Source organism: Ylistrum balloti, unplaced genomic scaffold (genome assembly GCF_031769215.1).
Source record: "Ylistrum balloti isolate Yb309-2 unplaced genomic scaffold, AGI_CSIRO_Ybal_v1 Utg370568, whole genome shotgun sequence".
Lineage (NCBI taxonomy): Eukaryota > Metazoa > Mollusca > Bivalvia > Pectinida > Pectinidae > Ylistrum > Ylistrum balloti.
This window is the reverse complement of record NW_026782356.1, coordinates 1,087,221-1,159,309: the sequence shown is the minus strand read 5'-3', so window position 1 is coordinate 1,159,309 and position 72,089 is coordinate 1,087,221. Positions and strand designations below refer to the sequence as shown.

Below are 72,089 nucleotides of genomic sequence, written 5' to 3'. Positions count from 1 at the left end.
GTACTACCACTGAAATCAATAGTATTACAATGTATAGTATTACAATGTACTCCACTGGAATCAATAGTATTACAATGTATTACCACTGGATCAATAGTATTACAATGTACTACCACTGGAATCAATAGTATTACAATGTACTACCACTGGAATCATTAGTATTACAATGTATTACCACTGAAATCAATAATGTTACAATGTACTGAGGTAGAAATAAACAATGCTATATCGTATTACCACTAGTATAAACAATGGTATAATGAACTACTGTGGCAATAATATGCTGTAATGTCATATCGTGGGAACAAACATGTAAAACCGCGAGAACAAAAAGGAATTGATTCAATGTTCAACCACATGATCAAACAATGTACACTCTGATCTACCACAGGAGGTAACAATAGTTCAATGATCTACCACAGGAAGTGACAATAGTTCAATGATCTACCACAGGAAGTGACAATAGTTCAATGATCTACCGCAGGAGGTAACAATAGTTCAATGATCTACCACAGGAAGTGACAATAGTTCAATGATCTACCGCAGGAGGTAACAATAGTTCAATGATCTACCGCAGGAGGTAACAATAGTTCAATGATCTACCACAGGAAGTGACAATAGTTCAATGATCTACCGCAGGAGGTAACAATAGTTCAATGATCTACCACAGGAAGTGACAATAGTTCAATGATCTACCGCAGGAGGTAACAATAGTTCAATGATCTACCGCAGGAGGTAATAATAGTTCAATGAGCTACCGCAGGAGGTAACAATTGTTCAATATAATACCACAGGAGGTAACAATAGTTCAATGATCTACCACAGGAAGTGACAATAGTTCAATGATCTACCGCAGGAGGTAACAATAGTTCAATGATCTACCACAGGAAGTGACAATAGTTCAATGATCTACCGCAGGAGGTAACAATAGTTCAATGATCTACCGCAGGAGGTAATAATAGTTCAATGAGCTACCGCAGGAGGTAACAATTGTTCAATATAATACCACAGGAGGTAACAATAGTTCAATGATCTACCGCAGGAAGTAACAATTGTTCAATATAATACCGCAGGAGGTAACAATAGTTCAATGATCTACCGCAGGAGGTAACAATTGTTCAATATAATACCGCTAGAAAAAAAAAAAGATTTTTCAATGAACTATTATAGGAACAAAAATGATTAAACAGGAACAAAGGGACTCAACGTACTTCCGCGAGAACAAACAACTGTTCAGTGAGAAACCAATGATAGAGTATATCAATGTTCTACCGCAGCAACATAACCTGGTTAAATGTTCTACCACGGGAACATAGCATGGTTTAATGTTCTACCGCAGCAACATAACCTGGTTAAATGTTCTACCACGGGAACAGAGCATGGTTTAATGTTCTACCGCAGCAACATAACCTGGTTAAATGTTCTACCACGGGAACAGAGCATGGTTTAATGTTCTACCGCAGCAACATAACCTGGTTAAATGTTCTACCACGGGAACAGAGCATGGTTTAATGTTCTACCGCAGTAACATAACCTGGTTAAATGTTCTACCTCGGGAACAGAGCCTGGTTTAATGTTCTACCGCAGCAACATAACCTGGTTAAATGTTCTACCACGGGAACATAGCATGGTTTAATGTTCTACCGCAGCAACATAACACGATTCAATGTTCTACTACGGGAATACAGCATGGTTCTATATTCTACCACGGGAACATAGCATGGTTCAATAATCTACTACGGGAACATAGCGTGGTTCAATGTTCTACCACGGGAACATTGCATGGTTAAATGTTTTACCGCAGCAAACATAACCTGGTTAAATGTTCTACCACGGGAACATAGCACGGTTCAATGTACTACCATGGGAAGATAGTATGGTTAAATGTTCTACCACGGGAACATAGCATGGTTTAATGTTCTACCGCAGTTACATAACCTGGTTAAATGTTCTACCACGGGAACATAGCACGGTTCAATGTTCTACCACGGGAAGATAGTATGGTTCTATGTTCTACCACGGGAACGTAGCATGGTCAATGTTCTACCACGGAAACATAGCATGATTTAATGTTCGACCACGGGAACATAACACGATTCAATGTTCTACTACGGGAATACAGCATGGTTCTATATTCTACCACGGGAACATAGCATGGTTCAATAATCTACTACGGGAACATAGCGTGGTTCAATGTTCTACCACGGGAACATTGCATGGTTAAATGTTTTACAACGGGAACATAGCATGGTTCAATGTTCTACCACGGGAACATAGCATGGTTCAATGTTCTACCACGGGAATATTGCATGGTTTAATGTTTTACAACGGGAACATAGCATGGTTCAATGTTCTACCACGGGAACATAGCATGGTTCAATGTTCTACCACGGGAACATAGCAAGGTTTAATGTTCTACCACGGGAACATGGCATGGTTCAATATTCTACCACGGGAACATAGCAAGGTTTAATGTTCCAGCACGGGAACATAGCAAGGTTTAATGTTCTACCACAGGAACATAGCTTGGTTCAATGTTCTACCACGGGAACATAGCATGGTTCAATGTTCTACCACGGGAACATAGCATGATTCAATGTTCTACCACGGGAACATAGCATGGTTCAATGTTCTACCACGGGAATACAGCATGGTTCAATGTATTAACACAGGAACATAGCGTGGTTTAATGTTCTAACACGGGAACATAGCGTGGTTCAATGTTCTACCACTGGATTGCTATTATTATTGTTTAATATCTTTAATTTTTATTGATGTGTCTGTGGACTTTTTTAAGTTGTATGGAGAGGGCATTCATAGGCTCTGCCTGTTGCCCAGTTCAATTTGTCATAAACATCAAGACAATAAAATATTCTGAAAAGAAGAAGAAAAAAAAACATAGAATGATTCAATGTTCTACAACGGGAACATAGCAAGGTTCAATGTTCTACAATGGTAAAACTAGATACATTATCATCTTATTCATGTAATATACAGTGTCATCTTATACATGTCATGTACAGTGTCATCTTATACATGTAATATACAATGTCATCTTATACAGGTAATATACAGTGCCATCTTATACATGTGATATAGTGTCATCTTATACATGTGATATACAGTGTCATCTTATACATGTCATGTACAGTGTCATTTTATACATGTAATGTACAGTGTCATCTTATACGTGTAATATACAGTGTCATCTTATACATGTGATATAGTGTCATCATATACATGTGATATACAGTGTCATCTTATACATGTAATATACAGTGTCATCTTATACATGTGATATACAGTGTCATCTTATACATGTCATGTACAGTGTCATTTTATACATGTAATGTACAGTGTCATCTTATACATGTAATATACAGTGTCATCTTATACATGTGATATACAGTGTCATCTTATACATGTAATATACAGTGTCATCTTATACATGTGATATACAGTGTCATCTTATACATGTAATATACAGTGTCATCTTATACATGTGATATACAGTGTCATCTTATACATGTGATATACAGTGTCATCTTATACATGTAATATACAGTGTCATCTTATACATGTGATTAACAGTGTATACATCTTTATACATGTGATATAGTGTCATCATATACATGTGATATACAGTGTCATCTTATACATGTAATATACAGTGTCATCTTATACATCTAATATACAGTGTCATCTTATACATGTGATATACAGTGTCATCATATACATGTGATATACAGTGTCATCTTATACATGTAATATACAATGTCATCTTATACAGGTAATATACAGTGTCATCTTATACATTTTTATACAATATAATCTGATGATATTATACAAAGTATCATTTTATGATATATGTATTATTATCTTATAATATGCGTGTTGATATACACGCATGATCTTACCAGGATGAGACTACAAGTATTACTAGGGATGAGAAATGAAATAGTTTTAGAAACCATGATGTCAAACGTCCACGTACAACATCAATGCTTTGTACCAATCTACAGAATCGTCATCCTACCACTCAATACCATTATTAACAAAAATACAGCCCTTCGTCTGGGCGTATATCACATCATATCGAAGCCATGAATCGATATCACTTGTCCTGTAGTAACAAAGTCAAGTACCATAAACCAGAACTATCTCTATAACAGAACTCGGTACAACTGCCAGGTTCCGTTTTGTATGATAATTTTAACATTTCGAAGTTGGTCAGACTCGCGTTTTATATGGTGATTTAAACAATGTTTAATAGAGCTATAAATGAGAAGACAGGCGATATGGCGGTTCTCCGATATCACAGAGACTGCAAAAATAAAATTAAAAAATATCGGCACTCGCCCACGCTATATGTACGAGTTAAACTTCCACTGAATATATCGACTTTGGGATCAGCGAACATTGTGTTCACCAGTTTTGTTAATTCTCTAAGTTTATTGTCAAGGACTGAAGAGTTCGTGAACTTTAGTCTAGCCTTTCCTTTTAATCTTAATCTGGAGTCATTTTAGAGTGAAAAAACTTAAATTACTGACGGTGTACTGACTGAAGCATTGCGTAAAAATAATATTTAATCGGAAACATTCAACACGACAAATGCTTTGTTGTATCTAGATATACACATTTATTGAGAGAAAAGTTAAATTTTTATAAAAAGCTTAACCGTGAATACGTATTTGTATGACAGAGGATTCAAATGCAGCTGTACTTAAGAAATGATAATGCCGAATGCCTTTGTTTAAAGCTACATATCTACAGCAAATTTATGGACTGTTTCATCTACAGTAAATGAGCGGCTATCTTATAAATAATCCGGTTATATATTGCTGCTTATTGAAAAAGTAGCCGATACATTTACGGAGCAACTTCCGAGTCGTTTAGAACCCTTGCAATACTTACTCATTCAAACGCATGTATGATCTAGTTAGTGCTGTAATATTTTGACAAACTGAGGAAGTTGGAATTTAATAGCAAATATTTCGGCTAGTAAACCTTGATCAATGTTCTTGTGTGGTCAGATTATTTCATTTAGTCGATATGTGCTCGGTTCAGTTGCTGTAAAATTAGTATCACAATATCAATATTTTTTATTACAATGATTCGATTTTATTATTTTTGAATAGAGTCCTGGATAATTGTTTCTTCACCTTGTTATCAAATTTGGTAAATGTGTTGATAAGGGAAATTGACAAATCTATCAACATTGTTATTTTTTTAAAAAGTGGTACTAATCGTTATCCCAGGCTGTTTTTCATAGTAACTTTAAACCAAGATTTTTATAACACACAGAAGTGCGTATTCGGAGGAAGTGACGCTGCCGGCATAATTGCGGTTTTACCGACGTAAGTGACAGACTTGCGAGCGGACCTTGTTATTAAGATTTCGTTGCGATAACCGAAAAAATATCCTATAGTGTTGTCGATCTTAAACACATACACGTACATTCAACTCACTGGATACAAATTTTGTCAACAGAACCGATTTCGTAAACTGGATGAGGAAGACTTATTGATGATTCAGTTCATACACATGTTCTGAATCAGAGAAGTGATGTCACGAAACATCGATTAAACGCCATGGACTTTTTAATTTAAACCAATACTACTTTAAACTCAATGAAAAAATAACATTACACATGTGCTTAATTGAATACAATGCATTTACGCTTCAGTAATGCTCTTGGTTAATAGGCTTCAATCTCGTAGGTTTACGGGTAGAATGTTTACGACCCTTTAACACGTTTGTGGTTAGCGTTACGCTTCACCGAATTTATGGGGCAGAAATGCATCCTAAAGACATAGGAGTCGAAATAACCTTCCCTGTCTTTCTGATATTCCTTTTAACATCTTATAAAAGTACAGTCATCGACATAAGCTCTTTAAACCAGATGTTTCCTATTTGAATACATGGACATTTGAGAGAGTGTTATGCACATTTTATGTACTAGATTGTTTACCGTTTAGTGTCTTCTTTAAGGATAGACGTTCAAGTGGAACCATATCGGTGTGTTATACAATTCCCTTAATCATTTGATTTTTTTCCCTCTCCTCATAAATCTCGAAAATGAATTTCTCTATATTTGCAACAGCAACCAACATCAAAGAAATTCTAGATTTTATTGTACTGACTGCGTGTACAATTGTAACCATCACAAGCGACAGTTGCTAGTTGCTTGTATTTCAATTTGTATGTAAATGAAGGTAAAAACATATTCATGTATGTACTTGTAATGACGTATAAATACTTAACATGCCTTAGAACAAGAGAAAGATAGCGATATCTTATAATCAGTTCTATCATCGTGTTTGTTATTTTGGCTTTGTTTGTTGAAGGGCTTTTGATTGTTACATAATGTATTTCAGTACGATATAACAATCCTTGAAGATATTTCTCTATTTTTGGTCTCCGAATCACATTCTTTATAGAAAATAGTGCACGATTCAGTGCAGTTCATAGGGTGAAGGACACCTTTACATGAAAAATCACATTTTGTTTCGAAATACTGAGAATCTTGAACAGTTTACCATTAAATATAAAAAATCCAATATAAACATCAAATAAATCGAGGTTCAAATATATCGTGAAAAAAGTGTGTTTTTTAATGTCATGTAGTTTGACATTTGAAAACATGACTGCCTTATTTGGTATTGTACCATTTACATGTATGTTGTTGTCTGTTAAGAATTACTATGAAGACTTGATTGAAAACCAGCTCATTCAACCTTTGTTTCATTTACGTCTGAACAGAATGATCTGCTAATGTCACTGCAGTACATAGAAAGCACAGCTTTAATTGGTATATCACCACTGCAATTATGATTTACGTCTTGTTTTAACCAATTGATCAATTCTAAAATGACATTGGTAAACAATTGTTAAAGGTTATGATCATCTGGCGTCGCATAAGTAAATGAATTACAAATGATATGTGTAAAGACGGTATCATTTCAAAACATTAAATGATGATATTCATAAATATAATGTAAAAATGCATTAGACGGTAATTTCACCTTTATTATTCGGATCATTCACCATACTCATTATGCACGTAATCAATTACGCAATCCGAGTACATAGTGGCATGTATGAGTGTCTGAAATCTGGATCACTAATAAATAAAGGGATGTGTTATATTAAACCTTTATTGAAACCTATTTTTTCTATTTAAACCCGTTAAGCATAGAATATTAAACATATAATTCAAATTTCCATTCATCAATGTCTATGAATATTATACAAAAACATTAATAATAACAATGGTTATGTTGTATGTCACCTGACTGTGAAAAGCATGTATAGAATTTCAATCCATATAAAACAAGGCATTGCTTCCTATTTGCTGTAAATCAGCCAATCAGAGACTGTTACCATTAAGAATGGTTTGTCAGAGAATGCCACAGATGTCTTGTAACTAATTATTACTTTCGACAGATTAGTTCGTTGACATTTTCAAACTCAATGCTAATAATTGTAAAAGATGATGAAGACAAAATGACACACAATATGTGCATTCATTATGTGTTTCCCGATAATCTAGGAAGTAACTAGTCGTTACATTTACCAATTTTGCAAAGAATAGAAGAACAGGCCGCCATTATTCTGGTCATATTTCAGTATACAACATTAAAATTCTGTCTTTTATACCTATTTCAAAGATAAGAAAACTACAACAATACCTGTATCATCTGTTAGTGGAAACTTTCTTTTCACTGCAAAATGTAGCAAAAAGGTATTTGTTCACCTTCCCAGCCCTGTATACTCTGGTTACCTACCACGGTGCCTCTATACAGCCCATCAAGAGTGACTATTACCAGCGAATAAAACTATCCACTTTATGTTTCAAAAGCAAACAAACAAAAAAGTAACAGAAACGAAACAAAAACAAGAAAAAAAAATCCAACGGAAACCGAATTTGTATTGATACAATATGTATATATATCTAAAAGTCTTTTCTTTTTAACTTTTTTTTATTACCTTTATTCCCAATAACGAGCATGAATACATGCGTTCAGTTGTCTATCCTTGTTATTCCTTCGAAATGTTAACATATAATGATGTCAATTGTTTCACCGAGTCTTAAAGTGCCTCTTCGAATTTACAATGAAAAAACTAGGACTTTTAGGTAAATATGCCTTAATTTTGGGACCTGGATTGTAGTATAACTGGAACGTCAAGTTCTCAGTCCATTTCGCGGAAATGAGGTGATATTGAATACTGATATTTGAGAATGGGGAATGCTACCAGTTTATATACAAGCATTATGGATGGAAATATATGGAGGTTATTTTTACAGATCGATAAAGGAAACAAAATATTGCCCCGGATAGAAGCATTCTGTGGAGGAATATGGAATGACACGGTCGGGCAGGGGACCGTATACATATTCACGTCTGTTCGGGGAATCAAAACCCGGACACCGTGGTGAAAGTTAAGTGCTTTACCTCTGCACCAACCAACCGAGTGACCAATATATGAAGGTTAAGGATTATGAATAATGATTCAGCGGGTAAATGACCATATAGCTTGTATCTCAAGAGGTTGTATTCTCATAGATAAATAATAAATAAGCTTTATTTATTTCACAACAATTGAAAAACAAGTTTTTTCCAACTTATATCAATCACTCTTGTTGGCCCGGATGGATTTTGAGATAGATTTTATTTCGCTCAGTCACACTGACGTGTGAAACAAGAGGTCACAATGAAAGCGTGCGAGAGGCCTTACTCACCAGAGTGTCCGGGGAAAACCCACGTGGTCGAGCAGGTGACCAAACACCTTTACACGTCCGTCTAATTTTGTATTCTGAGATAAACCACAGAATATGTGGACTCTTTTTCATATCTTTACATTTGCAAAAACAAACAAATGAAGAGCTCCTAATTACGTCTATTAAGAGTTAGTGCAGCAGGACCAAAGTGAATGGAAATGTATTCAATGGTTGTTTCGTCTCTGTAGGACTCTTCAGTGATGCTAAGGGCCAAAACGCTGAAACATAAGGGGCGATTGTGGAAAATCCAAAGTGAACTAAAGAAATGCCAAAATCTAGACGGAAAGGTGCATTATCCTCGTAAGTCAATCAATTTCGTAATTTTGATATATCTGATGATTTTAGAAGAGCGCGGGTTACGGAAAACCTCGGTGACTAAAATTCCACCAGCAGCGTCTAACCAATGAAATTGCAAAGATGGTAAAAATGCACGACAAACATTGCGTTTATTGTTGTACCGTCTTCATTAGTGACAGGCAGACAGCAGAAAAAGTCATTTAGCCCTATGTTGTGAATACATAGACCACATGGCTTGTACAACGTATTACGTATTGTATCTTAATTTCTGTTTATTGCATTGTGATTTCAACGAAAAGACTCTAAAGAAACTTATGGCTGCTATGATTTTGTTTTCAAACATGAATGTGTCAGAGAGAAGATAACAGCTACTGAATGTAGCGCCATAGGGAAATGAAAATTATAAACACACAGTTCTATGGAAAAGAGAGAAAAAGTTTTATACATCTTTTAATTGATTTTGTGTATCTCTAACAGTATCTATTTACAATTCACACATGCATTCCTCTAACACAAATATACGTAAAAAAAGATTCAATACATACAAAGCAAATAACACAGCAGCTGAAATTGGATTTATTAGGCAAGCTGTCGGCGTTATTGGCAGTCCCATGACTAAACAAGGAATAAATGTAAAGTAATGACTGTGGGATAGGCTACTTGTGTTACAAGCGTGGGCATCTAAACACACGTGCAAAAATGTTCAATATTGAAATTAATGAAAAATATTAAGTTTATGGTTAATGCATCTAGTTTATGAGATTCATTTCCATCACTTTGGATTTTTCTCAGTTTTCTCCTCTGTTTCAGTAATGTGGGTCTTATCATCAGTGACAAGTTTTGGAAAGACAAAACATCTGTGTGATGTGTTTTTACATAGTTCTCCAGCTTTACTTTATCTAATTTCAAAATTATATTAAAATCATACTTTTCACCTGCGTGTCTTGGTAAAATATTTATATTTATATTTATATTTATATTTTATGTCATACAAGCGTTACGTGGGCGATTTTTCCAATGCATTTAATCTGGATAATGATCCCAGCCTACAAATATATAAAGATACAAAACACAGTCTATATTTCGAACCGATAATGTGAAGAACGTGGAACATAAGTGAAGAAACCTGAATAAGTTTGACTAAGTTATGAAAAGGTGTTATTCACTTGTTTGTCCTTTTACAATCTTTAAGATAGCAGGTGGTAGACACTGCTGGTGCACGTTAAGTCCCCGGGGTTTGCTGTTACCTGCTTGCAAACGTTTTAATTCAGTTGGATTAACTCAATTTTTTTATCACTTTGGATTTTTCTTTGTCACCTCCTTGGCTTCAATATTTTCAGACTAAAGTATGCAAATGTGCTATTCACTTATGTGTCTTTTGTACAATTTTGATAGTGGGATAAACAGATCATTAAGCTAAATATTCAATATACGAATAGTGTTCACATTTCTTATAGTGAACAACTTAAGCGAAGTTCGAGAAATAAATTACTACCTACCGATATGGATATCTTGACCCAGTTTTACATGGATGGCGTCGTCGATGAAGCAGCAGACGCTAATACTTCTAAAACACCTGGTCATATTCCTATTGTACTTTGACAAGAGTCTTCGTATAAATGTTTTACCCTAGTATCGGTATTTCCTTTGCTGTATGTTCGTATATACATAGAAATATTGACTCTTTCTATTAAATGTTCCCTGTCAACAAAATTAAATATCCTTACTGTCCATAACTGATACCGCCTAATGCGAAATCGTTTCGAAATAACAAATTATCCTTTGGATATCTCCTGGTATTATCCTGATGCTATATGTAAATCAGATGTGAATCTATGAACATATCCATACAAATAATATGAATTGAATGAGGTTTAATCTAGCATTTCCATTCTTTATGGTAGACATCCTACTCAAATCTTGTCAATGGCAGTTTTGTGACTAGGCTTATAACCCTGCCCTTTTACTTCCGGCTGGAATGCCTCTAAATTGCAACTGCATTACTTTGATTCTCTTTGTTTTGTCCCTGGGTTTCCACTGTGTGGCTTCTAGATTGCCATAATTTGACCTCAGTATAGCCACTACGTGACTTGGATTTCCGTCGTTATGTCTCTGGATTGCCACTTAGTGACCTCTGATTTGCCCTAGATTGACCTTTGGATTGCCACTATATGGCTTGAATTTCCATTTTGTGGTTTCTTGGTTGCCACTGTAAGGCCTTTGGATCTTCATTAAGTGGCATCAAGATTGACTTTGTTTTTACCTCTCCATTGCCACTTCGTGGTTTCCGGATCGCCTTTGTGTAGTCTATAGATTGCCACTGTTACAAGTACCTATATATTATAACAGAGGACCACCATCACGTTTTAACTGGATATCGATGACTCGAATGTAAAATACGAATTATAATAGAAATACCACGGAAACTGTGAAAATAGTACACCAATTTATACATAAGTCTAATCTTTATTAATGTACCATGCTATATAAAACTGACGCTTGAACCATGTAAATATAACGTTGAAGGTTATACAGATGTATGTAAAAAAGAAACACAAATGAATAGTGCATTCAGAGAAAGAGGGCAGAAAGACATAATGCATTACACTGCATCCTACAGATGTTTCGTCCTTCTAGGACTCGTTAGTGATATTAAGACATTGTCGGCCGATTTGTGGGGGTTGATTACTGGTTTTCAGAGTCAGAATTGATTTACATTGGACAAAGTAGATCATACTTTTCTCACATCAGCCGTAAATATTGTGCATGTGATGTGCACGTGTTCTATATTATACTTTCTAATGTATTAATATTGTAATGGAATTCCGCGTGTATACCCATGTAATATTGCTTATTATACATTTGCAATATGACCTATCGTGACTTGAGGTTCATATAATGAAATGGCTACAAGTTTACTTTAATCATGTCGTTTTGCAACAAAAATGTACCCGAATCGATCTTAAATTCGGATGCATTTCATATGTGATTGATGAATTTTATCCCAGAGGTTTTATTTTAGATCGTAAGAAATCTCGTTGTTATAACATTACATATACTTACTTGGATTGGCTAGAACTTACATGACGGATATCTTCATCGAATTGGAGGACGCTTTCTCCTCCGGAACAACCGATTTTATTCTCATTGTGCTTTTCAGGCGTCTCAATGTTAATCTTTTTTTATGTTCATATTTCGCAGTAGTTGAATCGAATTCAAGTTTAAATTAATATTCTATTTACATTTCGGCATTGCTTTTGTTAGTTCCACAAATCAGGAATAAAATCGAAAATCATCTACGATTTCATTATATAGCAATGAAACCACAATATAATGGGTGTTAAAGTGATTGTTTAACATGGACTGTTAAATCTACAATATGAGATCACTGTTAAATAGTCAATCACACTATATGTTTAACACATTGTTTTGAGTATTCTGACGTTGAGCTTGAAATAGTATTGAGTGTGAAAGACATCAACATTCTGAGATGTCTAGTGAAATTTCTTTACAACCTGACCCGACCTTTGTTTTGAGATGAAATATCATCGAGACTTCACTAGAATTGTCAGAAAATTACAAGGTGTACACTGAACTTTTCTCGAAACTTAAATCATCTTATTTTATGTTTTTTCTCTGGCGAACGCTTACGTCAAATGACCCAGTTTTTAATTATATAGTATGTCTGGTGCATTAGTCCTTTGTTCGTCTAAAATGTTTGCCGGCCTTGCACTTTATGTTACCATAAACAAAGGATAGTCATATATCTCTTTCAAGATAAGATAATTAAACAAAAAAGAAACAAGTTCCATTCAATTATTAATAACTGAAATAACGAGTGTAGATAATGCTTGAAAATTATCTTACTAACCTACATCCTAGAAAACACGATTACGACATTTAAAGATAAGGTGCAATAACCATAGGTAATGTTATACAAGATACTCTTTTTAAAAAGCTTACAAAAAGAAAAAACCGAAACATAGCCTGGTTTTTATACACGTCCTGTACGTTTTATCAAAATATACCGCAACGAAAACCTGATTCAATGAAAATAGACATAACATTTCAACAGCGTTATGTCACTAACCAAGATAAAATGATTACTATGTATAGTGTACTGAGACTTGGATTTAATATTTACTTGTACAGACATTTAGGATATTACTGCAGGAAATAGGTTTAAAACGATTCTTGGGTGGTATATAGCTTATGCACAAATGCCCGTTGAACTATGCTTGGCGGCGAATTATTCTTACCGCCGCCGTATGTAAAGTCTCGTTGACCTTGACACAATACATTGGTAAACAGGCCTGGTACAACCATCAGCATTCCTAGCTCTCGAATGTTTCTCCACACGTGTAGGCACACGTGTAAGGGAGGACGACCAGAAACAAAATCAACAAAACAATTTTTGTCATATTCTACTTGCATAATTTACTTGTCAATTTAAAAGACAGAGGCGCAAAAAAGAAAAAAAGTCAACCCGGATTACAAAAATAGATAAAGGAGAATATAGTTCAATTTTCAAATTTCAATTACACTTATAATGCTTATCACTTGATCATATTTTGTTGCAATTGAAGACGATGTTTTACAATTTTTCCAAAGTCTGAGAATAGAAATGCAGGTGATCTTTAGTGTGCTCTGTGTGATCGCTTTTTTAACTAAAGTTTTACTTTAATACTTCCTTGGACTGTTACATTGAACAAGGGAGATATTGTCAATGAGGTTGAATAGACTAATGCCGTTGTAAATTTGTTTAATATTTTGTTCACGGGTCGATGTTCTGTCGTTTCCTGAAAGTTGTCCATAGCTACGAAAGGTTATCCGTCCAGCGTCCGATATAGGACAAATTCTTTGTTTAAAAACATAAAGAAAATATCGAAGTTCGAGCCAACATGAAACAAAATACGAGTAGTTGTACCCAGAACCCTTAACACTGTACAGGGAGAAAAAGACTAGAAGTCACGGTAAGGTAAACGCCTGTAATGAAAGTACGTTATGTCTCGTCCCCAAAAGGAAAAATGCTTACAAGAAGAGGATAACTTGTAAGACAGCTTTTTGATAAAAAAATAGAATCTTGATAATCTACGACCATAAAGTCTACCGTTAACTTAGGACTTTGTATTTCTATGGTACAGAGAGGAACATTTACATTCATTGAGTGACGTATGGAATCGACTTCAATTTTATTGAACAAATCAATTGTGAACTGTTAACTTAATAAGCAGGTTTGGTCGATTAAGAACAAAAGATCTGAAGATGTAGAGTTGTTTCTAGAATTCATTGTAAAAGGTTTTAGTTCAGCAAGTGTGAGCCAAATGTAATAAGCTTAAGATAATTAACAGGGACCTCTACAAATAGAACCAGCCTGAAGAATAAGACAATAGTATTTTCATGACGTTACCCGTCCGCTATTTTGGAAACTTTAGCTGAGATACGACAGTGTTCACAGTACAAGCAAATGTTCTTGTAATATTTATAACATTTTTGCAAGTGAAATATAGAGAAATATCTAATTGATAAAACTTGCACCAATGATAAGAGAGGACACAAATCATCTTTTGCAATTGACAAATCAAAAAGCAATAACTGAAGAGTGGTTTACTAGTAAAACGTCCTTTAATTCCACGGTAAACTTTCATTTTAATGGTTCAGTAAACAATGCAACACAGATTACCGTGTCAAAGATCAAATCCAATCCCCAACCGAACATCTTGAAGATGGAGCTAGCCATTTCCAGAGGTTTCGTGTCATCAACAGCGACAACTTTTAAGTTGCCGCCATATTTTCTGTTGTGTAGTAACTTGTCACGGGTTAAACTCTCTCTAAACGTTTTACAGCAAATTTTGCCCTCCTGTAAATGACATTAATAAGTGATATTTGCTGTGTGAGTATGAAAGAAATGTACATTGGAAATTAGTTTTGAGTTTATATATTTTTAATGATTTTTTTTTTGTAAAGGACTCTATTTTTACAATGAGCGAGTAATGTCTGCGAAAAGTCATTTTCGTCCTTTTTATATGTGTCCTTAATATGCTAGTAATTTGACTATATGTGCTTGTGAAAATGTAATGAATAGAATATTCGATAGTGTCCTCAGTAATAACAAATATATTTCACTTGTGTGTATAATATCTTTCAGGAGTGCCCAACACACTTGTTATTACGTTAGACACTATTGAATATCATCTATATAACTGAATCGACACAAAAAGAACGCCTTAAAATTCTAGTTATGAGAGCTTTATCTTTAAGGAAAGGTACCATGTATAATGCATCCTTGCATACTGCCATGGATGTAGTGAAAAGATAGAGGTAGAACAGGAAATGTACAGAGAACGATAAAAATCATGGAATTTCTGGTTAACATTCGTAGGTTTTGGAAGATAAAACAAACAAAAATGCCTACTTGTTTGTAAACAGAATTTCAAATCAAACACAATTTCGATCAAAATATGACGAAAAAATAGTACAAACGACACATAGATAAATTACACCTTTACATACAAATTAAGTTTTCGATAAAGTAGAGCCAAATAATTAATTAAACTGCACCATACATCTACTTTGTCCTTTCGGGACTCTTCATTAATGTTAAAGGTCTGCATTTTGAAGTTTAGGAGACGACTTAGGGAAAACTATAGTGATCGAAAGAAAAGTCAAAATCTCAATGGGGAGGTGAACTAGCCCAATAATTCAATACCTGTCGTAATTTTCATATATCAGATAATTTTAAAACATCGTCAAATGCATGTATTTATTCTGCACCGTGCCATTATTCGGGAGAATTAAAACGTGGACAGTAAGGTCTCCCTGAATACCAATCTCTGGGAACTGACATTGTTACTCTTTTGGCTAAATTGACTTCCTTTTAATAAGAGGTTTGATTTATCATATGAAGTTTAAAACTTGCCATGTTCTTCAAATTAATTTTTCAGTTATGCTGAAGATCTCCGGCCTTAAATAAGAGGAGCGTTGACCATTAATATAGTATATACTCGAATTAAAGTTGAGGGCACGACACACTTCTATACTAGCCGCTTATGTCGATCCAACAAGGGCATCTTTATGGTAAGTCTGATAAGTTTCCTTTTGAGAATCTCCCTTTTCTAGGTAGGGAAATACCTGCTTCCACAATAGCCTTGCATGCTTTTCATTTAAATGCTGCTGAAACGTCTTACGTATAAAGGAATCATTGTCAGCCTACTTAACAAATAACTAGAATATTTTGGGAATAAAAAATCTTAAAAACCCCAAAATGGACATATTTCACTTGATATGAAGTCTAACATTTGTTCTGAATCTGGTATCAACATTTATTTCTGTATCCGGGGACTAGCCAAATATAACCTGGATATTAGATATCTCCCCATCGAGTGATCATATGGATGTTGTCATTTTCAGGTGTTGCTTAACGAAATAAGCATAACTATTTGCGGTGTAAATTTCCTTAAATGGATTGTGAACTGACCTTGTATCAATATAAAAGTGCAGTGAATGAATGTCTATACATCATACTTTTTACTTCAACCATTAGCTGCAAAAATTGATTTACGATAACAAGACATCTATTTCTGTTTTCATTGATCGTCGTTACCACACCGCGTTGCTTCAATTATGAGGGAATTACTCAACTATAAACATATCATACTGTGTTCTGTTCCCGTGAATGGGATGGAGGTGGGGCAATATACAATTTCAAATGGATATAGAAAACTGCGCGTGTGGCAGAAAAGCACAATAAACTGCTCAAATCATGTCGATATTATAGAATATCTGAATGGAATGCTGCGGCTTGTAGTACAATATTTCTATGAATAATTGATTGATCCCTTAATGGGTGTCCACATTAACATAAAGCAAAAGCAGAATCTCGGTCAATCCGCAAGTTAATACAACCACGAGTACGGAAGCACTGAGATAGACTATTGTAATATCGTCCGCTCGGAAAGTACACATAGAAAGAGGTATTTGCTGATAAAAGGAGATCAGGTGTACACTACAAACAACAAAAATAACAACATGTCAACAGAATCATAATCCAAATTCAAATTATAAAAAAGTGCAAGGAAACAGACCAGATGTTCAAGAAGATTAAGCACCTTCTTCATCGACGTCACTAACGTTGTTGTTCTTGGACAATCCAAGTAAATAAAGTCAAGTTTCCAAATGAAAACACGGATACCACAAAGGAACCAACAGCTATACTAACAGACGTTAAACATATCCATCTTCATATCACATAAGGAAATAACATGTATTCCGAGATCATGATCAGGACAGTAGAACATCCCCATCATTTTCCTCAGCCTTCACATAGGACGTGATTAGTCCGTGAAAATGTCTTCCGAATAATATCTGATTCTAATATGTATTGGCATATAGTAGTACATAACCAGCGAGATTTATTTTGTAACATCAATGTTTGGACCGATTGCGTATCAATGTATTGCCATCTTTCACAAACACATCGATGTCTTGTTCCCGTTTATATTAACGTGTTGATATCTATATTATATTGATGACGGTTCTGGTCTTGTGTTGTAATACTTGTTTCCAATGTTCTAAATAAACATGTTTTAACACGATTTGGAAACACACTTCATATTGATAATGTTAATTCAAACAAATGCATGTGTCTAGTGCGACCTGTTAATTATCGCATGATAAGACCTTCCGCTCTGCTCTATCATACATACAATTATTTTGCTGTTATAACCTGGTATATTTGCGCTATTTCCCATTGTTCCCTTGTATTTGCATGTTCTACAGCTGTCCATTGGAATCTCCTGCCACTATGTCTTTTTGCTCTGTGAATCTGGTAAATGGTTTAACGTAGGCCTACTGTTTTTGGGTGGTGCATGTTTATAACATGTCCTTCCGTGCTTTGCGTCTGTCATATTTAGGGCGGTCTAAACCATTAATGTGAACCCTGAGATAGCATAAGGATCTACACTTACCAGTAATTTCGAGGGCTCCTTGTTTTCAGAACTTGACTTCCGTAAAAAGTGTGCCCCAGTGTGTTAAGTGCTAAGTATACAGAACATTACGATTCCACCCACACGTATGCAAAACATCAACGATCTATATCCTTTCTGAAACGCCAGCCTTTTCCATAAATGATTTGTTTAGAATTAGTAATCTATTTGTGTATTTTCTGATCTACATACTGACCTCATACATACGCTAAGTTAACATGTGATATCAAGGATTTAGAGGGATTGTGTAAGTTACTATCTGTCACAAGAATCATAATCCTGGGTTCTAAAACTAAGTCTTCCTGAGAGATGATTGGGTATCATGTCGGTATTACTCGCGTTTACTGTACGGATCTCTAACAAGCCATTCATTTGTTATATCGTTTCCCTCCAGAGAACAAGGACCCTTGTGGTATAATTACATTAGGTTTTTCTCCGAATGGTTGTTTATCATATTACTAATACTTATCTAAATGCTATTTTCCGTGTAATGTTTTAATGATCTCATTGTGAATATTTCTTTTTTCCGCATATAAATATTTCCCTGTTTATATGTTTTCATAGTGTCATCGTTTTCATCGATATTGCGTTTGAATATAAATGATTTGTTTTCACATTACTGATATTGTGAAGTGTATTCTTATCTTATTGATAGGTGGATATGCTCCATCTGTTGTTGACTGCTGCAACTTTTAAGTTTATATCAGTAAATAAATTATATTTCAAATTTGAATCAATATATATGATATCTAACGACATGAGCAAACATTAAAAAAGAAACAAATTTGGGTTTGTAAGAACATGAAGTCCCGGAAAATGCACTGATCATAAGAAAAGGATAGTTTTATATGTGTTTATCATTAAGACTATCTTGGACTGAATGTCATAAACAGGTCATTATATAATGATTAGAGTTCGACAATCTCCATTATCTTAAATTTTCCAACAGTTACGCCAAGTCTTTCATATTACACATCTGTACATTTGGTGAGACAAGCCAATTTTTTTTTTCGAAAATCAATTTTGCTGTTGAATTCCTTGTATTATAACAGGAAACCACTGGCTATCTTTAACCGAGAATTGGTGCCAGATGGTCAGAAAGGGTAGGCGTTTTCTGCTTCGATAAAATTTTTTTGTCAAACCACGAATATCACATTCTCTAATAAGAAACAGCATTAACAAAGACGGCATCCTACTATTGAGCATCAAACATATATACGATATCAAGAAGGAAACACCAATATAATTTCAATCTACGTGCACCAGTACATATCATGTGTAGTACATTTATCAGATAGCTGTCAACGTCTTTAGCAGAAATCGCGATATTTTGAACTAAATATTGCTTACTAGTTGTGATTACAATATCAAGTGGCTAAAAAAATATATTTTTTGTGTTCACGAAACAATACAACATCATATATTTAATGGTGAACATCAAGACTGACGGACTTTGAAAGGTCTTGGTGACTTCTTTTGACAACGTCGTTTATAAATACAACATCGTATTGAAATTAACAAGTCAGTAAAGAGAGAGGTATATATTCGTCCAACTGGTATGTCTGTTGCAAATCTTAATCAAAACCTTCTTTTGCTCAAAATACACGCGTAAAATTCAAAACCGCATTCCTGTACCGCCGTTCAACTTTTATTGAAAAGAATGCTCTCATACAAGGCAATGAAATGGTATATTTTTTTCTTCGACATCAGGTATTTAGGATTGGGTAAATACTCTTTAGCGTCTTTCTAAATCAAACATAAACATATGTCTACTTGTGGCGTTACAGTATCACAATACGGCAATTACCTTGAGTTAACATATAAATGTAGTACAAAAATGATGGAAGATAATGTTGGTTGCATACCTAAGCGAGCCATCAATGAAGTGTAGGGTTTGTGGATTCTCATGAAGCTTTAGAATCAAATACAAAACAAGATGGTCCATATCTTCTTTATAAGATGTAAACTATTTTATCGTTTAAGAATGGTTAGCTAGTATTTTGTCTTTAGAAAGATTGAACAGGTTTCGCTTTATTCTATTTCAAGATATCGTCATCTTCGGGGTTGATATCGCGAAATGTCATTGTAATCATCAGGCACATCTGTGTTTTGAAAGTTTAGGTAGGGTAATCATGCCCGTAGAATAATGTATTTGGCATTTCCGTCGCATTGATTGCGCAGAAATGTAAATTAGTCGAGTCCGTCTTTTTCTGTGCTAAAGCAAATTTATTAACATTTTCGTTTACAGATCCAGTATTTTTTCTCTCGTTTAACCTTTGTAAAACAGGTTAATTGTTAAATAAATGTGTGTTTGCAATATCAACATTTATATTTGTGCTAATGGAACCCGTGCGGTTGTTAATTCCATAGTGTGGCTCATTCTTGTAGTCGCCGCCAATAGTACGATGTAATTTGTTGCCTTCAGTAGAGACACTATCAACATAAATCCTTGCTCTTGTTGTAGGTCAATTAAGTACATAACTCTGTCATTAAAACACATATTTGTAGGTTTTGTAGATTTGATGGCTATGCAAATTGTCCTCATTCCAGAAGGGACCTACATGTAGGTTTCACTTAACGTTAATGAAGCACCGGAAGCACCAACTTAATGTGTACATTACACCTTTTTATATATAATGAATCAAAGAGACGAAACATATCAAAAACACCTTCGCAGCAGTTGATTAAATATTAATTGTATATTACACATGTGTGTTTGACGGTAATGAATTTACGTCATAAGATTGTTTACGAAGCATAGTCTTCTTGCAAAAGAATTGCTTTCACATGTTAAATTATACATTAAGAGTCATTATCAAAGGATCATAATAAACAAAGGTTAAATGAATATCAAAATAAATAATGCTATTGTCAAACCGGAAATAATTCCAGAAACATAGGCCATAATTATTATACAGAATACATATTCCCTTGGTCACGTTTTAACGGAATTTTGTATAATGACGTCATAAATAGGTAACCTATATAAATCTAATTGGCTGTTGTTATACTAATATCTCAGATGTGTCTATTTCTCTCGAACAAAGAAAATTGAACCATTGTGTATGGAGTTAATCAACCTATTTAATGTTTTGTATTCCTAATCACATTGTTACAATTATAAAATGTCGAATGCGGAACCGTCGTTAAAATGCCGATAAGAAGGACGATGGAACACATATTATGATGAAAACACAAGATGGTAACGGGGATGTTCGTTATGCAAATCAAGGACTTTTTGGTAGAAATATTTGTTGATTTTCTTACAGGACTTTCGCCAATAGGTAAATTCATTTGGACCCAATTTGTACCTCATGATTCGATCTATAGTGATGAAGATGTAAGTACGTGTTGAAACCTCCATGCACTAAGCTTTTGAGGAGATAATTAAGTAGATGTACACGCTGTGAAAATCGAAGTACCTCTAAGGTCCATGTGCGCTGTTCACTATTACGTTAATTGTTCTGATTAGCGGAAGATAACTAAATCTCCAATGGCAACATTTACACATAACTTCCTCACTTTTCTGTCAAAATTTTCATTGTGAAGGTAGTTAACTGTACACCTCTGATACCCACGTCGGCAGCATGACATTACAAGATGTAGTGACCATGTTATGGAATTTTCGTGTGAAGGAATTTTGGAAACTCTTCTTCAACTAAATTTGCCATGAACCTTGATAAGCGTAACACTAACCTTCACGCACTGCCATTGATTATTGCGGAAAGGCAATAAAACGACAAAAAATAAACAAATATACATACTACAATATAAAAAGTGGTAAAGGGCAAGAGATAGATTGTGAAGAAAAAAATGATGGGCGCAACAAACAGGAAGGGTGATGACAACATAGTAAGCGAGGGTAGAAATGCTAGAAATATCAATACCTACAAACCTGCAATTATATACCACATTTTTTAAGTCAATGACCGGATCTCCATGTAGATATTTAAAAAGATTATAAATCATCAGATGCTTTGTCGAGTTTGACAGTGATGACAATGGCGGTTGGATAAGTAAGATATATCATATAATGATTATTCCGGAACTTATTCATGACTTTTGGTGGTACATATAATGACAACATTACTATGCTGTGAGTAATATATTTCCCATACGTTACACTTGTGTTTGTACATAATAAAACCATTAACATGCTGGAATGTAAAGTTGATGTGAATACAAAACAATGTAACATTTTGGAAAAAACAACATATTAAAATAAGTTCTAGATATTGAAAATGGGTTTTTTATTACAAATACACATATCTTCTGCATGATAAAGCTGGTTCCTGTTTCTAGTACTAATTATGCAACCTAGATAGTTGCTGCTGCTGTCGATGACACGAATCCTTTCAAAATATCTAGCTTAAAATTTGAGACGTTCAGTTGGGGATTTGATCTCGGATAAGGTAATTCCGATACCAGTAAACAACTTTGGCCAAGTTCATATGTTTGGTTTTGTGTTTTGTACCGAGAGCTATGCTTTTTTCAATTTAATAAGATGAGCTGTGTTCTCTCTTTGGATGAAGTTTGTAAAAGTGTAAAAATAATGTTTTTTTTTAGTGTGCGATTTCTCTAGATTTCACTGCTCAAAATATCTGAAAATTTATTTTGTAGTTTTCATGAATCTAATTAATTTTAGAAGAACGTACATGTACATGAGTTTATTCTAAAACGACATTGTTCGAAGGATTCAAAACGCGGATACTGGTGACAGCAAATATAGGATATACTTTTCTTGTCCACTATCATCGCAACGAAAATTACGTGTTTTATAACTGATAATAATATGGGTCTATTATACAGTCTAGTTTATAAAATTTAAACAAAACATAATTACCCGATGTCATTTTTGTACGTAATTTCAAAAACACTGGATTACTGTACAGCAGTATTTTGCTTTACTTTTGTAATGCATTTACATCAGATTCCTAATAGAACTTGCGAAATGATCGAAACACTTAGTACCGAAACGTTGAAAAACGGGCAGAAGATGTGTCATGTTAAGATACTTTCTAGCTACTCGGAATCCTCGGAACTTGCAGTAAAATGTCATTTCACAAGGTATAATGAATACACTTGATCATAATCTGAAAACAGATGAAGCATGTGTTTTATTAATTTATTTTAATGTTTTATGTCCAAATCTCAACAGAAGTTAAACAGATAATTGATTATCTCATAAAAGCTAACAAATAAAGATAACTAAGGTTTTGGAACAATTTTGTCAACAACAACAAAAAAAAAAAAAAGATTTAATAACAAATGTGGGAATTTAATTCCATCAACAAGAGGTGAGGGTCGCAGTAATGGATAACATTTAGCTTTAAATACTGTTTTATTTTAAATGTATATAAAGTACTGGTTTATCTTTACAAAATGTGCAATTCTGAATCGGCAGTGCATGCATATACATATATATGTAGTAGTATAAGTAATATAGTGAAATCAGCTTATTTCGGTGTAAGTATATCTACTGTTAGAATAGAACTAATACCTTTTGAGTTCTTTTTTCAAAAGATTTGAAGCGACAAGCTACCTTTAATACGTAAAGAGCTAGAATTTCATTTACAGGACAAGTATCTCATATCTACAGATACGATTATCACCGTATATGTTTCAAGGGCTGTCTTTATCGTTTTCAGCTTCCTTGATTGTTTTATTTGTTGCACTTTTGTTCCATGTGCATATTTGCAAAGTGGTGTACTTACAGACAGCGACAGCGTTTCGTTAAGTTTCGCGAGTTCCACATTTTTACGTGAAAACAAAATGTTTGTTTGAGGTTGTCTTTAAATTTTAATCTATAATATTAGAAATGACTATTAATCCGTAAGATCAACAGCCGTAACATCCTACCCCTTAACCTAAATCCACTGAGCTATATCAACTCTCTAACTTCATTTAGATTTATGTTTTTTCATGGATGATTGACTAACGTCTTAGTTATACAAGATAAGAACTATAACGATATTTACATTCAATCATGATAGGGTTGAGTAAACGTTTTACTCTATATATCATTCTTCGTTACATCTGAATTTTTTAACGCATTTCGTATGCATCTCTAAGATAAGCACTAGATGAGATATGCGACATAAATCTGTACTGGGGTTGGTTAATGCTGTGCACTGTAACGTCAATGCTGTTAAACATGTAGTGTTTGTCGAAAATGGAGGATTCGGAGTAACAGTAATTATTTAATTCGGTCAAATGAATAAAGTGCGGATGGACAGAGTGTTCTCTTGAACTTAGTTCAGGACAAAGGAATTATACCATACAATTTAACACCCATGCTGAAACATTTATTTACGGTAGGATAAGTCACTATTGTTGTCAGTTCATTCTTAATTTACCTCGCTTCCTTAGCAGATAGCTGTTATTTGTTAACAAGACATTAAACGTAAAAAGACATTGTTTTCCTCAACACCCAAGTAATCAAGAGGTCATCTAAGATCGTGACCTGTTTCGTCAATGGCCTGACGAAGGTAGACGACTACTGAAAAATGGGGGAAAATGCTGATCAAAAGGATGATTTATGAAGTCTTTATTTGCTTGCCGTCTCTACCGGATTTGATTACATTATGATAAAGTACAAAGTGATTTCTTTTCTTCGTGAGGTCGCAAAAATTGTAAACGATCCAGTTCCTTTTCTATGACTGATATCACTCTGTTGGCTGTATCATATTCAAAGGTGAAAGACAGTCGTAAACACGTCATTGTAGTAACCTTTACAATTACAGAACAAGATTTAAGAACACATCATAAATGTACGCGTGTGTCACAAAATAAAGCAGATTTTTCTCACGAAATATTGCATAAAAGACACACAAGTGAATATCACCTTTAAATACAAGTTGATAATTATATACGGTGGAGCCAAACAATCAATTAAACTGGATAATTTAGCTGTTCCGTCCTGTTAAAGAACCAGACCCACTCCTCGGCCGATATTATTTCATATTAAAAAAATCATGATTTTCTATTTTTAGCGGGTAGCAAAAGTTCTGACTAACCCTGTAATACCGCAATTTTAAAGTAAATCGCTACTGATCTAATGTAATACATAGTTTTCGAAACGACTCAGTGCTAATTCATAATTATGCGGGAAGTCCTGCCCTCTGACGCATGCGCAAAGAACTGTAAATAAATCTGCCGTCTTCCAACATGACTGAAAGCGTGCGAGGGAAGCGAGGAAGAAAACGTGTTTTGACGGACTCTGAGGCGAACAGAAGGAAGATGGCGGCTGTCTCATACTCTGTATTGCTCTCTGTTTGGCTCTCTCGTGTGATATCACTCTAAAATCATATTCACAAATACTCTTATCATCGAATATTCGCTTTAGATAGATCCATTTCGCGATGTTCTATATGTTCGTTACCGTATCGTAGCCCCCATTTGAGGGCCTCTTTGCAATTAATCGTATTTTTCTCGTAATCTGTACGTTTTTGTACCATATCTAAGCATTGAAAGATGTGATCAATACATACGTGAGATGATTTCCATAAAGGATATATATAGTATTGATTGCATTTATTGGTAACATCTCTTTAAAAGCTATGTCACATGGACGTACTAATCACCTCTTCCTCCATTTTTGTTTTATTATGATCGCGTCTGAACGTATCACGTGACTTTTCCTCATCAATATTCATATCCTAGTGTTTATTAATGAGACTACTTCCGGAACCGATATCTCCGGTACCCTTTCAATTTCAAGTTCGAAACTTTATACAAGTCTTTTTTTATATATCATCTATTATTATAATACAACAACATTTCCAGTCAATAAATTACGAAAAATATCTATAACGGAGTGGGTCTGGCTCTTTTTAAGACCTCTCGGTGATGCCAATGGTGAAGCCTGGGAGGCGACTAAGGTAAACCCAAACTGATCAAAAGAAACGTCAAAATCAAGATAATTTAAGAACAAAGTTAAGTATACGTGTATATCATTAACAATGCCACTATTCGAATTGGAATTAAATAGTGGCCTGCATGTAATAAAAACCATTGTTGAATTTCAATCCTTGACACCGAGATTTAATGACACCGCTTGGTATTACCTAGTCGTCACTTTCTCATCATTGCTTGGCGTGGATATATATATGCCCTTACACTATCAGATGTCAATCTACTTGTATGTAATATTTACTACATCTTATTCAAAAAATGAAACCATTTTTATAAAACAACGAAGAAAATTCCGAAATGTTAACAGAATCGAAATCAAAACTCCAGTTTAAAAAATCTAAAGCAATATATGTAATCATGTGAGGATCCCGGAGTACATAGTGAATAAAAAATATGTACGACCAGGTGTTCCAAATGGTTACTATAAAAAGCAATAATTTCCTTATTTTCAAGTTTGAATAAAAGACAAAATACGTCTCGGAACATGTTTTATATGCCACTGTAGCTAGTTCCCTGACGAAGTGTGTGACATTAGACATCAACAAAAGTCTGAAGCACATCAATCGTGAACACAGTGACGTCAAAGTAATTAAGATATTTCATAATGAGTGTAACTCTGCTGCCCTTACACAATTAAACGAGAATGCTAACATACGTCATAAAATTTTAGAAACTTTATAACACTAGTAACAAAGCATATTTTTACAGTATAATTATCGTCTTAATATACATAACTTGTATAATAAATATGAAATGATACTAGGTTTGCTCTGTTGAAGTCATTATCTCTTCATCGAAGAACAAAATATAAAATATATTTACCAAATACGACAAGAAAAGACTTAAATGCAACAAAACCTTACTTAAAACCATTAATTGATAAGCCAATGCGAAAGTTAACCAAAAGAAAAACTTACATGGGTACCTTTAAAAAAAATAATGAGAACAGGTGTAGATGTAGGGTACACTTCTGCTGCTTCATTGATGGCATCCGTCATGTATATGTTGCACGACTCAAGCATCTAAACCACCACGCAAACCACTACAAAGAAAAAAAATGTTCTCTGAGAAAATCATAATGGACACGATAAAACTACCTTTTCATCGCCATTAACGTTCTCCTCTCCAAACACTCTTTTTCTAGGTTTAACTTCCCAATTATCTTCATCTACCTTCTCTCAAAACACTGACTCTAGCTTGTCAGCTGTTGTCGACATCTTTCATCATTGAATATCGAATCGGCTGTTATTTTTAAACAACATTGGTAAGGGAAGTAGAAGTCTTACTATTTATAAACGAAAAATTCATTATCGGGAAATTGAAATAATCATACTTCGTAAACAGCTTAATAAAAAGAACTATTGCTATCAGTTTTACCGTATGTAAACATTAAGGTAATCGCCTGAAATAGAAAGATATCCTGTATTCTTATCAGTAATTAGCATGTTACTTAAGGACAATATATCATCAATATTTCCAAATCTTTTGTTAATGACCTAAGAAAAGATTATACAGCGATCGTATCACTGAAATGTCTGAAGAGTTCATCTTCTTTCATCATATTCGATCAAAGCTTACGTTTATATGCATAACTAACTTATTAAACCCTCCGTGTTTGAGGTTTATTTTCTAATTCAGGAACGTTTAAACCCATTAACATAATCTTTATACTACAGATTCATGCCTGCTAACCCATGATTTTGCCACTTCGACAATGGCTTTGTAATACTATTTCACTGGTAGCGTTGTATTCATAAAACATTCATGCATTATTCCTGGCTTCAAACTGAAAATGAAACTATAAAATTAGCTGTACACACAGGATCCAGTTGTAAAACAAACGATAGATTGAGTAATACAGTTAAACTTCCATGTTAATCATAGAAAGTTAGGACTGATATTTAACAGAAATGCATGTAGTTTTTAAGCAGTGATGGATTTCCTAAGTAGGTTTCGATAAGCTGGGTTTGCTTATGCCGACCCATGCGTTAACAATTTAACGTGGTCAGCCTTTGAGATCCTGACATAGATATGTCTGTTAATTCATATAGAGGATTGTTTTCTCCCAATGTTATCTCGTTAAAGGACGCCTATTGTTGATATCAGTAAAAAATATGTCGCGTTAGGAAAGAGCTGTTAGCTTAATCAAGTGTTTAACGGATTCTTTAAATACAGGTTTGAAATGAGCTTTAATGTATATGAGTTAATAATTTTCTGATTTAGTCATGAAATATTTCTACATACTTAATATAATGGTTTTGCGATTGACTATTATAATGGATGAGACGGAAAGTCACTCTTTATTTGTGACTAGGTTGATATTGCTACACACGATTAGTACAAAATCTTCAGACGTTGGAGGTAAGAATGGTTTGTAATTTTTCTACTGTGGCAATGATATAGATGTGCTACCCTGTTCAGAAATTGATATATCTGTTTTTAACAAGGGACGACATGAGTACGAAAGACAAGATAAATCAGTGTAAATGTCACGTCGACATCAATACAACGTTGGTTGTTCAACTACGGATGATATATATCTGACAATAAGATAACATATACAATTCAATTACCTGTTTGACTATGTCATGTCAAAGAATATGGTTCTTAGAAGGAGACAAAACGATGTAAACTTGTCGACATAGCTAAATATTGACCAAGTTCAGATACTGATCAATATCAACATGGCACACCTTTAGCAAATGACAGTCTACCTAACATACATCATGTACTTTGTTTGGCTTTGTTTGTATATTCTTCCTTTTCTTCTTCTTCTTCGTGATTCTCTGCATGAGTTCTTTTCCGGTTTTGCTTCCCATTTTTCTGAAATGCTATAAACTTTTTGTTCTATGAATTAAAACTTGTCACAGGTTGTACTCCCTGTGCTTTCGTTTTGTTCTTTTCATTGGTGTTTCATCTCTTAGTCTTTCATCTTCATTGCCCAATCACACATTTCCGTGGCATTGTCGATGCGATTATTTCTTCCTTCTTGTCCTGTTCTGTGATGATTGCTTCACATCTGTTGATCAAAGTTTGCACAAAGTCTATCTTCTGATGTAGAGGTCGGTGTGATCGGAAGCTGAGGTATTGGTGCAGAGGGTGGTGTGATTGTAAGTTAAGGTATTGGTGTAGAGGGATGTGTGATCGGAAGCTGAGGTATTGGTGTAGATGGTGGTGTGATCGGAAGCTGAGATATTGGTGTAGATGGTGGTGTGATCGGAAGCTGAGATATTGGTGTAGAGGGTGGTTTGATCGGAAGTTGAGGTATTGGTGTAGAGGGTGGTGTGATCGGAAGCTGAGATATTAGTGTAGAGGAGGGTGCGATCGGAAGTTGAGATATTGGTGTAGAGGGTGGTGTGATCATAAGCTGAGGTATTGGTGTAGAGGGTGGTGTAATCGGACGCTTAGGTATAGATCCATGTGTCCCCATAGATCAATATATTGATTTCTTCCTCAGAAGTGAATTTGAAGCTGTTAATTGTATCCACGGTATTTGTTTGAGCACTCAAATTCTTCTGTGACCCTCTCTTATCTATTTTCAATATGTCAACAACATACTTTTTCAACTGTCTAGGCATGCATCCTGAGGGGCTGTGCCCCTCTCTTCAATGGTTGTAGCAAACCGTTACTGATAAATTGGCGTCTCGGAAAGAAAATAAGTTGTTGTCTAGTTAGTCCATGATGTCTTGGATATTCTTTTGTCATGATCAGTCTTGGTGGTTTCGAATGATGAGTGTTCTGGCAGTGGGTGGGTTGTCGACCTTAGACATCACATCGAGCGAAATTCTTGCTTACGTTTCTTGTTTTTGGAATGAACAGTTCTTGCGTTTTATGATATGTTTTGTTGTCTTTTGTACTCATATTCGTCAGTGACAATGATAACTGGCATTCTTTTTGTCTGCTGGAAAAATTATAATAGGCCAGTTCTTTCCGGATTCCTTTTAAAATGTGTTCATCCTTGATACGTTGTTGACTGTTCATTTCGTAGATTTTAAGACACATGCAACTTGCGGTCTTATCTTATAGGCCTTTGCCTAATTCAAGTTTTACACGCCTGTTCTGTGGCTACAACAACATCATTTCTGAAATTCTTGTAGATGACAATGACATAATTAACTCCCTTAGATAGTAGTGAAATACAATATAGGTTAAACATTGAAATATCCTGTTTTGTCTTTTGTTGATAATTGTTTTGTGTAAAGTGACTAATGATATCCTTCTTAGGTTTCTGATTATTTTTCCTTAATCTCAGTATTGAGTTTAGAGTTTGTGCAAATCATATATACACCTGTCAATTGTTTGTTTCAACTGAAACGTAAAAATTTATACGTGGAACTTGTGTTTACAAAGCGGCAAGAACAGATATAGTAGCCAACAAAATACAAAACAGACATGCTGCTAACTCAGTTGCTTCTTACGCCATCTGATGCCTCACCAAAATTTGATAAATTCAATCTTTATCACATAAACGTAAATGATAGCGGAAAAATACTGATATCGTGAGTATGGATTTAAAAAGTAGACATATATAGGAATCTTATCGTCGTATGTATTTTCATCGCATTCCGTATTACAACTTAACGATTCGACGTAAGTTTCACATACTCTATCATTAGGCTCATGCACAATTATCGTAAGAAGTACAGCGTTTTGGCTTTTTAAAACTTCAGTTTACCTCAGGCCCTAAAAACGTCTTTTTTAAATGGAATTGCATGCATTTTATGGTTTGTAGGGCGTTAACGATGTGAACATGATGGATACTTTGCGCATTGATTAAAGAAAGACCAATGTAAATAATGTTTGCCTTTTTTAGCGAACGGGGGACAAATGATGTGCGATAACTTTGTTGTTAAGTGCGAGAGATAATGTTCGTTCCTAACATTTACCTACTTAAAATTAAAATCAACTTAAATAGTTCTTCCCTTCCCATAATAAAGCTATGTTGCATTTTTAGTTTTCAAAACAATTATCCTTGAGATAAAAATACCATTCTTGAATCTTTGAAAATAGGCCAACGTCATTCCTTCGGTTAATTGTGGCAGCCTTTCATTTCTGCATGATAAGTGGTCTGGTGTTCTGTACATTTTGATATATTTGGCATATGTGCATAGTTTGTATCTTTGTCTCACAATGGTAGACCATTCATTATACAGAAACGCATATTTTGTCACATTTAATACAAATTGATAGTCATGTTTAAACTTTCCATCAGAGGTTACTATGACGTTTAGTTTTGTTATCGTTTACATTCTCATTTTGGAACGTGGCATTATTAACTCAGACAGATTAAGATTCATATGGCAAATGTCGGAGATGACGCACTGACATTTACCCTTTCGGAACACCTGTAAGTAGGTAGATAATCCACTTAGATCATATTAGTACCATTATATTAATAGTAGCGAAACAATGAACAATTAGTCCTTTGTAAATTCATCTTCAGAGGAGTATTGGCTTCGGACACGTTACCGTGACCCGTTGACTCGGCGTACAAGTGACAATTTTGTTCCGAAGCACCGATATAGCAGTGTTTTACGACAGTCTCGGTTGAAAAATACGGTTTTGGTTTCGGACGACAAGATGACAAACCTGGTCACCGACACCTCAGACACAGTAAAATTGACATCAAAACGGCTAAAAACAGACATCGGGATGAGCAGACATTTTCAATTCAGTAACGAAATAAGTAATTTCTTTATGCACATGTACTTAGCTAGGAGGAGTGAGTCTGTATGCTTTATTTTTTGTAATGCTCACCTCAATAGTCAGTTTTTCCAAGATCAAGAAACCAACTTAGATATTTATTTTTGGGTGCTACAGTGTCACCAGTCGGAATTCGCGAATTGAAAATCATCTGTGGTTCGTGGTTATAGTAAATGCAAAATTTAGTCGAAATTTATCCAAGATTGCCCGAGTTATACTCAAGAGAAAATCTTAGCAACCAGGAAAAACTTAAATTATTGAAGCTATTAAACGAATGACGCCGTCAACTAGGCCGTTAAAAATGTAGTCCACGATCAAACAACATTTAGTTAAAGTGGCTTATAAATAACCCGTTATTACAACTATGGATACAAAATATATCAAAAGGACAAAAGTCCAAGATATTATGTCGATCTTCATTGTATATTGAATTATGTCTTTATTATCCTTAAGATTTGTTTCTATCGTATGATCCAGTTCAGAATTAGAAGGAAGCACCGCCTTTGTATTTGCAGGATTTAACTATTTTTCTGTCAAAGATTTAATACATAAAAGATACATTCAATGGTTTCTGGAGGATTATCGGAACATAAAAGTAGCGTCCGTTAATAGTTTTGATAAGCTTGCGACCTTTTGAAATAATGAGGACCTCGAACAGAGCTCTGAGTCACTCCTGCATTTGTAGATTTTCGAGTATATTAACTTCTTCAAAAAATACATTTTTCTGTACGACATCTAATCAATTCGACATACAATTATTTGTTCAAAAACTTTACCAAATGTATAAAGTCACCTTTTTGAGAGAGAAAACTATCAGAACAGGATAACGAAGGCGTGATGAAAATTTATCTAAAGCTCTTTTCAGTTCTTTAAAAAATGCATTCTTTTTATTTTATTTCTTGAGTAAACAGTATCACAATAATATTGTAAACCAGATTTTATAGTACTAAGATTGGTTGAACAGGCAGACGAGCCAAACAACTTGGAAACATCCTTCTTAAAGAATTGTTTGACTGGGTGATTTGATGCCGATAGCTTGGTTTCCGGTCAGCACTCACACCACACTACTCGGGAACTTCGTAGTTATTCGTGTTTTGAAATATATATAGTGTGTTATAGTTTTTTTTTCAGTTTTCTGGGTGATTTGGTGCCATGCTGTTATCTTGGTTTCCGGTCGGGACTCACATGACTCGAAACTTCCGTCGTTATTTGTGTTTGTAAGTTGAAATATATTTACTGTGTGAAAGTTTATTAGTTTTCTGGGTGATTTGGTGCCATGCCGTTATGTTCGTTTCCGGTCGGGACTCACATGACTCGAGACATCCGTCGTTATTTGTGTTTGTATGTTGAAAATTTGTATAGTATGTAAAAGTTTATTAGTTTAGCTGGGATATGATTGCATACATCAGTAAGGTATAATAACGACAGGGACTGGATACTCCTTCTTACAACAGTGTTATAGATATATGTACTTATCGTCCTCCCAAACTCATCAATCACTTCTAGATTGTTGGGGTTTAGGTTACGGTAAAGAAGATATACATCGACATTCCACGAACTGGTGGTGGCACACATTCAAGACAGCACACGAGGCTACCCAATGTAAAGAGGATTTTACCTAACAAAACACAGATCATGACAGGGTAGTTAGCGCCGTATGATTCACAAGTCTTTTATCCATTCTTATTGATGGCAAGTAAAAATAATTTTATTTTGGGGATGGTGTTTCATATTTCGCACGTTTTTGATATTATCAGCATATATAACAGAAGGTGTCCTCGCCAACGTCAATCATCGTCATATTTGTAATCCATTTTGCATTCTTGTTTTATCGTTGCTCGATAGACGTTTTGCTTTATGTACACAACTATTAATACAGTGGTATAATCTTAAACACGACAGATTGAATGATCCTCAATCATCACCTGAAACAGAACAGATGAAATATTTGTGCAACATAAAAGAAATCGCTAGCATGCAAGTTCATTGCCCGCACATACCGCCAAGAAAAATACAAGTAGCAATCCTGTGCCGTTCGGTGTAAATGCTTTGTCAAAAGTCCCTGTCTAGTGAGGTAAGCAACTTATACAGACATCATAATGAGAGAAAACATTTTCTACATTGATTTGACAGTTTTTTAAACGGCACATTCGATCTGAGTAATGTGAAACGGGTTCTAAATCTCCCTATCAGTAGTAGTTAGAACTATTAAATAAGTTAAATCGTATTCAACATTGTACATAAGAGTACAGCATGCCAGATATAGAGCATAACACGAAATACGATGGTACATTGTGTCTGTCCATGATAGAATCACAAAGTCAGATGAATTGTTGGAAAATAGTATATGGTAGACTCCCTTATTAATCATTAAAAGTAGTTAATTAAATATTCAGTATAAATTGATGAGTAAAGGGTGTATCAGGGAATGGACTGTCAAAGTATATCTTGACCTTGCGTTCTGTCTCGTGAGAATGTTTTCACATTTTTTACTGATCGTCCGGACAATGTCGCACAGACATCGATCGGATGCAATGAATGGTATTATTTTCTCAAGGTTGCATTAAGATATCATCACAATGGAATATCATAGCGAAACATGGTGACGCTGTAAAAATGCATAATTATGTCGAAATTATCAGATTTATCGCTTATCAACAATTCTGGGTTTGTTTGCCAAGTGGTTCCTCCGGCAAAGCACGAAAGAGTATAAAAAATATGCAATTTAACTATTGAACTAAACAGAGAAAAACATCCAGGAATCTAGTCTTCGGTTTAATGTTGTTAAGTTAAGCAAAGGGAAATACCACAAATATCCGGACCTTAATCAAGTTCTACCAAAAAGCGTTAGTTGAAAGTTGCTACCACAATTTCATTAGCACTATCCAATAGAGGAAGGAGTGCAGCTGTTTATAGGGGATTTAACTCCGAAAGATATGGCGTGTAACCAATAACGTTTATACACCTGCTATATAATTATCTCTGTTCCATCTGGACAGTGTTTATCAAAATTGTATTAATACAATTATATCACCTGCTTATAACACATATTATATACCTACATTACTGCAAGCATATTAATAGTTAGTATCTACGTTCATTTGGTAGCTGAATGTTAAATCATTGCCTCTTCAATACGATGATAATCACATCGCAGTTGGTTGTGAAATCAGTACGTGAATTCAATTGGATCACAAGGTTTCTGTAAATGATCATACTGTCAAATACGGAGAAATTTTATGTCACGGTATGTAACAGGAATGTTTAATCATACACCGCTTTAATTTAAAACACAGGAAGGTTACACTAAAAGAATAAAAGTAACCCATAATAAGAAATCCGTGCAAACTTCAGTTCCGCATAATCAGTATGAGCGCCAAGTAAATGCGTTAAACACAGCCGAACTTTAAGATGAGTACGTTGCCCCGATTGCTTACGTAATTAAAGGCGATTTCAGACAAGCCAGGCTATTCTGATGTATTAATGACTGTTCAAGGTGATATTTGAAATTTCTGAAGCATTCGAAATATTTTTATTTCAAGCTCCTAATGCACGTACGGTTAACAGGAGGAATCATTTGAGTTTGTGATCTGGTTTCAGTAGAAAATCTACGGAATTTTCACCGACTCCATGCCAATATATACATAGAATCCGGAAGTAAAGTGCGAAACTCCCAATCTGGAACTACAGCATGGATATAAAGAACGAAAGCTGTTTTTGCGTGTCTAGCTCTTATACCCTCTCATAACTCTGCAAACATACATGTACAATTTATTATCTTTATATATACACATATATATTTATTATTGTCAAAATTTTGGTACTAATGTGTTTAGAAAAACGACTTCTGTATTCACCGTGCATCAAGTGAGTAATGATTTTAGGAAAGAGTTTTCTATTTAAGCAGACTCAATGATTCGAGACATCGTTTTGACAAGCATCCGTAGATTAGATGATACCGTAAGGTATACAACTCGACGTAACGCAATGCAACAAAAGCAATGCAATGTATTGTTGTTAGTAGATCGTTAAAACGAGGACATTAGGCGGAGGATGGGGACAGGAAGAGGCTGTACCATCGCGGTGTAGTCGTACGATGGATTAAAATGTATCCAATGAATGGTCTTCCCGCTGACCAAGGTCTACTTACAGACATAATGAGTCCGATTACATTTGTCACAAGTCTTTATTACAAGTGACTGACATGTTCTGCACTCGTTAGCTTGATAAAGTGTAAGTCTCAATAAGATAATGGGTACACAATGAATGATGTTCAACGTTGTGATCACCTTTCATGTTAATCACACAGCTTGTAACATCGGTTTGAAATAGTCAAACAAGTGTTACTATTTCTTTGTCGATTTCCTATTATTAACATCAGTTACACGTGCTTTTATGTAGTGTTACGTGTCTAAACAGCGTGTTATCAATGTAACAAGACAAGCTGTTGTTCAATTAAAGTACAATGATGGTATTATCAGTTACGGAAGTAGACACCATTTCGGAAAAGAAATTGAAGATTGGCATTAATTGTTCAAGTAAGATTTGATTCTTGAATGAAACAAGTTCTCAACAGGTGTCTAACGATGTTGATAACATCTCGCAATAGTAAGAAGAAAAAAACATTGAAATGTTAACAGATCCGTGTTATTGTATTTTAGAGAAGATTGTACTTAAATGTCGGATATGAAAAAAAGAAAGATTTACACAGCGGCAATTGAAAAAATACTAGAATGATTAGATATGATGCTTGAAAACTCTTAGAACATTCCTTGACGATAGGAAATTTATTAATATATTGTGTCAGATGCTCGTTGGAGACTCCTGACCGCAGTTTCTCAAATTCTGCGTTGAGAGTTAAATTTAGTTTTTTGCCACTTTAAAAACAAGGTTCCCAAAGCAAAATTGACACTAAAAAATCAATCTGACCTGTCCCAACAAATATACAAATACAGAATAATAAAGAATGTCCCCAATGTCGTTTAATCAACATTTAAACAGGTTCACGTACCACTGATGGACTTTAGCCAAGCGATTTTAGTCACTTAGGCCAGCTAATGCCATTACAGCATATACCACCCAAGCCCGTGTCATTTTAATTGACCTGACTGTTGTCGTCAAGGAAGCTGAAAACATTTCTCCTGCTTTCATAGCTGTTTATCGTACCGTTAGATTTCAGTGATCTCTATTAGTTCAAAGGTTGGCATCTAACATTAACCTTGAAACAAACTAAACACAATTAAAAAGCAAATATTTGTTCTTCCTATGTAAACGCCTATTTCATTGAGAAGGTAAGTACCATTTGAAATAAGGATATATGTAATACCCTATATCACACCGTTGAATATAAGAAATATCAATATTTCTAGTCCAAGTTAAACTGTTGTGTTCCATAAATTATGACATTTTACCTTAGGTATGACGTACGCACCGACCTTCAGAAATACATCCTGGTATGCAAATACTCACTGAAATTCAAGTTTTGATCAACTGATATTATTTTTGTTAAATGAATCCATTTCATTTATACAAAGAAATGACATCATTCTGAATAAAATGTTGGTGTATGAAATATGAATCCTTGTGGGCATCAAAGTCATTGCTAGGACATAAATGCTCTGTTGAATTGGTCAATAAGTGTGTCTTACATCGAATTATAAATATAAATGTCTACAAAAGTAACACTTTATGTTTCTTTGTCTGAACATTATAACAATTATTTTACTGGAACCACCATCACGCTGAAGTTGCTATGTGCTGATCTCTAGGTCAATGAATACTGTTATACCATGACAAACAAATCTATTTAAAGACTTTTACACTAGAGTATTTGTTATATCAAGTCAAAATTTATTTCGATTCATTCTCGAATACTTAAACAAGCCATAAAATGGTAATTTACAAGACATAATTGGATAGCTCTGGGCAGAATTATTTGTAAATGTGCCGTTTCTTCGATCGATAAAGAATACGACAACATTAAAGTAAGAGAAGATGGTGTTTATTGTGAATCGATTCTAATTTAAATACTTAACAATTTAATCTCGTCACCGCCCACATCAACTGTTTTTAAGATCATTTTCTTGTTTTCTTCCAAAGAATTTATAGAATGATTCATCACAGCAGATTACAAACGTCTTTGGAAGTACTGCAATTTCGCGATGAGATATATTGATGACGTGTTGTCTTTAAATAAAAGAAGATATGTTGACAATGTCCCGTATATACCCACCATAATTGGAAATCAAGGACACTCTGCTTCATCAGTCTCTTACCTTTATCTTTACATACAACATGCTTGCAGCCATTGTAAACATAGAAACGCACGTACGCAATTAATATGCATAAACCTGATGCCTGAACACTTTTAACGATACCTTACTTAATATAGCTTAGCATTTAAAGTAATGTACGGGTAGAAAATCTTGTATGGATACCTGATCACGATCCCGCAAAACAGCTTGAAATAGCAGTAGGTCACAATACCCTTACTAACACTCGAAATTCTTTTTCAAACCGCAGGTGACCATAATCTGTCCTTCAACAGCCATATTTATCGCGATTATGATGCCACACTTAGACTGTCGAACCTACTGTGACGTTTCAGAGACAGCAATAGTGTAGGTATGGGAACCATGTATGCTACTGTTGAGAAGTGGTAATGCAGTACGCTTGTAACGCATTGTTTACGCCTGTTCTCTTAAGATGACACGTCACTAATATTAGTATGCTACTGTTACACCGTCATCATGGCATCCGGGACAAGAAAATGACATGGACACAACAGGAAAAAAGACTGAAGAAAACAGCAATGCCAACAAAACCCAGATAATGAAAATTAGCACATGGTCAAATGACCTCATTGAAATTGATAATATCAGTATAGAGGAAGTAAGTGACTTTGTCTACTTTGAGAGTAAGATAGTCTCAAATGGACACTCGAATGTAGATGTGAAAGATTGCATTGCAAAGGCCACAGGAGCATTTACATCTTTACACCAGATCTAAAAATCGACCAAGACCAGCAACATCACCAAGCTATGGATATTTAAAAGTAACATCATCGGTGTCCTCCGTGGAGTCATGGAAGATTACCAGCAGTATCATTAACCAGCTGGACATCTACCTGACAAGATGTCTACGTAGAATCCTGATAATACTCGCGCCCCATACCATCGCACCGCAGAATTATATAAGAGGACAAACACTATACCCCTGTCACCAGAATGGAAGCTTAGAAGATGGTGGTGGATTGACACATCTGAAGGATGCACCTGGATTCCATTACAAGGGTAGCAATGAGATGAACACCATCTGGCAAGGTGGAAGAGATGAAGACCGAAGGAATTCTGGAGGTGAAAGAATTGAATGAAGCAAGATGGACGTGGGGACAACAACAGTGATGTTCCCAGGACAGACAATACTGGAAATCTCTGGTGATGGCCTTATGTTCGACACTACACGAATAGTATGATATTAGTTTATGTCAATGAATACTTACCGTTAATAAGTAATCTATGTCCTTGAAAAGTGTTAACAAATACTGTTAAAGACGATAAGGTAGGTCTACATGCACCGTTGTCTATGTGACCTTCAACACACGATTTAGTACCTAGTACATTTCTACGTCCCTGTGACCTTCAACACAAGGTCAGGTGCAGAATACTTGTTCCACCGTCGGTGTAACCTTTAACAAAAGGTCAGTTGCGGACTGCTTGTTCCGCAGTCTGCGTGACTATGAAAGCAAGGTCAAGTGCGGGCCACATGTTCCGCCGTCTTTATGACATTCAACACAATGTCAGGAGCGGACGACTTGTCCTGCCGTCTGAGTGACTATCAAAAAAACTCAGGTGCGGGCTATTTGCTTCGCCGTCTGTTTGACCTTCAGCACAAGGTCAGATGCAGATACATGGTGCCACCGTCTGTGTGACTTTCAGCACAAGGTCATGTACAGACTACATGGTGTGCCGTCGATGTGACCTTCAACAAAATGTCTGATGCGGACTTCATGTTTCGCCGTCTGTGTGACCTTAAACACAAGGTTAGTCGCGAACTACATGTTCCGCCGTCTGTGCGACCTTCAGCACAAGGTTGTTAGATTCTTGTTACATGTTCCGCCGTTTATGTGACATACACATGAAAAGCCGCCCACTACATGTATTTTATTGTGTTATATGGAAATGTACCTGACCTAGAATCCATTGATTGCGGTTTTTTTTTATCATATCTTACATCGTTTATTGCTGCTTTACAAAATGGTATCATTACGAAGTGATGCCTGCGAAGAGGAGGTCCCTGGTCAGTGAACGGTTGAAACACATCAGGAGTACTGTCTATGTGTCTAAATGTAAATTATTGGACGTGTTTCTGGGATAGGCACTGACTAAGAACAGGCTCTTGATGGGGCAGTATATCGTATATATATATATAGCAGCTGCATGTTTTCTAAAATAACTGTCTGAAATTTTAAATAGACAAAATACATAATGATTTTGATCTTTTTATTTCAGAGCTAGCATGGTGCCAATTATTCATAACAAACATCTAAATAAAATCACCTTAATTCACAAATAAATCCACATCTGTGTTTCCACGAAGAAAAATTATTTCCTTATTTTTGTTCAAGGCCTTCTCTAAAACCCTTATTGGTAGAGTCTCGATGAATATCTTAAGAAAACTATCCTTGATATGGTACAACATACACAATCATCCAATCAGTGCTTGACAGTGCAATAACAATACAGATTATCCAGCTTAAATAACAGTAGCACATTATCATTCCTTTATTTTGAAAATCAAATTATATCTTTGGTAAAATGATCACGAACTTATTTTACAAATATACGTAAATTATTTGTACAACAATTTGTATCATAATGGCGATCCAGACATACAAAATGTACATAAATAATAATGTTGATCTATTAGAGAAAGATGACGAAGACATTTACACGACATATAAGATACGATAAAACGATTTCAGTACAGAGAAAAACACCACATCATACCCCAAATATTTTTGAATCGTTTATCTATCAATATAATATATACACATTCTTTCATTTGCTTTCGTCAATAAGTGCTCATCACTATCATTCATGAAAAAAAACTATCAATGTCAACATTTGAAATATGGAAATAACAAATAATTCAAAGAAATAATTCATAATAACAGCCGGGATTTTGAAAACTCCCACAATGTCGAGTCACACCAAGGAACATTAACAATATATATGAATAGCTGAAATCGTATATACTGATCTGTACTAACATGTAAGTTACCAATGGGTGGAGCGTCGCCTGTCACATGTATACTCGGTAGAATACAAGAAAAGTTCAGTTACCAAATTGAGCTTGAAGTAATATGGCAGGTTCTTGTCTATAATATACATTTGAAATAATGAAAATAAATTTAACAGACCGCCTCTTTTCATAATGCGAGGCAATTAATTCTCTGATGAACAGAATTTAATGACTTGAAACAAAATTTCATGAAAATCAATTCAATGTTGCGGTACTCTTTAAGCAAACTCCTAGGTAAAGCATGACTATAACTCTTCATCAAAGTCGGTATGTACGTCTTATAATCAAAATGGACTAAATTGGTGAAATGACCTGTTTACAGTTTAGAAAAACGATCAAAATACTTACAAATAATAATAGTAATAATAATGCATTCGGTAGCAAAAGGAAAGAAGTTTTTTCTGAACGTACAGGCTGTAACTTAACTATGCTTTTATCATAACAAACATTGGAAGATCACGTTTTAATTTAAAATATTCATATTTGGCAAGATTTTAAAAACCAGTCTTTTATTGATGACACTGGGTTTGGGTATAACGTCAGTTAATCTTCGTGATCCAAATTCAAACCAGGCATTCAGCTAAACACATTGATATGGATTCAGCAATGACGCAAAAATATTTTGAGTAACATGCCCCTACTTTGTAGACAATTGTTATATCTAATAGTAAGCAATAAAACCTCTCTATATACAAATATTTGTGAACTTATTCCTAACATACATTTGTAAATATCGTTTTAAAAGGATTCGCGAAAATAAGTATACAGGAAAATAAATTATTTGCAGAATCTTGAAAAATTATATCGATATGAGTCCATACATGATAATCCAGTGTGTTTTAATGAAAAAAAAAGAAGAATGTAAGGTCAAAAAAATTTAAACGAAGGAATGATAGAAAAGTTTAATTATCGGCAGGTCCGCCAGCTAAAGTTGATCAAAATAAAATAACCGGGTTCGATGGTAAAAGAAACATATATATATATACATACGCGAGATAAATCTATAACTGAGCAATATCATATAATGGTATTTCGGTAACTTGTCGTTTTAGTGTGATTCGGTCGCTTGAATGCATGAATATATTATCTATAATTTAATATACATCCGCAAATAATAATTTCGGTATGTTATTTTCACCGGTATAAAAAAGACACAAAATACGAGTATCTATAACAAGGAATTAATTAGTTTAAAAGTTCAACCTACAGGATCCTGTATGTAGACTAATCAAACACATATTATGCTAAAATGTTGTGTGTTGAGAGCGAAGAAATGACAAGGTAGAAATCAGTTTAGTAAAACAACCTGAGACTGGATGTAGGTAAATCACACATGCAAAAACAGACATCATTACAATTCTTACACCGTAAACTAATTTGCATGGATAGTGAATAACACCGGGAAATATCCAGGTTTGGATAACGTCAGGTCATGGACTACCAAAGAAATACTCCCCGCAAAGTTGTTCAGGACTTGATTCAGATTTAAATTTGAGTTGTTTGTCTCTTGGTGACAACGGTTTTTGAAAATGAAAAAAAAATATTTACAAATCAATTACCCGAAATATTTTGCAGCAGTCATTTTATATATTTTAGGTTAGAGAAATCATCTAGATACGCTATTTAGTCTGTAAGAAACATCTAGATACGCTATTTAGTCTGTAAGAATCATCGAGATACGCTCTTTAGTCTGTAAGAATCATCTAGATACGCTATTTAGTCTGTAAGAATCATCGAGATACGCTCTTTAGTCTGTAAGAGTCATCTAGATACGCTCTTTAGTCTGTAAGAATCATCTAGATACGCTCTTTAGTCTGTAAGAATCATCGAGATACGCTATTTAGTCTGTAAGAATCATCGAGATACGCTCTTTAGTCTGTAAGAATCATCTAGATACGCTCTTTAGTCCGTAAGAATCATTGAGATACGCTCTTTAGGCTGTAAGAATCATCCAAATACGCTATTTAGTCTGTAAGAATCATCTAGATACGCTCTTTAGTCTGTAAGAATCATCTAGATACGCTATTTAGTCTGTAAGAATCATCGAGATACGCTCTTTAGTCTGTAAGAATCATTGAGATACGCTCTTTAGTCTGTAAGAATCATCGAGATACGCTCTTTAGTCCGTAAGAATCATTGAGATACGCTCTTTAGTCTGTAAGAATCATCCAAATACGCTATTTAGTCTGTAAGAATCATCTAGATACGCTCTTTAGTCTGTAAGAATCATCGAGATACGCTCTTTAGTCGCTATTTAGTAAGAATCATTGAGATACGCTCTTTAGTCTGTAAGAATCATCCAAATACGCTATTTAGTCTGTAAGAATCATCTAGATACGCTCTTTAGTCTGTAAGAATCATCGAGATACGCTCTTTAGTCCGTAAGAATCATTGAGATACGCTCTTTAGTCTGTAAGAATCATCTAGATACGCTATTTAGTCTGTAAGAATCATCGAGATACGCTATTTAGTCTGTAAGAATCATCGAGATACGCTCTTTAGTCTGTAAGAATCATCTAGATACGCTCTTTAGTCTGTAAGAATCATCTAGATACGCTATTTAGTCTGTAAGAATCATCGAGATACGCTATTTAGTCTGTAAGAATCATCGAGATACGCTCTTTAGTCTGTAAGAATCATCGAGATACGCTATTTAGTCTGTAAGAATCATCTAGATACGCTCTTTAGTCTGTAAGAATCATCTAGATACGCTATTTAGTCTGTAAGAATCATTGAGATACGCTCTTTAGTCTGTAAGAATCATCTAGATACGCTATTTAGTCTGTAAGAATCATCGAGATACGCTATTTAGTCTGTAAGAATCATCTAGATACGCTATTTAGTCTGTAAGAATCATCGAGATACGCTATTTAGTCTGTAAGAATCATCTAGATACGCTATTTAGTCTGTAAGAATCATCGAGATACGCTATTTAGTCTGTAAGAATCATCGAGATACGCTATTTAGTCTGTAAGAATCATCGAGATACGCCCTTTAGTCTGTAAGAATCATCTAGATACGCTCTTTAGTCTGTAAGAATCATCTAGATACGCTATTTAGTCTGTAAGAATCATCTAGATACGCTATTTAGTCTGTAAGAATCATCTAGATACGCTATTTAGTCTGTAAGAATCATCGAGATACGCTATTTAGTCTTTAAGAATCATCGAGATGCGCTATTTAGTCTGTAAGTATCTTCAGGATACGACATATATGTTAAGAATCTGTTCGATAATGTATATATCCTGTAAGAGACACACCTCTACGCTGACCGTAAAACAATGACTCACCTATTTTTCAAACAATGTTGATCTGATCTTGTGTTACATGTGTTTATGACAAAGATGATAATGTATTACACGTGTTTATAACAAAGATGAACATGTGTTACACGGGTTTATGTCAAAGATAATCACGTGTCACACATTTGTATAACACATATGTCTCCGTGTTACAAGCGTCTATAACAAAGACGCCTTGTGTTACATCTGTATGTAACTCTGATGTCCTGTATTGATGACCCAGTTTTGTATATGAAGTATAAAGGTCAGCACCATCAACGCACCATTTTCACAATTGGAATTGTCTTACACGTTAGTGCAAATAACCTAGAAACTATGCTTTTGAATTTTCACAGCAAACATTTCTTAATAATTTCTTTCGTAAGCCAGAATGTATTGTATAAAGACATGGGGTGTTGCATATGAAATGTTTATCACCATATACCGTGTACATGAAGTAAATGATATCCCCCATACGAATCACCCTATGGCATAATAACTTATGTGTTGAATTAGTTATTGTTAACACGTTATATACTCAAGACGCGACTTTAGCATTGCATATGAAGAGCGCACACAACCCAAAACTAAAGGCGCTTACAGAACTTTAGCCTTACCAAAGTATAAACAAGCTTATCCGCTCCTCCTTGATGTCATCACATTGGAATATTTAGGTATATGTACATTGGATCTGTACGACTCCGATAAATCGCAGTTGTATTGCTTTAGATCGCAATTGTAGAACAGTTGTGTCATGATACCACACGCCGTTATTATATTGCTACATGTATATATCGCAGTCCATTGCGATAGATCGCAGTTACATATACTTAGTTTGTCGGCCAAGCGAATCGGACATTAATTCAATCCCCTTCTTGTAGATAATGTAAGTTTATATCTTGTGTTAATTACCAGGAATGGTCGAGTACGTCGTTCGCGTTTACGTGTTCTCCGATGTAACTTCCGTAACTTCCGCTTTTGTCGCGATCGTTTTCTCACCTTTGGCACAGACAGTTTTTGTGATTTTCTTTTGAGATTTTTATGTTTTCTAAATAAAACTGGACGCACTACTTTGCCACATCTCCTACATCTAATTCTTAGTTGTAGTCTACGTTTGTTGGAATCTAAAAGTGACTGTATAAAAGTGACAGGCAGACTAACTTTCTGCCATCTTGTTTTCTTGACACGTGTGATCAAGCTTGTTAACACTTCGTGACCCGTGTCGTCATCGTCTTTTCTTAATACCTCCAAGAAAATCTTTTTTCCGCGATTATTCTTCCGCTTGCGTTTGCGCATCAAGATCCATAGATGCGCACTCAGAGCTTCAAGAGGACCTGGGTTGTTTGTGACGTCAATGGTGAAGGATAAGACATCTTTTTCGGACACATTGCCTGTAACACATAAAAACTCAAATAAAAAAGGGCATCATACCATTCTGAATAGAATTCTATAAACTATTAAATTAGTTGAAGATAAGGTCGATATGTGTAAAAATAGATGTAAAAGCAAGATGGAAATTTCGACTTGAAAAACGAAATATATTTTATCATACACACTGATGATTGGTGGTTTAAAAATAAAATGCATTTTTAAAAGTACCATTCAATTAAGTATTACTGAGCTACCGATATAGTTCCTAAGATGATAGTTCAAGTGCAACACATAAAGAAATACCACAAAAAAGATGATATTCACTTGTGTGATCTCGACACCGATGTTTGACGTTAAGTCCCCGAGGTTTGCCGTAACTTGCATGTCACGTTTTGATTGATTTTAATGGTGGCACGGTTCAAAATATACACATGCACTTGACGTTGTTCTTAAGTTATCAAAAATTACAAAATTTATTGAATTACATAACAGCTGTATGATGCATTAACTACTCTATCAAACATTAAATTTGAATAACAAAGTGCTCGTCATTTTTGTGTCGTTTTCACAATCTTCACACACCGCCAGCCGAACACAAAACTTCTTATTTTTTTCTATTTCATTACGGCTTGTTAGTTAGTGTGCATCGGCGAAATCAAGTTATTCAGCTTGCAGTAATTTAAAACAAGATTAACAACCTAGGTAACTTACATCATTCCATACATTGGTAAGAAATAAACAAAGAAATCCATATATGATAGAAGATGTTTATCTTTAATACGAACAGCGATCGACAACAGCTTTTAGCTGTTTTTATTATCAAGTAAAGAGTCTTGACACCAGCTCCTTATTGTGAGAATGAACGAAAGTGTAAACACAACTGCAAAATTGTCAAAGTGAATTTTCATCCCTTTAGCTTTCTGATGCATTTAATTGTCTTCACCTGAATTCGTTCTTAAGTTACAGCACGAGCCACCAAACAGTTTTATTCTACAGCATAAGTATAATTTGTGTATACAACATCTGCAGTTAAATTGGGCTGAATCTCCTGTTATTATTTTAGCAGGAGTGCACTTTTATCAATAGGGGTGAATGTCCTGCCACTCTTTAGAGGGAGATAGCACTTCTTCAAGTGGGGTTGACTGTCCTGCCATTCTTTTGAGGACGATTGCACAATCATAACAATAACATTGGCGTTTTATGGGGCTTTAAGGGAACGTAATTGTCTAAAGTGTCTATCACATTTGTTCCATACAACTAATGTAAAGCATTTCTATAACGATCATAACCATTGTTATTTCCGGTGTGGTAGTGTTATACATCACATACACATTACAAATGCACATGGCGCATTAATTCGGAAACTGACATCGTGCATCATCATATCACCCATGTTAAGCTAAGGTAGTGTATAGTTAGACAGAAAGACAGATTTACATATGTCTGTGATGTAGTTTTCGCACATTAACCGAGAAGGTGAATGACCATGTTTCCATTACTGTTTTGATTTCCTTGTGTACTAATATCGTTACATTTCCTTTCAAATATTGTAATTCAATGATATTATAGCTAAAGGAATAAGGCAACAGACGAACACTATACCATTTCTCGATTTGCTTTTATCAACAAACGCATCAGTCAAATAGCAACGAATTAAATAAAAAGTATTTCAATAATATGAAAATGTTGATTAATGAACGTGTGCAGACACCACACCTCGTTTCAAGGATTTAAAACGTTTTCACTTTCTAAGGCTGTAAAAAAAATACACTGTTGAACGCCCCTTGAGGTTTTGTTTGTTTCTTAAATGATGTCTGGTTACACCTTTTTTATTTTCTGCTGTCTTTGATCTGGGCTCACTACAAAGTCTCTAGATATCATAATTGCCTTCTCGTTTCTGTGATCAGGGCTGCTCACTACAAAGTCTCTAGATATCATAATTGTCTTCTCGTTTCTGTGATCAGGGCTGCTCACTACAAAGTCTCTAGATATCATAATTGCCTTCTCGTTTCTGTGATCAGGGCTGCTCACTACAAAGTCTCTAGATATCATAATTGCCTTCTCGTTTCTGTGATCTGGGCTCACTACAAAGTCTCTAGATATCATAATTGCCTTCTCGTTTCTGTGATCAGGGCTGCTCACTACACAGTCTCTAGATATCATAATTGCCTTCTCGTTTCTGTGATCAGGGCTCACTACAAAGTCTCTAGATATCATAATTGTCTTCTCGTTTCTGTGATCAGGGCTCACTACAAAGTCTCTAGAAGTCATGTTTGCCTTCTCGTTTCTGTGATCAGGGCTGCTCACTACAAAGTCTCTAGATATCATAATTGCCTTCTCGTTTCTGTGATCAGGGCTCACTACAAAGTCTCTAGAAGTCATGTTTGCCTTCTCGTTTCTGTGATCAGGGCTGCTCACTACAAAGTCTCTAGATATCATAATTGCCTTCTCGTTTCTGTGATCAGGGCTCACTACAAAGTCTCTAGATATCATAATTGCCTTCTCGTTTCTGTGATCAGGGCTCACTACAAAGTCTCTAGAAGTCATGTTTGCCTTCTCGTTTCTGTGATCAGGGCTGCTCACTACAAAGTCTCTAGATATCATAATTGCCTTCTCGTTTCTGTGATCAGGGCTGCTCACTACAAAGTCTCTAGATATCATAATTGCCTTCTCGTTTCTGTGATCAGGGCTCACTACAAAGTCTCTAGAAGTCATGTTTGCCTTCTCGTTTCTGTGATCAGGGCTGCTCACTACAAAGTCTCTAGATATCATAATTGCCTTCTCGTTTCTGTGATCTGGGCTCTTTACAAAGTATCTAGGTGTCATAATTGCCTTCTCGTTTCTGTGATCAGGGCTCACTACAAAGTCTCTAGGTGTCATAATTGTCTTCTCGTTTCTGTGATCTGGGCTCTTTACAAAGTATCTAGGTGTCATTTTTGCTTTCCTTACTTTATAATCTTCATTTGTATGAACAAACACAATTCACCTATTGTCCCATGTTACTGGTTTTTTTTTTCATTCAGGTTTTGTATGGCAAGTAATTTAGCTACGAGAGCGAATGCGTAATTTTATCATTTTGCTAATGAAAACCCAAGGGAGATATTTAGATTATAAAACTCAGTATAATGGTATACGTTTGTTTGTTTCTTATTTTTGTATATAGTGTATTTACGTATTAGAAACAAATGTCTGTTTGCTGAATGTAACCCCTTTATACAAGCTTGTTAAGCAGATGTTCATATCTCAAGTTGACGCCGTCGCCAGATGTCCGGGATTATGTTGAAAACACGTCATAAACCTCCGTCCACGCGGAAAAAATGCTAATGATATTTCTTGTGACGATCTAAAATCATATATGGGTTCATGATTACCGGAAATAAAACAAACTACATGCTTCAAATGAGTGACAATCTAAAATAAGTCATAAATTAGTCTGCAGAGCGGCCACAGGATGTCTACAATCAACATTAATGGCAAATTGCACTATTTTAGGAAATACTCTGATGAGCAGTTTGACTTTCATAGGTTGTTGTTAAAAAATACTTTAAAAGATAAAAAATAAAAACACATGTTGACAAAACATGCCAACACTTATTACATATGCAATGGACAATAAGCAGCTTGACTGGAAACAACGCTCCCGTTACAATAATACGTTGAATGAAAAAAAAAAATAAAAACCTCTTTTATATTTTGTTCGTAAACACATAATTTCGAGTGTTTGAGGAATTAATAAGGACGAACACACGTGTGTATTTTATAAATGAGAAGGGAAACATTAAGATGACACTTAACTGATTATGTCAGGTCTTTTTTTTGTCAAGGACATTATAAACAGGATGCTTGCACATTCTACATTGTGCCACCATCAATATACAATACCGCTGATCAAAACAAGTAAACAGAGAGAAGCATTTTTATCCCTTTAACAAGGTAACCCTTCATTATCGCTTTAAAAGATGTTCTATAACAAGCTTAACTGAACTCAAAATTACCATAAATTCTACTACATAAGATTCTACCTTAACGCTACATGTTCCGTTAAAATTGTAATGTTCAAATTTCCACAGAGTACATGTAATCTATTGGTTACCTCTCCATATTGAAAGCTATCAATCAGAGAATGGCATACATATTTGAGAAACGTCAAAATTCTGCGGTGCTTTTCGCCATTAAAAAGGCATCCTTATAACTTATACATACTTAAATAAAGTGTAAGACTGTTCATAACTGTTTGTCATCTGAATGTCGCTAGTAATACCTCACCTCAGCATTCATTAACTGCAAAATGTACAGATTGCAGAGGCGGACGAGAAAAACATCAGTACCTCTATTTAACAAACTGTAATGATAAACTCAACCGACGGAAAAAACAAAACAAAATATACGCTTATTAAGGATGCTTCACAATAACAGGATTTGACGATCGACTTTTAGAAAGTAAGCATTTTAGAATTTGAAAAATAAAGATTTCCAATAGTAAAGGCTCTTACGGTAAATTAGACTTGGCGTCATCACAAAGGGTTACGACATTGAATACATTACAATGCAGACGACCCTTTGATTACCCTCAAAAACGTGTAAAAAGGCAATGCATTGTGTGTTTAATGAGTACCCAGCGCTAATAGCATGCGCCAATAGAGGACATAATACTGACACTTGATCGTCAGTGTCAGTCGTGACGTCATTATGACAATGAGAGTGCAGACAACAGGTCACACAGGATGAGCAAAATTGAATTCCGGCACAAAGACCTGTCCATAACCAGTGTGCCTACCTGTCGATGCGGATAACATCAAACTTCATAGGCGTGGACGCCTGGAGATTAACCTCCGAACTGCATTGTTATGCATACAATTTCATGTGCCGAAGAAATTTAAATGTACCGGTTTAGTGTATATATAATCGTGTTATATTTCGCGACATCCATTTTCAGGGTGATTTAATTTGATGTAAACAAATTTACCCCAACATCGGTTTTTATTTACCCTTCGAAAGGCCCGTAGCGTTGAAGACCTTCAACCCCAAGCTTATCCACATTGAAACCGAGCACGAAAATTTCTATTAGCTATTTCATAATAACATATTCTCATCTTGTGGTGTTCTTATCTCTCTTCGACATGTCAGTAAGTACAAAAAACTTCTCTTCCACTTCCCTTTAATTACTAAATACTTCATTCTTACCTACATCCTCACCATTTCCTTTTGTTTCTATTGTCTCCACTTATTCTATATTTCATAACCTGTTTATTGGGTCACTGATTCATCATGTCTGTCCGTTCGTATTTAAGTCCTTTAATTGGAAAAATATATCTTTTTTTTCAGTTTTTGATTTCTCTTTATCACTAGGCCTGCTTATCAATGCCATTGCATTATAAAGACTAATATTGTTCTAACGTCAAATCAACGCGAGGCTTTGTTTAAGAAAGCAATAATACAATTATCAATCGGTCGTGTTTTGTACCATGCTCTTTGTGCCGTACAGCCGTGCCCCCCAAAGACAACAAATAGCGATTTACAGATGTACCCTATTCTAACAGATATGTTTGAAAGCCCTCTATATCGAGAATTGTATGGAGAAAACTACAAAGAGAAAAAGTCCACAAAATAGTTCCTAATGTCATAACGCATTATGCGGAATATACTTCGGTTTCTGTTTTCTAATGACCTTCACACTGAGTGAGAATCAGTTCGTTATCAAGCCACGACGAGAGGTATATAGTATACGGTAATGTAGGTTATGGCACATTGATATTGCGCAGTGTAGCAAGGGAAATCCCTGCAATGGCTTTAAACTGCCAAATTGAATGCAACTGAGACACTATATGCCACGTTTTTATCAACGTTTAAACCTTAAAATGGTTGGTCAGTACATTGTGAAAATAAACAATGTAATTTGGATGATATTTCGGCACATTAAAAGCATACCAAACTTTTTGTTTGACATACACTCTAACCACTGCTACTGTCACGATGAACAGCTCTTCGTGCAAAATTGGTCAATTTTCCTGTCACGTTTTGATGGAAATGTCTTTGCGCATGCGAGGAAACTTTTTAACACCAATTTTCCAAAAAAAATGAAAGAAAACAAATGTATTCGAAATTGCGCCATTCTTTATTCGGTAAAATCGGTGACCTAATGCGTTAGACACATGTGTCTGTTTTGAAAGTGTATGTGGCGCAGATGATATTTATCAAAAGACCTTTGGATGCTTAAACTATCATTTTATTACTTAAAATGACTAAAGCGATTGAAAAGCGATACCCTCATTCTGTATCGCGTAAATAAAGCTACCCTTCTGATCTAATTCAAGTATACGTTTGAATTTCGTACTGCTTAAAAAATATTGACATAACATATAAATGGGTTACAGAAATGTTATGCAAAAATATTTGTTTAATATTCCCTTGCCAAAGTCTGGCCCATTCTGATGGCCCAGTCGATGTCACACAATTACTTTAACACGCGGTGAGTCAGGCTATTTCCGATCTTTGATTATTTAGTTCTTGTCAACGTGGTTCATTAAAGTTAAGCTAAGTTAAGCCAAGCTTTAATGACTTGAGTAAGACAAAGACAATGTCCCAGCTTGATTTCAGATCAAATGAAACTCGAAATGCTCAGCGAAATAAGTAATATATAGTTTATTGTTTAAAATGTTCTATAGAAATATCAGCAGGCCAAGAAAAAACATAGAAACGAACTCTGAGGATGTAAAGAAACATAGTAGGTGAAGCAGAGACTTCGTGAAACGTTCTACTAAATTCTGAGATCCAGACAAAGAGCATCTATAATGCATATATGTAGTGAGTTATAGCCGAAACCAGAGATGCCAAAAGATGTGATAAAAACGACACTTTTGTCCAGATAAATGATTGTTGGGTATTGTCTAAGAGGGCAAAGGAGGGCCATGAAACACTGCAATGTTTCAGACCGTGCAGGACTTGAACAGGGGATATGTGCGAGTACAATCGAGCGGAACCAAGGGATTCCAAAAGGAAAAACCCTTTTTAGTGAAATATACAGGCGACAATATATGTTGTCTGTGTTTTAAGTATGTTAATGGATGCAAGTAGAGAAACGCCCCAAAGTAAAAAAAAAAAAAAAAAAAGTTTAATAGTACTGTGGACTGAAAAATTCACAATGTACCTAAACTTGGAATGAAGTGCCATGACATTCGGTAAAGACAACATGATGATACAGAAAGGCAAAGTGACAGCGTGTTATTGTCATATTTATATAGAAGTCGACCGAACCAGGCACCGCCCCCACCCGCACGATTACCGCTCTGTACCAGGTACGTACCACTCAAAATACCTTCTCGTCTGGAACCTGGGAAAGGAATTCAAATACTTTTTCATTAGTTATTATTTTTAGACAGTAATTTTAAAGTTAATAGATTTTGACGAGAATTGATTTCAATTAAGCAATTGCGTGACATTTGTTAAGGTATTTACCAACATGAATGGTAAATGATGGTCCTTTAGCCTGGTTTCTTAATCAATCTGTCAGGAATATTTATCTATAAAAAAGCTATGAATCGACTCAAATTATATCGATTTCACAAATATTTTGATAAATGAGTTCTAGAATAAAAAAAGTTACCTGAGGATACCAATTACCCAAATTAATTACAATACCAGCATAAAAAAATGGAGCTTGTGCCTTTCGGGAGTATGTGATACAAAACTATCTGTGTGTATAATTCACTGACTTGTTATGCGTTAATATTCGTACCCATGGTATTTATTTTCGATTTTATCTAAACGACTTTTCAGACATTGTTGTAAAATATATCTAAAAAAGTTAAAACCATAAATTCTTTTAGACACATATGTTAGTATAACATGTTTTAATTAATTCGAATAACGGTATGACTCAGAATATACACACGTACTTCTGTCTTCGAAAAAATGATCAGATACATAAAAAATTAGGAAACTAATTGAATTATGGGGCTCCTGTACCTCAATGTTTAAATTCTGACTTTTCCTTCGATCATTTTGCATTGTTTCTTAAGCCAAATCCTAGGCATCTTAGAAGGACGTAACAGCTGTATTAATTCATTGTCCGGCTTTAATTGAATGAGTTTTAATTTGCATTGAAAAGTGCTATTCACCTGTGGGTCTTATGTAGAATCTTTGCTAATGTGGTTTTAAATAGCAACACAATTTTGCCTATATCCCATTCTGCCGACAAAAATGTAATTAGAAATTCAAAACGTTCTCTACCTCTAATCAGTGCCATAATTATTATATTGGGACGAACGCCTTTCTCTTATCATAACCCTGCTAGAGACTAGATTTTGAATATTAATAAGGTAACAGTGAAAATTGCAGACATGTGTATTTGATTGTGTTGATATGAATATTTACAAAAGCTTTATATCGTTGCCTAGTTTCCGTTTACCCTGGTTTACTGCAAAACAGATATCACACTGCAGGCACACCAGGACCCCCCGAAACAATTTCATATTCGCATTTCACAAGTTCCGACGTTCATGATGCTGTTCCAAGGTCACTGTACTGCCTGGTTTGTAGGAGGTAAACAGGAATGGTACAGTACGCCTCGTGGCATAAAATCATTGCCTTGCACGATTCCTATACAGTGTTCTGTTTATAAAATCCCTCATCACCCACGAATTTATCCTATCAATACCATGGTGTGAATTTATCTAATACGGGAAATACCTCCGAATCAATGTATTTTAACAAGATTGATACACAGGATAAATTAATCTCTAAATATAAATGGTATGAAACAAGTTCACATCAAACATATTTACATATACACGTATTTATACACTTATATACAGCAATAAAATCAAGTTAGTTTACAGTGCGAAAATGCTAAATAATCTATTTTTTCAACAATAAAGTGTATCTTTCATACGCTTCTCTTTATAAACATAGGATATACTCTTTATTCATATAGAATATTCCCTTTTTACCAACACTACTCTTTATTCCTATAGAATATTCCCTTTTTATCAACACTACTCTTTATTCATATGGAATATTCCCTTTTTATCAACACTACTCTTTATTCATATAGAATATTCCCTTTTTATCAACACTACTCTTTATTCATATATAATATTCCCTTTTTATCAACACTACTCTTTATTCATATAGAATATTCACTTTTTTATCAACACTACTCTTTATTCATATGGAATATTCCCTTTTTATCAACACTACTCTTTATTCATATAGAATATTCCCTTTTTATCAACACTACTCTTTATTCATATAGAATATTCCCTTTTTATCAACACTACTCTTTATTCATATAGAATATCCCCTTTTTACCAACACTACTTTTTATTCATATAGAATATTCCCTTTTTATCAACACTACTCTTTATTCATATAGAATATTCCCTTTTTTATCAACACTACTCTTTATTCATATAGAATATTCCCTTTTTATCAACACTACTCTTTATTCATATAGAATATTCCCTTTTTATCAACACTACTCTTTATTCATATAGAATATTCCCTTTTTATCAACACTACTCTTTATTCATATAGAATATTCCCTTTTTATCAACACTACTCTTTATTCATATAGAATATTCCCTTTTTATCAACACTACTCTTTATTCATATAGAATATTCCCTTTTTATCAACACTACTCTTTATTCATATAGAATATTCCCTTTTTATCAACACTACTCTTTATTCATATAGAATATTCCCTTTTTATCAACACTACTCTTTATTCATATAGAATATTCCATTTTTACCAACACTACTCTTTATTCATATAGAATATTCCATTTTTATCAACACTACTCTTTATAGAATATTTCCTATCGGTCTTCTACTGAAGCTGACAATGCTTTTAGCTCACAATTGAGTAAACTATTTATATATAATTATATTTTTCATGGAGTTTCATTCGATGTCACTGTGATTGCTTTAATTATGAAATATCAATTCAATTTCATATAAATCAAAAACGATATAATATCTAGACAGCATAAAACTGTCATAGAAAAAATGTTGATTTATCAACACACATGTGCAATCAAGTCTCTAACTGATTTTAAAAATGGTACGTTTATGAGTATTAACTGCCAAACCAAACACGAGTGGCCCTTTTTTCTCAATGCACGCCCCGATCAATCAGATTTCAAAAAGGTCGTATATACTGAGGAGTCGGCCATTTACATGACGATATAAACAGTGAGATTTACGACTGTCTACAAGCTTGATTAAACGATCATTATATCAGTGCAATTATCTCACTTTAAAAGGAACTGCATAATCATTAAACCCATCATTCATAATTTGCAATGCAATTAAAAAGATAAAATAATTATGGTATATAAATTATGCAGTCATTTCAGTATATGAAACAACAAGTATCCGATAATGAAGAAACTGAGTGACAGTTACGCCTTGGAAATTAATAAGATCTATAAATCACTTCCTTTACCTGTTCATAAAGGTCCATACTAATGCCAACACTGTTATTAAGTGTAACGTGCAGTTTTTAATAGATTCAATAACTAGGAAGTTTATCATCTAATGTAATGCTCAAAATCACGGGTTGAACATGATACCATGTAATATAATGTATTAATTATTGAATATGAATATTCTACTGTTTCAAATCAGTGATGTAAAGCATAGCATTAGTGCTAACAATGAAGACAGATCTATGACAGTTAATGTCTGCAAATTAGTTTTACATGTTGTTCATTTTATCTGTCTGCCATTTCAGACTCAACCAATATATATGTCGTATCACGGTTTGTTATAGCTCTAACACCAGACTTTACAACTTCTATAAATAATGCATTTTAAAATCTAACTATAAATCAAATATCAAATTAATTGCGGTATAGTGTTGGCTGTTATAAGATGTTTCCACACGCAGACTTTTATCATAATGTTATGGAATACCTTCAAATAGAAAAACATGTATGTAAAGACAGACCAGACTTAGTTGTTTTTGTCTGTATAATATTAAGACAAGACGTCTAAAAACATTTTTATTTTCGTTTTTCTCCAGTCCAATCTCACAGACGTAACAAATCATCAATATCAGACGAACAAAAAACAATTATTATATACTTTGAGTTCTTTTCCACCATAGACTTATTTATTCTTTTTTGTCTGTCCAGTTCTACTACACCAACCTTTTGTCTATAGTAAGGATATCTTGCATATAAAGAACCATCCTGTCCCTGCACAGACGCCTAAGGTGAAAGGTACATTTTATGTACATACAAACTTGCCTGATAATAGATCTGTGGTAACTATGTTATTCTACTCCTCTTCTGCATTAAATGATGTCCTAAACATAAATGTTATTCTTCCTCTTCTGAATATTTCGAGTTTTTGAGGCAAAGTACTTTAAAAGGACCTGGGAGGTCGAAACAAACATGCATATTTAATAATTGCTCGACACACTTGTATATTCCATTACTTATATGGCAACTTATGAGATAAGGTATGTCTGATGTTACACAACAACCTCCGTTCCTCATACACTTACGACACAGTAAATTTGAACTCTGACGAAAATAGATAAATGATGATATGTCATAATTAAAGATTCAAAAAAAAGTATCCCACAAACCTACTTAAGAGGACCCAATCAGGAATAAACCTCTTCAACAAATAACAGTGCATATGTCACTATTTAAATGTCTTACCAGTCAGTTAAAGTTTCCTTTCACTACATGAATCACATTTAATTTTCAATAGCATATCAACATATTTCAACAACATTTTTGCATGAATTTTATTTGTCGCCCTCTAAGTCAAAACAGACGAAATTTCCACCTGTAAAAAATTGTTCTTGAATATATAACCAACTGCGACATGTTAAGACTATAGGTTTGGGAAGAGGGAATGGTGCTCTCCATGGTAAACTTTACCAATGGGAATTTTAAAAATCATCACATTTATAATACAATTTGGTAAAGATAAAATGCTATCCCAGGTCTCTAAGCCATTGGATCATTATCAGTCACCCAAGCCATTGGATCATTATCAGTCACCCAAGCCATTGGATCATTATCAGTCACCCAAGCCATTGGATCATTAACAGTCTCAAACAAGTGATTTAATCCGTACCAGTCACGCAAGCCATTGGTTCATTAACAGTCTCAAACAAGTGATTTAATCCGCACCAGTCACGCAAGCCATTGGTTCATTAACAGTCTCAAACAAGTGATTTAATCCGTACCAGTCACGCAAGCCATTGGTTCATTAACAGTCTCAAACAAGTGATTTAATCCGTACCAGTCACCCAAGCCATTGTTTCATTAACAGTCTCAAACAAGTGATTTAATCCGTACCAGTCACGCAAGCCATTGGTTCATTAACAGTCTCAAACAAGTGATTTAATCCGTACCAGTCACCCAAGCCATTGTTTCATTAACAGTCTCAAACAAGTGATTTAATCCGTACCAGTCACGCAAGCCATTGTTTCATTAACAGTCATCAAACAAGTGATTTAATCCGTCATCACACCATTGGTCCAGTAACAGTCTCACGCCATTGGTAATCCGTGCCAGTCATCACAAGCCATTGGTTCATTAACAGTCATCACGCAAGTGATTTAATCCGCACCAGTCACCATCACACCATTGTTTCATTAACAGTCTCAAACAAGTGATTTAATCCGTGCCAGTCACCCAAGCCATTGGTTCATTAACAGTCTCAAACAAGTGATTTAATCCGTGCCAGTCACCCAAGCCATTGGTTCATTAACAGTCTCAAACAAGTGATTTAATCCGTGCCAGTCACCCAAGCCATTGGTTCATTAACAGTCTCACACAAGTGATTTAATCCAGTACAGTCATCACAGCCATTGGTCCAGTATCAGTCATCACAGCCATTGGTTCATTAACAGTCAAACAAGTCATCGGTTAAGTTTCAGTCACTTAAGCCATTGGTTCATTAACAGTCCAAAAAGCCCTTTAATCCGTACCAGTCACCCAAGCCATTGGTTCATTATCAGTCATGCGAACATGTCGTTCAGTATCAGTCACCGATGTCAGTGGTTCAGTATCAGTCATCACACCATACTTATATGGCAATTTATGAGATAAGGTATGTCTGATGTTACACAGCAACCTCCGTCATATACTTACGACACAGTAAATTTCACACCATTGACCAAAATAGATACAATGATAATATGTCATAATTAAAGATTCAAAAAAAGTCATCCAGGCATCATTCCAGTATCAGTCATCACACCATTGGTCAACAAATAACACCATATGTCACATTTAAATGTCACCACGTCATTGGTTTCCTTTCACACACTTTTGGTCCATCACATTTAATTTTCAATAGCATATCAACATATTTATCAGTCATCACACCATTTTATCAGTCATCACGCCATTGGTCCAGTATCAGTCATCACGTCATTGGTTCCGTGTTAGTCACCCAAGCATCATTCCAGTATCAGTTATCACACCATTGGTCCAGTATCAGTTTTCACACCATTGATCGAGTATCAGTCATCACACCATTGGTCCAGTAACAGTCATCACACCATTGGTCCAGTAACAGTCATCACACCATTGATCCAGTATCAGTCATCACACCATTGGTCCAGTATCAGTCATCACGTCATTGGTCCAGTAACAGTCATTGCACCATTGGTCCAGTATCAGTCATCACACCATTGGTCCAGTATCAGTCATCACACCATTGGTCCAGTAACAGTCGTCACACCATTGGTCCAGTATCAGTCATCACACCATTGGTCCAGTATCAGTCATCACACCATTGGTCCAGTAACAGTCGTCACACCATTGGTCCAGTATCAGTCATCACGCCATTGGTCCAGTATCAGTCATCACACCATTGGATCCGTGTTAGTCACCCAGGCATCATTCCAGTATCAGTCATCACACCATTGGTCCAGTATCAGTCATCACACCATTGGTCCAGTATCAGTCATCACACCATTGGTCCAGTATCAGTCATCACGTCATTGGTCCAGTATCAGTCATCATACCATTTGTCCAGTAACAGTCATCGCACCATTGATCCAGTAACAGTCGTCACACCATTGGTCCAGTATCAGTCATCACGCCATTGGTCCAGTATCAGTCATCACACCATTGGTCCAGTATCAGTCATCACGTCATTGGTTCCGTGTTAGTCACCCAGGCATCATTCCAGTATCAGTCATCACACCATTGGTCCAGTATCAGTCATCACACCATTGGTCCAGTATCAGTCATCACACCATTGGTCCAGTATCAGTCATCACACCATTGGTCCAGTATCAGTCATCACGTATTGGTCCAGTAACAGTCACACCATTGGATCCGTGTTAGTCACCCAGGCATCATTCCAGTATCAGTCATCACACCATTGGTCCAGTATCAGTCATCACACCATTGGTCCAGTATCAGTCATCACGTCATTGGTTCCGTGTTAGTCACCCAGGCATCATTCCAGTATCAGTCATCACACCATTGGTCCAGTATCAGTCATCACACCATTGGTCCAGTATCAGTCATCACACCATTGGTCCAGTATCAGTCATCACACCATTGGTCCAGTATCAGTCATCACGTCATTGGTCCAGTAACAGTCACCACGTCATTGGTTCCGTATTAGTCACCCAGGCATCATTCCAGTATCAGTCATCACACCATTGGTCCAGTATCAGTCATCACACCATTGGTCCAGTATCAGTCATCACACCATTGGTCCAGTAACAGTCATCACACCATTGGTCCAGTATCAGTCATCACACCATTGGTCCAGTAACAGTCACCACGTCATTGGTTCCGTATTAGTCACCCAGGCATCATTCCAGTATCAGTCATCACACCATTGGTCCAGTATCAGTCATCACACCATTGGTCCAGTAACAGTCACCACGTCATTGGTTCCGTATTAGTCACCCAGGCATCATTCCAGTATCAGTCATCACACCATTGGTCCAGTATCAGTCATCACACCATTGGTCCAGTATCAGTCATCACACCATTGGTCCAGTAACAGTCACCACGTCATTGGTTCCGTATTAGTCAGCTAAGCCAAGAAACGTATCGTAAAATACCATTGTGTAAACAGAATCTTGATCTGAATTTTTACTCAGTAAAAAAATATTAACAAACTAAAACATTTAGATTCGTGTTAATGACTGCTTTGATAAACCACAAATACATGACTTTCTAGCAAAAAGGAACGACATTTCGAATTCTACGTAACGCACGTCTTGCACGTGTACACACCAGGATAGTATTTCTACCTATAATCTCAAGAACCTATTTACTGTATGAAGTCATAAACTTGCATCAAGCATGATTCATATACCTAAGTAGGTACACTAGATAGTACTTCCCAGTGTGAAGGTTAAGTAGAAGGTCACATGAGCAGTGACACACAGATCCTTGTGTCAACGAACGAAACGAGTCTCAAGTGTTTGTCATCATTCCTCATAGCATTCCTAGATAATACTTGTTGGAGAGATAGACATTCTGCGGAAATGATTTTCGCTTACACTGACTCTACCGTTTTATTTATGTTTACTGAATCAGCCATCATTAAACAAGAACGATAATAAAGCCAATGACACTCACGGTGCAAGCATTCTTACCTCGGGCACTTCCTATTGTTATATATTAGTACTAATCATTATTCGATAGTTCTAGAAATTCTCATTAGTTTGAAAGAATTATAAATTTCTCTAACATGGAATTATCATAATTACGATTAAACACCCTAACCATGAATGTCAGTAATTCGAATTTAATCTTAACCACGAAAACAGATCTTTTCAAAATAACAGAATAGCTATTTCAATTTGAGGAAAAGCGTAATTGATATAGGAATATACATTAATATGCAAGCTTTTATGTTTATGTCTTGCAGTTGATCTATTGTATATCAAATACATTTCTGATAACAATGATGGCCATGACACCAATAAACTGACACAGTTATAACCGTTTTGTTTGAAAACGAACAGCTGTACAAATATACAAATAATTGTTTTTATCAAACACATGGGTATGAATACTAAAATTCCAAAATGAAAAACAATAGTAACTCCACCGGCATTTCCGTGTGGTTTCAATTTACAATCTGAGGTGGCCGTATGCACTTCGTGTCATGTTGTGTGAACTAACAGTCATCACATCGTCAGCTCTGAATTGATGACATAGTATGTATATTCAAACAATACAAAAACTGCATTCGAAGCATATTTTATACACATCCTCGTAAACAGGTGTGCACGACTAAGTTCGTGGTAAGCATTATATACAGGTTAAAAGTAATAGGAGCATGTCAGTGACAATACCAACAATAAACGTCGGCGTATTTGCTATGTGAGGCCAGCATTACGTATCATTTAACTAGTGACTACTCGTAAGCAACTGTGACTAATCATTGAACGTAATGACCAGCCTCTTCTTAATCATTCTGTTTCGTCTATGAGTCTTTAAGCAACCAACATATTTATTGACCACGCCCTTCGTATATAACCACTGAAATTGGAAAGGAAGGACACGGAATATTCCTCTACATCAGCCGCTTTATGTGTGTTTTTTAACAACGAAATCAACATTGTCAGCTTTCCATCTGGCTGTATTATTAGCGTGATGCTTCTAATTTCTCTTCTCAGAATTCTTCATTTCTGTCAACAAAATCATAACCCTAATTCAAATTAAATAAAACTAGGGCAACAACGTAAGCTGTCGATGAAGCAAAAGACGCTTACCTTTCCTTAACTCCTGGCCTAATTCTTATATTTATTTCATAGAGTTTCCATGTATGTCTTTCTTTTGTGCATGTCGTAATTTTCACTCTTTTTGAATTCGGCACATATGACACTAATTATAGGTAGAAAAAATACACGCTATGTTTATTCTAGTGAAGGAACTAGTATTGTTTTGTTTTCATAAATATATAGACACAATAATCTAGGTATTCGCATTTCTACTTGAACAGTCATCCCACGCACGCAGATTCCGGAATTAAGCAATGTATGTGTTTAGAGACTGATGAGGCGAAGTGAAATCAACTTATCAGGCGGAAACCAATTATACTGGTATATATCTGTTACAGAATAAACGCTGACATTTATCTTTGACGCTTAAAACAAATCCGAACAAGTGCTTTCAGAAACGCTTTATAATTTTGATTTTGATTTGCTTCACACGATCTCCATCTTCAGTGAAGACGTCGACCACTGACAGTCGACGCCGAAATCAACACGACAGGATAACTAGTGAAAAATGCATGGTATGATTTAGTCTGGACGGTGCACATTATGGACTGATACGCACATAAATATACCAAAAACTTTAAACATTGTTCAAAACCGCCTTACATTATTTATACATTTTATTTATAGCTTTCTAACAGTTCTGTGTTTTTCCTATCAGAAAGAACATAGATACAAGTTTGGAAAGCAACTGCCGTGTGTTTGGATATATATGTAGTTCCCTGGTTATGCTCTTATGAAATTTTAAAATTCCTCGTTTAAATGCTAAATCCAAAATGGCCATCTGGTAGCCATTTTGTTTTTCAAATCTGTCCCAAAACCAAAGTGCACAATTAGGAATCGATCACGGACAACCTACATATATATACGATTCTACTATTTTCCATCCAGTACTTTTCAAGAAACCCGATATCCAAAATGAAGGTTTCTCGGCCAGTTTGCTCTTTTTCCAGTCCCAAAATGTCACAATGCACAACAAAGACGGGACAACAGTGATCATGAACCATTACTCTCAAAATCCAAAATGGTCACTTCTCGGTCGTTTTTTATAATCAGGCAAAAAATGGGATGATGCACGACTAGGCGCTGAGGAAAACCCTTCATGTGGTATTTGAGAATGACCAATCCACAACTTCAGAAGAAATAGGATAACAAAATCTTGCTAAACAGACAGACGGACCACAGACAATGGGTTATTTGGACAGCCAATCACCTGATGAGTTTAAAAGACTTTAAACGTAACATTTGTCTTCTACTTTCGACAATGATCAAAGAATCAAAAGGTATGACATAATTCACATCACTTTGGTCATAATTAGCTTCATTAGTATATTGCTAAATGTATATATAGCAACTGATTGTGTGTGCCCTGTGATTTCCTATATGAATGTAATAGTTACCGTATGTTACCTTCATTAGTGATTTATTATCATTACAAGTGTAAGAAGGAGGAGCAAAAAGTCTTAAAGATCAAAGTCAGACAGTAAGTAGCTGTCGATATCGCACAGATGTAAGTCGTGATCTTCTTATATACCGCGGAACAAAATCACAGGGCATGACATAACGTGATCTCTTATTGTAATGTGTTCAACTTGACTCGATCGTCGTAGCTCAGATTCCGTAATGAGGTCTTCTAAGGTTGTTATGGTTAGATGCAACCACCACACCATGGACACTGTATGTAGCTTTAAGTCATTTATAAGCCACGTGGTTTTGAATGGTAACATCACCCTAAGGGACAGTACACGTGTTAAATGAAGTCAACAGCGACTCATGTGTTTAATATTGTAAGGCGGTGCCTTATTTGGTTGTACTGTATTTGACTTTAAATTGGTATTAAAAAGGTGTTATTCACTTGTGTGTCTTTTTTTATTTCTATTTATCTATTAAGGCAAACAGTACTTTCAACATATACATTATTCTAACCCTCACAAAGTCTTCGACCACGAAGACAACAACTACCTAGGTTCAATATATCCAAGGAAGCATTTCAATCTCCTTTAGCTTCTTCCTTTGCAGTGATCAATGGCACATAATTTGTAATAGGAAGGGGTGACGAAAAACACCCTGACATCGCTTGGGTTTGAACTAGCGATTTTTCGTTTTCTAACCGGACACTACGGCTTGACTGAGGGAATGTCAACAAGCCGAGGATTCTACAGTTGATGAAACTTTATGAAAACCAACAAATCATCGGATACTGTGTAATATGAAGTCTCATTATTCATTAATTATTTCATTAAATTGCTACGTTGTTACAGGATCTAGGTATCGCGTTCACCTACACTTTTGTGTTTTATGAGTCATGTGTCGTTATGATGAATAATAACTGACTTAAAGTTTTGCTGTGAGTCGTGTGTTGTTATGGTGACTAGTAGCTGACTTAAAGTTTTGTTGTGAGTCGTGTGCTGTTATGGTGACTAGTAAGTGACATAAAGTGTTGTTGTGAGTTGTATGTTGTTATGGTGACTAGTAGCTGAATTAAAATTTTGTTTTGAGTTGAATGTTGTTATGGTGACTAGTAACTGACGTAAATTGTTGTTGAGAGTCGTGTGTTGTTATGGTGACTAGTAACTGAAGTAAAGTTTTGTTGTGAGTCGTGTGTTGTTATGGTGACTAGTAACTGACGTTAAGTTTTGTTGTGACTCGGTGTTGTCATGGTGACTAGTAAATGACGTGAAGTGTTGATCCTACTATAACGTGTTAAGTTATTATCATTAATATGGACGTTACCAGACGTTACAACAAAGTGACATTGCCAACGTCGGTTATCATTTGGTGCCAAACATCTGTATTTCTTCGTTAGCAATGTCATCACGTTGACAGCGTATAAAAACAGTTTGAATGCAAACTATTTCAGTTATCTCCAAACAAGAACAAAAACATTTGATAAAGTGATAGAATCAGTCTTACCACTTTCGAAAACATATGCATTGAAATATTTCTAATTCTAATTCGTCATTGATAAGGACGTCAAACCGTTTCTGTTATCATATCAAATAATCAATGACATGGACAGATGGACGGATACATATCAGAAACATTTCATACACTGTAACATTATTTCAGAATGCCAAAAGGCAGGCACTGACATAGTTGTCGTTCGACATCCACTTAAATCGGAAAATGACAGTCCAATTTAAGTGATATTTTCGTCGTTGCGATGTATTTTTCATTTTACTCATCCACAATGCATTAATGGTGGTCATGTGTCGGTGTTGGTACAAAGCAGGAGTGTTGTTAGGAAGTGTTGCTAGGGAAGTGTTGTTAAATAGTTAAGATGTCGCTAAGACCATCTCTTATATAATAGAAGATACTTAAAGCGTAGCTGTGATTCAGATGTAAGAGTAGTCAAGCGTTGTGGTGAATCAGAGGTGAAAGTATTAAAAACAATGACTGACGCAGTACCGCCACGTGAATGACTCAGTCCCAAGTGATAAACAAAACCTTTCAGAAACAATTACTTTGATTATGTTGCGTTAAGCGGTTTTTATTTTATAACGTATATAGGAACCTATCTAAAACTTGTCTCCATTTTCTCCATAGCATAACCAGGGAAAGCGTTTTATTTAAGCTGTACGTAATTCCTAAACATCGACCCGAAAAGATACGTGTCACCGCTGATAAATAACTAACAAGAAAAGCAAGATGTATTACGTTTAGAACGACACTGTTTTGTTTTCCAAAACTACGGTTTACAATTATCATCGGAAATGCCACCCACAGGAGCTATGCATTGTAGTATTGCAGAACAGAATGATATCAGTAATGTTACGTTCAAGTATTTTTCCAGCAGAAATATCAACACTGAAAACGCCCATCTCAGTACGAACTTTCTTAAATGTCATGTCACCGGTAATTACCTAAACATTTCAATGGTTAGTGGACACAATGTGTAGAGATGTGTTTAAAGGACCACGACATAATGTAGTGTTTTAACCGTTTTTTCAGTGTAGCAGAAAAATATACCAGGTATTCGAGGGCACCTGTTCTACTGAAGTAGTACACCTTTAGTTTTTTTCTTCTTATTCACTTTTCTCAGTTTCAAGTGGGTTTGTCGGTAATGCCAGTAAAGTTGATGCAGGTGAGAGTAGGTGATAGGACCGTTTTGATTGGCCAAGACAGTGTGAAGGACCGTTTCAATCAAAATCTGACTTTTTGTTTCGTTGATATTGTGTTAAATACATCACTTAAAACTCTTAGAATCGGAATAGCATAAAAACAAGCCTAATATCCCATAATTGAAAAAAAAAATCACATTGATCAAAATTTTAGAAAATAACTTTGCATAAAGTATTACATTATTTAGCCCCAAATATCAATTGGTGCAGTTTTAACTACATCAGAATATGGATGTCAACCATTCTCGACAATTTCAACACATAGAATATTCAAAGTTTGGTGTATTTACACGTTTACAGATCGTATAGGACACATACCAAGTATCAGGGTCATGAAAGCGCATTATAACTTGTTCCGTTCATTGCTAAAGTTGCTTCCGCATCATTTCAGTAATAAAACAACACAACTATTAAGTCATTAACTTAACTGTGTTCTGCTGGCATATAAAACTGTATACAAAAACGCTCAAAATATGTCTGTCCAGCAAAATAAATCAAATAGGTTTCTGCCTCAAAATATTCCGTAAGTAAAATTCCATAATGTTACATTCGAGATTAATATGCTCATCACTGGTAAATTATATTTTGTAAATATTCGTTGTGGAGACGAATTTTCTAGAATACTGTATTATTTATTTATCTTTATACACAAACAAGCTAATGAATGAAAAAAACTAGACTTAACATACATGTAATACTATGTGAATGAGTAATGGTTGATGTGTATGTAGTTGTCATAATGACGCAATATATTGCTGCATTCATTCATGTATTTTGCCACGTGAACAATTTCCTGCCAAGTCGCCGGAGTAAAGCAGGTCATCATCTAGTGATTTACATAAGATACGAGGAACATCTTACACGGATGGTAGAGGAGATTCGTAGGTGGACATAAAGTAGATGTTAACTGTGGGAAGGTTGAAGGACAAAGACATTCCCTAAAGCTGTTAATTCATGTTTTCCTGTTGGCTGTTGTGTTGTTTTCACCTACCGCGCTTGTTCATTATTCCCTTATCTCCTATTAGTAACGGTTCCAGTTGCTGGGATGACAGTACCGCGATAAGAACAATAGTTACTTAAAAGTCATTTCTTCTGACGAATACATAACTCGGGTGTATAAATGCTTCATAACTCAAATGCTATTCCGTGGAATTATCAATATCGACCCAAAAATGTTCCAAACAGATTTTGAGCGAAAGGATATTCGAGGTAACTAACATGATCGAAACAAGCTGAATAATAATTGTTTCCAACTTGCAACATGTTACAGGTGATTCTATATTCATTCGCAATAAAACAATTTTCGTGCTAGGCATTATCTATCGACAGAAAAGCCCACAACAATTGGTTTCCAGGTTGATTAAAATGATAATGAATTTTGACAATCGTCATAATAATCACATAGGAAAATATTTGATTTCCTTATGCGAAATAAAGTTGGACGTATCTAATTTTTTTCATATATCTGTGGGCGTCGTTGCCATTAACGTTGTTGACGGGAAATACGTGCTTGGATTTACACGCCGAGTGTCGTCTATGAAGCAAAAGACGCTTAATCTTTCGGATCGTCTGATCTTATTCGCTAAGTGTTAATTTATGAGTCTTTGATAATAATTGGTTGTTGCTATACAAATATGTTTTATAGTGCATGTGAATATCAGCAATTACCACATAAAGATATCACGTTTAGTAGAAGGTTTGTAGAAATAAGGTGTGAACTGGTAAGTGGCAGTTACTAGGTTACTTTCTATTTCTATAACAGGAGACATTATCGTGGTGGTAGACCTTTAACAGATACTGACTTACCGACAATGCATTCACTCGAATAATTTAGGTAATACTTAACTTACCCGTAGCCACAGAAATGACAAATATAGCAGTATTGACAATTTTCTAGATGAGTCATACAAATATTAAACGTGTACATACTGCACTTACCTGCTTTTTCAGAGAAACTAATGATTTCCGAGAAATCACGTATATAGGATGTTTCCTTTTTAGTGTGTTGTCTTTTCCTTTTTTCTGATTTGGGGTTTGTGTTAGAATTTCGTGTCAAGGGTGGTGTGTGGAAGGGTGTTTGTACATCTCCTTCTTCGTTCATCTGTAGACCCAACTTTCGCATAATTATATTTTTAAGTCTCTCTATATGGAGCATTTCATTAAACTGAGTTTGAAGTCCTTTTTTATGACCACAGTTTCTCGTACAGTTGGGGCGACTTCCATGCGATTGCTGCATTTCCCGTCCTCTTCGGGTGAACATATTTCTCCCATTGAAAACTCTTGGAACTGGTGAATTTGAACGTTTAGTCCGATAATGATCTGTCATGTGATCTAAATGCCCTATGGTAAGTCCATACGTTGTGTTGACCAAGAGGCATATTGTCAGAAAATAGGCTCTTGTGATAGATCCCCACCACATACCGGAATCAGTCGTGTTCTTTCAAGGATGTCTACAATTAAATAAAAGATAAAAGGTTAGACATAAATATGTATATAAATTTAAATACTCTGTGGATCTACAAGATTTGCCCTGGATGAAGCTATATTCATTTGCAATCTAAATTCTAAAATTTGTAAGACACATTTTAATGATAACCATACAATTTAATTACAACTTTGCGCTTAATGTGTTTTCAAGCTGATTTAATCAAAAGGCAAATCTGCACCCAAGGCCATGACCTTTGAGAAAAAAAACCTTGATTTTTTTATTGCCGCAGGCAAGAATCGTCCGCCGCGGTAAAGAAACACCCCCATTGAACAAGATATACAGGTAGACAATCGTTGTTTACTTCAGAGCCTTTAAAACACAAGCTTCACCTCTTCAAATTGATTTTAACTAACGGTTAACCATTTAAACCATTCAAATGCATTTTTGTAGCAGTGAATGAAGTGACGTAGTGATATACACAAAAAATCATGAGAGATATGCATCGATTTACATAACAAACTACAAGCGTGGTTGTTATCTGCGATAATTAACACAATGTAAACTTACAAAAGTACTTGCCAGATTCTAAGAAACATCAACATGGTTTAATTTCACGAATCATTCACTCGACGTTTTACCAATCAGACGTGTTTATTTTTAGGATCGGCATCTAATGAAAACTAAACATTGCTAGAGAGGAATGTGAAATAAAAACACTAGCCCTACCTTTCGAGTTTATTGAGGTGTAAGTACTAAACGATACACATATATGTACATGAAACATCGTTATCTACGAAACAGGACGCAGGCATCCTAAACTGATCACATTGCCGTGATTCTGTCAGTTAGGATATCGTTGAGATATATATATATGTACCATCATCGTTCAAAATCCTAAATAACTTGTTGAATTTCAATAGATATTTGTAAAGAAAAGATTTATTTGTGAGGTTCCGACGACAAGTCATTTTTCATCAGGCAATTAACTGTATGAAGTCTAACAGTTGGGACACTAAGGTACATGTATAAAATTATGTTTCGCGTTTACAAAAGAGATTATATAAAAAATACGTATGTAAGATGTTTACAAAGTACCATAGTCGATTCAGCGGCGTATTCAGATTGTCGTATTGACATGCCATTTTTTTTTCTTCTATCCATATTGGCATTGCGACCCGAAGAAGACATTCCGTAATATGTTTATCTACATTGAAAAATGTCACTGTTCATGCAAATCAGGCATAAAAGATAGTATAGGTGTGTAAATTGCTATTCCAAGCATTACGTATCTATCGCAAGCGAATTTTGAGGGTCATACGTGATATGTCTATTTGTGTGCCCGCACAAGATTGCCCATCTACAGTAATATTAAAAAAAATAATAACTTGTTATACAGATGTTATCTTCCACTTAGTCTTCAAAATATGAAATAGTAAACAAGAGTTAACTCATATTTGTAGTATAAACATTGTAACAGATACGATAATGTACAACAAACAATGATATTTTCTTATGTTAGGAAATTAACAGCAAACATTGGGTATATGTATATACAGAAATTGACAACAGAAAAAGTTTGTATCATCCAGAAGCCACAACAAAAATACCCAAATGAAATTTATCTTCACCCATAGCAGAGACCGGGTTACAATAAGAAAATATTAATAGCTATTGCACTAAAGCAGTCGATAAGTTGTATAAGGAAGCTGCAGATGGAAAGTTCATTGACACTGGTAGACGTCATAGCTTCATATGTTAATTTGTTCCAAGCTTGGTTTCTTGACACATCAAAGAGTTACAAAAAAGTTTCAATCATCTTTAAACGATTGAAATGCGGCTAATGGTGGTAATACCACGCTTCATCGATCTCCTTACAACGATATGACGTTAATAAAATGACACGGTTGCATACCAAATGCCAGCTTTCAGAGTTTAAATTCAAATTGCAATCATTTCTATTTTCATGTATCTCCAATTGAATATAAAATTGCATAAGCAACGACAGCACACTTGAAGGTGTACCGTTATAACGGGCAATCATGTTCAAAAACGAATCTTAATAATCCACTATGGCAGCACATGTAAATGTTAGCCAATTGAATCAAAGATTTCCGACATTTATACATAAACAGGAGTACCTCAAGATATCCCACCTTTGTTTTCCTTTCTTAAAATACTATTTGCTTCATTCAAGTAAAACACAAGTCACAGATATCTCGGGATATACCTGCATAACCGTATCGTTAATTCAGTAAAAGCTACTTTTAAAACAACACGTAACCAGTTTCTATAGATTGGATATAATCGTTCTTAACGATGACAATGTTGCCACATTGAATAGAAATTTGACATGAAACATACATCTGGTTCTAATATTAGATCGGTTTGCAGCTATTCTACTCGTCAAACAGCTATCAGTGAAATAACCTGTTCTGTTGGATGAGACAAATAACTATGACAAAAAAACATTGTTTGCTTGTCATCATGTTCTTTTAAAAAACGTCTAACAGTAGTTCATCAACTCCTAGAGTTTGTAGATGTCATGATATATACATAGGGACAATAGGATATCTCCAGTTTTAACTTTTTCATAAATGAGCCGGCCATTTAGATTTCAAGTTAAGATGTTCAGCACTTTTGTGTAGTTCGTATCGTGTATGTAATAGTACATTAGAAGTCGGCCAGCCCACGGAACCTGTAAGTGAATAAAATTCAGCGTCAAGACATTTTGAGAGTTATTCCGAAGATTTTAAATCGTTCTCAAAGTGCAAATGTTAGCGACAGTAATATTTACTGGAACAACGGTCTGTAACATTGCTGAAATACCACCATCATTACACGACTCTAGTTTCACGAATTGGTGCTACATCACGACACGGAGTGATACCTGCAGAAATATGCCATACCCGGCAAAAACCATCGTTATAAAAGGACTGTGATGACAGGGCTTGCATAGAGATGATATAATACTGGTCATGGTCGACAGGTAGACAAAGAATAGTACCTCTAAACGATTAGAAACTGCACGGATATGTAGGAACTAGGAACAAGGGACAATGACAACAAAACTTAACATATCAAAATGGCAAATAACAACTATCACGAAGAGAGAGATTCTACATCACAAGATAAAGAGGTAATAGGATTCTGTTAAAGATAGCATCACAATGATTATAGG

The 72,089-nt window shown here is 35.2% G+C and overlaps 1 protein-coding gene across 1 annotated transcript; it reads right to left on the bottom strand.

Annotated features, from left to right (window-relative positions):
- Positions 1 to 45,122: 45,122 nt before the first annotated feature.
- On the bottom strand, positions 45,123 to 68,902 carry LOC132556414 (uncharacterized). Its single transcript, XM_060220826.1, has 2 exons — positions 68,422 to 68,902; positions 45,123 to 45,655 (listed from the first exon to the last, which is right to left on the bottom strand). Exons 1-2 carry the CDS (start codon positions 68,900 to 68,902, stop codon positions 45,123 to 45,125), a joined length of 1,014 nt encoding a protein of 337 aa, XP_060076809.1.
- Between the last annotated feature and the right edge of the window lie 3,187 nt (positions 68,903 to 72,089).

Bases quoted from the DNA above. Each gene is read 5' to 3' on its own strand.
- LOC132556414 (XM_060220826.1), bottom strand. From the start codon at position 68,902: ATGTGGTGGGGATCTATCACAAGAGCCTATTTTCTGACAATATGCCTC. The intron at 45,656-68,421 runs GTAAGTGCAGTA...TATGTGTTACAG, and splicing joins TAGTTTCTCTGAAAAAGCAG to GCAATGTGTCCGAAAAAGAT.